Source organism: Antedon mediterranea, chromosome 6 (assembly GCF_964355755.1).
Source record: "Antedon mediterranea chromosome 6, ecAntMedi1.1, whole genome shotgun sequence".
Taxonomy (NCBI): Eukaryota; Metazoa; Echinodermata; class Crinoidea; order Comatulida; family Antedonidae; genus Antedon; species Antedon mediterranea.
This window is the reverse complement of record NC_092675.1, coordinates 16,188,624-16,249,571: the sequence shown is the minus strand read 5'-3', so window position 1 is coordinate 16,249,571 and position 60,948 is coordinate 16,188,624. Positions and strand designations below refer to the sequence as shown.

The following is a 60,948-nucleotide window of genomic DNA, read 5'->3' as shown; positions in this document are numbered from 1 at the left end:
CGGTATCATTCTGAATCAACATGGATAGCAAGAACTGCAAATTATTGATACAGTATTTTTATTGTATACAGTGATCGTGATTGTTGAAAAAGTAAAAACTGATTTGCTTTGCGTCAGAGTATATCAAACGTGATGCAAGCTATAAAAACACTATATTCGCTCCGTAAAAAACATGATTACTGTTTCAAATGTTACTTCACCACTCCACTTATCTCTGTTCAATACAACTAAAGCTCTGTCTACACTATCAAACTTTATTTGACAACAAAATGTGTTGTGCCCATATATGGACATATATTTATACCTGATATTACATTATATATTGTAAATATACTTACTGATTGACTCGCAAATTAAATAGTTGAAATTTTGTTGTAGATGGCATCTATTTTCAACAATGTTTATTTCATCTGTTATTTCATTTTTATGACTGGTTTTCTTAACTGAAATCCGACCACAAGAATCCGTAATATTTTCCTTTGGTAGATCTTGTACTCTCATAAAAAATATACTCTGCTTACTAAATTCAAGTACGCTTAGTATATTCTTTGTCAGTTGATTATATTCTTGATTGCTATTTATCTCGGCAATTTTTGCATCAGCTTTAAGACATTCGCCTTCAATATATGATCCAGAACGAGTTTGCACTTCAGATAAACTCATCAGCACGTATGAACTTGCTGAATAAGGTGGTGTTCCTCCTATGAGAAGTATACATTAAAATGTTGTATTTAATATTTATAAATAAAAAGGAGTACTGGGGTGTATGAAATTAGTAAATCAATCAACTATTGTTTAAACCATGCCTTAATTTTAATTATTGGTGACGATACAGAGAAATACTAATTTGGTCCTTAATGATCATTGTCCATGATGGGTGGGTGCACCATCTTGTGTCTAAGTGGTTGGAGGGGTGGGTGGTAATTCAATATTGAACGAAGACATATAATACAATTGTCTAAAATACAAAAGAACGAATTAGGTGTGTCAACAACCGTTCATTGATGTTGAGTTATCCACTTTTAATAAATTTTAATTTAGATTAAATCATTAAAGTCTAAGAAAATATAAGAAGTGTGCTTAAATCTTGAAGGCTGCTAATCTCCAATGAAATATATTATTTTACGTACCAAGGTTTCGACAATCTCCAGGTAGGCCTATTGGGTCATAGTAACGCCAATTATTGTTGAGTGGGTATATTATAAAACAATGCTTTAGATCACCACACCTTGCATCACTGTGAAAAGGAATTTCATTGTAGTTGTAACATCACGTTAAAAATATATATATGGCACATATACATATAATACTTGAATTACCTATGCCTACGTACAAAAGGTGTTATAAAATAAAAATAGTAGGCCTATATGTTATAGTAGGCCTATATCTGGTAATGTATGCTGTAGAGAGGACTGTATTGAAGGCCATGTGCGGGCAACAAATTTCTATTGATCATACATTCCAATAATTATCAATCGATAGTTTCCCATGTTTTATAATTATTGTGATTTTATTTGTGTTACACGAGCTTGTTGAAAATAAGCACTGTCTTATCAGAGGGTGAATAGTTCAAATTACACAGTAAAATCTCTATTCTTTTGTACACAAATGTTGTAAATAAAGAGGCATTTTAAAAAAAATATGAAAAATAAACGGTGTGGTAAAAAATGTTTTTTAGTATTTTTATACAACTTATATATTTATGATATAGCAAAAATTATCCACCGTATATCCACCATCTTTTTCACCTTATAAGGAGTTACCAGACATGTTATTACATTAGGTTAAACTACTTTTAAGTTTAGTTAAAACTACTGGAAAACGTCGTTTATAGCAGAATTTTGCCAAATTTTGTATTTTACCATTTTAAGGGAAATTCATGTTTTTTCGTCTTGATTTCTATTACAAATATCTGATTTATGTACAATTAACCAGATAGCATATTTAAAATTCATGTCTGTACCTGAGCTTTGAAATTCAGATTTTTCTTTAAATCAAGTTAAATTTAGATTAAGAAACAAATCATGAAATGTCACTGAGTGTACGAAGGTAGTAGTTGACAAATTACAACGTACCCGTTATTATATCGCTTATTAATGACACATGTCCTGTCTTTAATATTGCTGAATCAATTAGTTAATGACAGCATCGTAATCAAGGTAAAATCACAGGTTTTGTCTTAATCAAAAGAAAGTTTCGTGTTGGTATTATATGTGACCGTCCCACTTTTATTCCTATTGTTAAAATATCGAGTTACCGTACAACACGTAAAAATAAAATAAAAGTTTTATGGAAAAAAGTAATAAAACTACATTATAGTAAATCGAATTGAATTAACCAATAATTTAGATTTTGAACGATCTCAATCGTTAAATAATGTTACTTACATTGGATGTGCTTTAATGCGCAATGAAAGCAAGACAATACAAATGTTCCACTTGATACGACCATGTAACATGATGGTGTTCTGAATGTTTCACAAATGATAAATAAATACTTCCTCACAGCTCTTTTGTATGTATCATTGACATGACACATGCCGCAGTATTGAGTACTCTTTCCTGTTATTTTTATCTAATTACTTCATAGAATACATTTTTAGGGAAGTTACCTTTACATCTAGAAAAATGGAACTGGTAGGCAAACTGAATTAAGGAAAATAATATTATTTCCTTTTATCAACTAATACGGAAATGTGTCACTGACTGCTACCTTACCTGTACCCAACCACGGAAACCATCGTTTGTGTTAGCATTAACTTTTCTACCATTGTTCTGACGAAAAAGTGGATGCTTTAGAATAATTATTATTAAAACCTGAATAAACGTCAACAGAGGGCAACAATTATGCTATAAAGTTTACTCAAAAACGAAGAAAAGCAAATAAAAACAGTTTCAATTAAAACATATTTATTAACATTGATACTTTATATTACAAACTAATATTAAAATCAGAATATAAAATATAAGGAATGACTGTTGAACGATTAATCAGGGAAACTAACAACAACAAAGAAAAAACAAAAATCCAAACAAGTCAACAATAACTGTACAAGGAATCCAATAAGTTACCTCATGGTCTTACATTTGGAATGTGCTACGTGGGGAAATTAGTTCATAAGGTAAAGTGTACAGTATCGAGCCTAAACATAAAAGAAAGACAGAGTCCCTGATGGTACATTTCCATTTGTTCTCAAAGGGAACCGTGCTATCTAATACGTCTTTCTTGGTTGTAGGCCTATGTCCAGATTATTCGTACGAATTTCGAAGTTCTTTATATTCTATCGAAACTTTATTATCTTAACTGCTGATTTATCAAGTTCTTGATAATGATCATCATGGGATTCACTATCGTATGACATGTAGCCACTCACTGGATTCTGGGATTTTGGTTTGGCACCGGTCTTTGGTTTACTTTTTGTTTTTTTCTTCCCACTTTCCTTGGGTGATTTACTGTCATTCACACCCTGTTCAAGGGCTTCATAAAACGCGTTAGAAATGTTAACAGCTCGTTCCTTGTTCATGTTATCATCGCATGATTCATATTCGTTAGGTAATCTAGGTACATCATAAGTGCTGTCACTTTGTCCCTTTTGTCCCTCCATATCATCACACGTTTCGTATTCATTAGCTTTCCGTGGCACGTCATAATTTGAGCTTAAACAATCCACAGGTTTAGCAAAGTAATTCTCATATTGATTCACACTCTCTTGAGTATAGTATTGCTCGGCACGTTCCTCTTTTTCGTGATTTTTGTCCATACTAATATAATTATGTTGATTACCTTTTTGAGTGAAACATGGTTTTGCCGTTGCTTTTGAGTTAAGTTCCCGGTTGTCTTTCTTTTCATTTGCTATTTCGAATGGAACATGAATGTCATAAGTAGATGGAATCTTGTATTTTGGTTTAGCCTTCTTCTTATTGTCAGTATTTGCAGTATTTGTCTTGCTTTTAAATTGTGCACTTGGTGGTTTCATAGGAGTGTGAGGTTTTGTGCTGATTTTTTCCTCGTTTTCACAATTATTGCTTAGACTATTCTGTTTACCTAAACTCCGATTTGAATCCTCTTGTTTCACTTTTGGTTTCGGTAGATCATAAACAGGCACAGTCACGTTCTTCAATGGAGACGGCTCGTGGTATTTACTGTTGCATTTATCGTCGTCGATTTCGTTAACACTTCGACTATTTTTGATATCGTTATTAACTGTCAAATCTGGTTCTTGGTATATACATTCAGCAGAGGTATATTTGTCGACACTTTTTCGTGGGATTGAATAATGTCCTACATGGGCGTCAATGGCATCTCCTTGTTCGAGCTTGGAATCCTTTTCACGATTATAACCACTCTCATGTGGCATGGACTCGTAAACATTCTGTTCTTTTGGAACTTTATAATGAACTTCTTGTTTCTGATTAACATTCGTATCCTGGTTAGGCATTCGATGATCAACATCTTGGTACTCGTTGTCCAAGTGAACTTGAATCGTTTCGCTGGCTACATTTAATGACACAGACGCTTCGCCCGCTTCGCCATATGTATTTTGATCTTGTTCGACTGCAACAAAACAAGCAGATTTTCTGGAAGAGAAGATTTTTTAATAAATCAATTATATATATGAAACGCTAAACCAGTGGTATGCTGGAAAAGGACATAGTAAATCGCATCGAACCAGTTACCGGACTCGAACACGACTACTTTAATTTCAGAAAGCCCATTAAAACAGACGGAGAGATACTGTGCAAAAGGAAGGCGAGGTAGAAGAAGAACCTAGTGGATAGATAATGTTTAATGGAGAGCTTCCTATCATAGCCACTCAAGCGGCCTTCGATAGGAATTACACGGTCGAACTAAGGACTATGGTAAATAAACTGAACTGATCCAGATAATACGGTACTATAGTTTCAAGCTATAGCAGATGATCCAAGTATATTTCCACTTGGTCACCTATCGTTGTATTTTATATACTCTGTATTTTGTACTAAATTTCTTCACATTCAACAATTCAAACAGTAAGGATGTGTTGAAATGCTTACCGTTTCTTTTTCCGACGCTTAACGAGAAAACAAGTAATTCCAATCACAACTAAAAGTACAACAAACGATGCAGACAACACGATATATAGGAACGTGTGAGTGAAAAATTCATTTGTTTGTTGTATAGGTTGGTTCTCTGATTCAAAGACAGATATATTTTTTGCTTGACGCGTTGTCTCTCTGGCTAATACTTCAACAGTAGGTCTACTTGTAGTCAATGTAATTGATGTTGGTGAAACTGATGTGGTTGGTGATGTAGTTACAGTGGACACTGAACTTGACGGGTGCGTTATCGTCGGAGTTATAGTAGTCGGTTCAGGACATTCAGAAGCACCTAGGACATAATATTATACTATTAAGTTTTCTTCGTAATAGTTCATAAAATACTGATTATTTAAATTAATAAATGTCATACAGAATAATCATTATAGTAACAAAGTTGAAAGGTTATAGATTTCCTTTAAATCAAGGTTCAGGAAACTGTTGGCATTCATTGCGTGACCGGTAGTCATACAATACAACTAAAACACTAAAGAACAAATGATTGATTTTATCATTGGATTTAACTTTCTGTTTCTTTTATATAAGGACAACGAAGTATGCATAACTTCAGATCATAATCTTGCGACAATACAGGGAAGAGTTAACTCTTCCCTGGTATTATCAATTAAAGCAATAAAAACGAATTTTACATTGATCACAATGTTGCTATTGTATGTTACTTACTGATTGACTCGCAAACTATATCGTTGACACTTTGAGCTTGATTGCATAGGATTTCATTAATTTCATCTTCATTAACGAAAAAACCATCTTCGATGGTAACCTTGCCACACGGAGAAGAAAATCCTTGCAAGCTCCCAACTTTCACGTAAAATGAACTCTTTTGACCAGTACTCAGTATATGTATTATATTGTGAGTTAGTTGGTCATATTCTTGATCGTTGTTTATAACGACAGTTTTTGCACCAGCTTCTTGACATTCGCGTTCAATGTCGGATGGAGAACGCGTTTTTGTAGATAAACGCTTTAGTACGTATGAACTTGCTGAAGAGGGCGGATCTCCTCCTGAAAAGTAGATTATAATAATATAAGAACTAGTATATTTGTTAATAGTAGTCATTGCAAAAAGAGTCAGTCGATAGGTCTGTCATCAGGCGGTAACAATCCATGTAACTTACCAATGTGTTTACTATTTCCCGGTTGTTTATGATAATAATACCAATCATTGTTTCCAGTATAGATTACATAACAATTGTTGACACCATTGCAGGTTATCTCACTATGGAAAAGGCGACAATGCATTGATTAGTGTTCCATAACAAAATTATATATCGCAAACACAATGAGGCTATGTGTAAACCTAAACTATTAATTCAATAAATTGTTCACAAATATTATACGTAACACCGGATAAATTAGAACTTCCAAATAAACACACTGTACTGTGCATTTGCGGTTTAAACAATGTAATTATTTATTTTATTACCACTTTATTTAGAGAGTGTAACCCTTCCAGCTGAACCTGTATTAGTATTTATAAACTGTATTTGTTTCTATAGTCTAATATGTTTTTTTGTATTTGTTACCTTTCTTGCTATTTTGTAAAATCACGGAGTATGGTAAAATGGATGTACCATTAATTAATGTGAATAGATAAAATAAATACAAACGTTGTCGTCCGGAACAACAACAACAATAGGTTTAAAAGAATAAAACCGAATTACACAGATTGGAAGTTTGAAGGACAGGAAACGACTCCAGTAAAATACTGTAGTTTAATATTTTCTCCATGCTGATATCGTTGTTAAAACTTGATTATGACTTAATTTAAAACTTAACTGAAATAGCAAAATATGATATTAAGAGTTGTAGGCTTAATACAATAGACTGTTAAAACAATTCAAATTCCGATTGAACTCTTTATACCGTTATATTTAGTTCCAATGAGCTCTCAAATAACGGAGGTAATTTGTTATGATCAGACTATCTAAAATTATAAACTCTCCGACTCAATTGTAAACGGTTTTTTTTTACAAATGAAGAGTACTTAACACCAATGAAAAATATAATGACCTCCAAAGTTCCAAATGCATTGAGCTCGAATACGGGTTCCTTAAAAATCAAGGTTCTATCATGCACAATTGTAAAAATAAATCATAAAAATAAGTATGAACTGTCACTTACGTTGGGCAATTCGATTCAACATGTATTAAAAACAAGGTAATGCATATGATCCACTCGATGAAACGATGTAACATATTAGAGCCCATTATACGACTTGTTAAAGCTTCCAGTGACACAGTTGAAATGATGATTCTACTACGATCACATCTATTTGATAGGCCCTACTTATGTTTTTTGTTTTATATGACTAGCGTTTCCTTTTGTTTTGTCTTCGTACCCGATCACATGTATGGGAAGTTACTTTTCGTTCTAGAAATAATGACGGAAGTAAATGTCATCGTAAGTTTAAAGAACAAAATCTAGACTTCCTGCTGTCGATCATGAGGTACGGAAATGTGTCACGTTGCATTCCAGGATTCACACTGCTTACTGCTTACCTGATACCCTTATATATTGGAAGTCATTGTTGACATTGGCTTTCCTACCATTGTTATGACGGCGGCAAATCCTTATCCAAGTGAGCGTATGTAACAAAAGGTTTAAGTCTGGAATCTTTACCAGTTATGCATAATTAATTCCATTATAATCAAAATAAACCGAACCAAATACAAAGTGAGTATAATCTGGAAAGAAAATTACTCTTTCCTGGTATTATCTAGTGAGGGTTAAGTTCCACCATTACTTATAATACAATGTGAAACGCTCTATAGATTATAGTCCGGTCTACCATGGAGGTATAAAATAAAATATTTTATACCTCCATGGTCTACTGTACTAAATACATTTTTTAATCTTTTGTTTTTATTCTTAGCTAATTAATATATGCAACTGGCGTAATTTGGAATATTATTTAGTGTAGGCTACGTCAAATTGCTCACTACTTTTGGTTATAGGCATACAAATGTATTCATTAATTATACCAAAAAAAATGCACCATGGATAAAAAAAAATAGAAATTCCGGGATGAGGTGGTGGAGGAGGGAGTGTTTCTCAATCCATAGTGCGTATTTTTTCCTCAAATATATTCAATGATACTATATAGACCACCAATGTGTTCTTTTTTCCACCTCATGATACTCTTTATTTATGACGAAGCACAGGTTATACATAGCAGAAGAAGATTAGGCTTATAAAGAGGTTATAAGAAGGTACCATTCTGTAGACGTTTCGTGTTTTATTAGTAGGTATATGCCTATAGATATTATTTTACTTGAAAAAAAAAGAGTAAATACATGCTGACGAGTCTCACGCTCAATCAACTAGGATTATGGAAAGTCACATTATTTCTACACAATTCATAAGTAGGGCTACTTATACTTTATAGGTTAACAACAACTGAAATCTACTTTAAGGTAATGTAGACCTATTATATAATAGGTTTAAGTGTAACGGTTATTTAACGCATTTCAGCTGGGTATCAACGACGGAAACAATATCTGTCTTAAGATACGAAACCTTGGTAATAACCTCATTCTCTGCTCTTTCTGTCATGTAACGCGTTCCACTATTCTTCTCAAGACAACTAAACTCAATTAGTTCTTGATGACGTTTAGTCGGAGTGCATGAATCACATCTTGGTACTGGTATCTTGGAGAAACAGGTTGATTCAACATTGTCTAAAATGACATCATCTATGACGATTGTTTTCATTTTTGGCAGGCATTCAAACATTTCTGTTAAAACAACAAAATCGTAACACTTAATAGGCAGGCAACTTCAAGCAATGAAATGCTATAGCCTACTACACGTGTTCTTTGCTAGAGTATAAATAGTTTCTACACAAAGCGTATACACCTTGTGATATTTCTTATTGGATAGAACCGAGGCAATCTAACAACCGGATGCTGAGCTTCGGAGATCAAGAGTTTAACTGTGGCTGCGACACGATCAGTTCCACATACATGCAACGCGCGCCGAGGATAATAGGATAGTACACTGCTGTTAGTATTTATCACAACCAGACATAAGACCAGCCATACGAGTTCCTATCTTGGCAAAGCGAGCTCAGTGTCCAGTGGTTAGATTTCCTTGATAGAACATAATAATAATATCATTATATAGCACCGTAGCTACGCGTACCTGTACCTTATTACTGAATTTGATTGCAGTGCATTGTACCTCTGCCAGGGCTTCTAAAATGTTTAGAAATACGGGAAGTATACTCAATATTCTTTAGAAAGATACATTTTACCGCGACCCGAGTGAAGAACAGCGTGTAATTCGTACAATTCGTTCATGGAGTGGTTAACATCTTACCTGTAACAAGCGAACATAGTTTGACATCCGAAACACGGTAAGTAATTCCGAAAATCTGGCTGTCGTCGTAACTCAACCCCTCTGGCCCCACGAGATCATTGGTTTGCTCACCATCATATTCACCACAGAGACCACACTGTAGTCCATGATACCATGGAGAGACCTGTAATGACAAAACAATGATTAATAAAACTTGGCCATATATCAAATAGTTTTGTTTCTTAACAAAAATGTGCAAGTGTCTTTGATATGTGAAGAAATGTATCAATTAAGCTGAAAAATAATAGAATATTCTTCTCCCAAAATAAAAGATAAGAAAGATTTCTTACTTGAGTTTTGATGTATCTCTGGTTGAATTTAATCGTCAGTCCAACGGATACACACTCAACTTCAACCGTATCATTTGTTTTTCTGATAACGTGATCGACTCGACCAAAATCGGTTCTGTTGACAGCTTTCATTGTTTCCATTCGAATCTTAAAATCTTGCCAATATTTGCGTTCTTCGCTGTCTATTTCACGTTCCTCATGGCGTTCTCTGCTCATGCTTAACGAGTCGGCTGACTCACTGTCGACATTTGGCTTTAGTGAAGGTTCTACAGAGGATTTTACAGTTTCAGGTGTGACTGTAGGATGTAATTGAGTAGTAGGCCTAGTCACTCCAGAAGATTTTATAACATCTAAGTTAGACATAGTGTCTTGAAATGAAATTGTGGCTAGTTCTTCCACCATGATTTCTTCTATGTGACGTTCCTCACTGCTTGCTGATCCGGTGATGGGAGACGGCTTTTTCCTCAAGACCTCTATTTTATCCATATGTGGAAAAATGGTCTCTGTAAGTATTTTACCGTTACTGAAAATAGTTATCTGCTGGTTGTTTCTGATCTCCAAGGGGATGGCATCCACAATCACGATGATATCTGCATTATCAACGTCACTATGAGGTTTAAGTTCAATGGTATTTCCTTCAGTGAGGATCATGACTTCCTTTTAAAGAGAAGAAAAGTAAATGGTATAAACAAATTGATCACTGTCTTGTAATGAGGAAATTAAACTATAAAATGCCTTACAGGGAAATGAGGTTAGATTATTACACTTTGTCGACTGTATGTTTTCCTCATTATTGTTCATTGTAACCATAAATTGTAATCAACAATCATCATTCCACAATGTCAGGGAAGATAAAGCTTAATCTCAATTGCTAAATGGGAACTGTCAGTTATTCCAAGAACAGAACTATACAATGATAAAACTCACCTTCTTGTCTGAATGAACTGGACTTCTGCGAGCGGTGACCGTGTAAAGACCAGACGATGAACAGTCTTTGGCAAGAATATGAGGGCATGTGGTGATATTATAGTTGTATTCTAGGTCATCAAAAGTTTTGACTTGATCTTTTACCACCTTACACGTAGCTAAATAATAAATTGAAATATGTTGTTGCTGTAATATATAGTGATGTTGATAATCCGGCACAGGTATGAATTTATTATGCCTACCTACTATTTCTAAATTATATCAATATAAACTATACATTTTCTAAATTAAAATAATAATTAAAATAGGACCCGGTTGAATACCTAACTATCGTAACTAAAACTCACGCGGAAATTTGTTGTTGAACATTCTCTGCCTGTACTGGCTAATCAGACTGTAACGTGCTGAGAGCGGCTCTAGATGAACTGGAAGCGATACATCATGCCATGTGAGGGTTTTGTAAGGATGCTTGATGACTAAATCCATCTTTGTATGAGTCTTGTCAATAGCCCCAGATATCAAAACCTAAATACAAGATTACAAAATAGTCCTTATTTTTCATATTAATTTTATACAAAATGTTTGAACCACACTTGTATTCACTGTATAGGCATTAGGCCTATTATTATATAAAACATTATTCCACCAAAATTATTGTTATAATAAACATGGATATACCGTTCCTCCTTTGTTCTTTTGATCAACGGTATCGATCACCAAATTGTCCATTGTTTCTTTTTCAAAAAGTAAGATCATCTTAGAATACATTATCCTGTACCATAGAGGTATCTGTAAAATGAATGACGTCATTATGATTAATGGTGACGAGTATGTAAGCACACCCATCCAACAATAACAAAATGTTTTCTCTAGTTACATTATCCATCGAATATTTAATGTATATGCAATTTTCGTGGCGTTCGAAAGTGTATATTGATATTGAGATAGTTAAAAAATAGATTAAAAATAGGTACGGACGCAACATATCTTCCATTATACTGTATTAAAATAGATAGTTATATAATTTTTCTCACGTTGACATATGTCATCATAACGTGCATTGAACGAAGTTCATTCTCTTGTTTGATAATTTCTAGACATGCGGGACTGAATCGAAGCCCGTCTGAGCGATCCTTATTACACTGGATTCGAACCGGGTTTAACTTGTCCTTAAGTTCTTGACGCTGCATCTGGCTTTGTTCAAAACGAGCCTAGAAAGAGAAATAATGTATTAATTGTTTGTCTTTTGTAGGAGGATATTCACTGTTTATCATATAAAGATTCAACATAGCCTTCATCATGTTAATTATTGTTAAAGCCTACAGACCATGTAGAATGTAACAATTGCATAGTAAAATACATTTAATTTTAGGGCTGGTAAATTATATAAATACCTTAATTTCGAGTTTCTTATCGTTGATACAACTAACGCCCCATTGAATGTTCAACTTGCTACGGACTTGTTTTGTCATGATGCGTAACCTTTCATCAAGGCTGAGGTGTTTCATCTCTTCGCTTGAATCAGACCAAGATTCTCCAGATTTTGACGCATCACTACCAGAACCAGAAGAGGAGCTCTTTAAATTATCAGGAATAACGAAGTCTGGAGCTGGGAAAAGAATTTCATTCTGCATACACAACTGAAAATAACAAACGTTGTACTAATCTTAACAACCACAATCACATCAAATTGTATTTCCCACTTTTTAAATAGATTTATCTGTATGTTGTGTTTCAAATCATTACGGAATGTTATTTCAATCAGAAATCAAATGCGAATATAAAGCCAAGAATAATCTTATTTTTGCATGGCACTCCAGATAAAAATTACCTTCAGCGGTATCTCTCCAGCTTTTGTTGGTGACTGCACAAGTTCCATGGTAACGGTCTTAAAACCTTCTTCATTGCCATTGATTAGTAACTCTGCGACAATCTTTCGCTGTAATTCTGTTCTTTCTTCGTGGATGCCAACAATCTGCTCAACATGTTTAATAGTATAATTACTATATATTAGGGCCTATTGCTTTTTAAATTTCACAATGTGTAAAGCTCTGTATACACTATCAAACTTGATGTGATGTAGGCCTACCCATATATCGACATGATTGTCATTTCACTACCATATTTGGGCATATCATATTTGTCAACCACTGTAGTTTGGTAGTGTAGACAGAGCTTTAGCCTAACTCAATGTTCTGCTCTGTTGTAGGACAAAACACATTATTCTTACCTGTCTGAAAACGCGTCTCTCAACCATTTTCATTTAATTAAAGTTTAATTTAAAAAGAAAAACACTGTTTTAGAATCTCACCGTGACAAGTAACCTAATAGCCAGTTTCGAATCTGCTCTTTCTTCATTACTCCTACTTAACTTTCTATCATCAAGTTCTAACCGTCCACTGCGACCTGTGCTTTTTGAAGAAATCTCACACATGATTTTTTCCTTAGCCTTTTCTATAATAGTACCTATCCAGGCTGGAACAAATGTCCATTCGTCTTCATTACTTTTACTCTCTAGTCCCCTAAAATAAAATCAAAAACTTATATAAAACAATCCATCAACCATATTTGTCATACAGGGCATAGTTACTTTCAGTATTCTTTTACTATTTAGCTTATTTTAGTGTATAAAGACTGATATTCCGAACACCTAGTGTATGTTGCCTGAGTATTTGCGACTAGGCAATTTTAATAGAAATGGCATACTTTTATGATTACGGTATGTATCCAAATATGAGACGTACTCATTCTGTTCCAAGCTACTTGAGCTGGATGTGATCCATTGTCTAAATGTGTTAATCTCCATCGATTCTTTGATAAATTCTGATGATACATTAACAGTGGATACTTCTAAAGTGATTGAATACTCTTCTGGTCGATTTACTCCACTCCGAGTAGTGATGTTAAAGTCAACTGGTCCAGATAACGGGAACCGCGGGGCAGATGGTACGCCAGTAGAGGAGATCCACTTACTTCTCACTTCTATCTCAACACCAATACTTTCTTTACCCACACTGATAGCCTTCTGTAAAAATATTGATTTTGTTGAATTTGAAAAAATGAACTAAAAGTACCTGTTTAACACAATTCTCATTGATATGTTTGTTTATTATGCTATGTATGTGATAATTCTTTTTTTCTTACAATGCATGGCTTTCTTTTGATAAGTTGTCCTTCAATTGGTTTCTTCACCTCATTTCTATATGTTGTAATCTGTAAAAATGTTTAATTACACCATTATTATATTGCAAATCTTATAAGTAATCCTGCAGTGAAACATATACTAAAAAAAACCCCACTAAAAATGTATTATTAAATATCTATACTTATTATAGTCTCGTGGAAAATATTGTTATAATGTTTTTTTTTAATTTGTTTGTTAAAAAGCCTAAAAATGGGTAGAAGAGGTAGAAAAGCAATTGAATTTTTATAAAAACAAATAGGATACAAACGACAAAGCAATACTTGGGTAATTGATGAGTTCGTTATTTATAAGTTAGTGGTGAATTGACGACAGATGACGTGATAATTATAATTAACGAGTGATTATTTAGGAAATAATTATTATTACATTGATGTTCTATTAGTACACTGGGTCATCTTTATCATAATGAGACTTACATCTTCTTTTTCTTCTTCTTTGAATGTGTATGGTTTAGTTTGAAGTATTACAAGTTGTCTGTTTTCTGAGGGCGTTTTGACCTTAACATCATAGATTCCTTCGGAAAGGTCAACCTTTAGTTTTCCATTTATTGGTAAATTAACGTTCGCATTTGCGTCGATGGCAACCCCTGTTTTCAATATAATAGAATCCACTCCCATCTTTCCCGTCATTTTTAAAGCCAACCTATGAGGACAAGTGGAAATTATAAACATTGAAAGATGTATTGTTCGCCTAAAAAATATTTCTTAAAACAATTTTTGTTGAATATGCCATTTTTATTTCACGTAAGGCCTAATAGTTATCCACTTTGACCAAAAATTGGATCGAAAAAAAAATGTATTTACCCGAAAAAATTAAAGCAAAAACTAGTCAAATTGGCTGCCAGTTAATGGTTTTTTTGTTAAATACATCTTTAACTCGAGATTCATAATAATGCCGAATCTCATTTCAAAGTTAAAATAGTGCCGAAGTAGAAACACAAAATACTGTTTGAATATAACAATAAAAAAACATCGTACCTTGGTTTGATGGCTCCTTCAATTACTAAACTTTTAGGGATCGCTTGACCACGAAGTATTTCAGACAAAGGGGGTCGGGCAGCAATACGGCCAACATAATTGACAGTCATAACACCAGCAGATGTGATGTTGAGAGCCAATGGAAGTCCAAGCTCTGAGGCTATCTGGTGCGTACCCTCAAACAGCACAAAAGCTTTCTGAAGATCCAATTGCTCGGTAAGCTTCTTAAGTTTTGTTTCGATTATTTTCAACAAGTTGAAATCTATTAAATATATATTAAAATTATTGTTTATAACACAACAAATTTAACTCGAACGATTCAAACTATTGTAAATTTTACGTAGTTACCCCAAAAAACCTAAAACTTATTGATAATTCACTTTATCTAAATTTAATCTATAGATTGTATGGTATGTTCTATGACGTACTATAAAGTTCTGTCTACACTATCAAACTATATGTGACAACAAAATGTGATGTGCCCATGGACCTGATGATGTTCATTCCACTACCATATTTGGCCATAACACTATTTATGCACATCACACTTTTTTTTGGTCAAAATAGTTTGATAGTGTAGTGTGCTGTCAAACCCTTTTTCGTAATAGAATCAAATATGAGCTTGTCAAGTGATGCAAATCGAATTTCCCTTCCAAATATTTTCAGGTAACCAAGGAATTTAGGATCTGGAACCTTATCTCGGGCTTCCACTGGAACCTGGTAAAAACGTATAAAGATAAATGAATTAAGGTAGGCTCCAACAAGAGGGTCCTCCAAAAGCATGAAAAAAGATGATTAATAAAAAAAAAAAGACTTTGAATAGGCCAATCACTTTCTTTTTCTATCAAATGTTTGGTTGAAGTGGATAACTATTATGTGACATTACAATTGCGTATTAAAAAAACATTTAAAAAAATAATTTTTTTCGGGGGGACAATATATCATTAAGTAATTATGGTCTTAAACATAAAACAAATCATACCAGGTCATCTATCCATTTCTTGATAGCATTGCTCTTGGTCGCAGTGCCAAAAATATTGTTTAAAATATAGTGAAGAGACTCGGTACGCATTCCTGCTTCTGCGATGCTAGTTTGGTAGCCTAGGATGTTAGCACTCAGTTTAGCATTCATTGACAATGGGAATGGCGCAGCTTTTTGGCCGATATGGTTAATCTCTAAGAAGGCTCCTAATTTCAAATCATCTAAATAAGAAAGTAACAATAGTTCTTATCATTTATAAAAATTGTTTAAAAAATATAGAAAGACGAAACATTGGTTGATCTGCCTGATCCCCGGATTTTGACTATGACCAATAACATGCCTACTATATTATATTATGTATATGGCATTATGATTGGCACTGCGATGTGTCTCTGAACTAAAGCTCAGTGGCCGTATTCCCCATTCACACTTAGGCTAAGGAAAACACCCTTAAAATTAAAAAAACCTCCCATCTAAGTGAATAAAATTTAAGGGAAATACTTAAATATTTATTGAGTTAAGTAAGATACTTAATGTTTAAGGGAAACACCTCACTTAAGTGTGATTGGTGAATACGGCCTAAAATTACCAATATCTTTTTGAAATAAGAAATAATACTGTACTGTATTGGTACAAAAAGAAGAGATATACTCATAACATTTTATGTTCTAACGACGGAGTTTACAATTAAATGCCGAAGGCATCAATGAACAAATGGAATAAAAGACAGAAGAAAGAGCAGAAGTATCAAAATGTATGTTATCGGCATAACTAAAACAAATGCTAAATAAAAAAAACTCACCAGACATCTTGCCAATAGGAATATGCTTTGAGAATTGTGCTCCATTTCGAAAAGGTTTAGAATATCGAAGAACTTGTTTTGCAATTGCAGAACTGATGATAAAAAAAGTGTTCTTAAAGTTTTTTTATCTTAAGTGTTCTTAAAGTTAATAAAATATAGAATTCAACTTTGTATCCTTCGATAGTAGGCTATATACCCCTTGTACACAAGACATTTGAATTTGAGGCGAAGTTATAATAATGCAGTGCCAATCTTCGGTAAATAGAAGCTAAAGTTCGACCTGTGTAATTTCAGTTATAATTTGTGACCTTTAATATAAACCTTAGTAATTATCACCATGTGTTCAATATTAAACCTTACATTTCGTTGTTGCACGGTATCGTTGAGTTACTTAGACTAGTTAAATGAGAGAAGACGAAACTTCCAACTTGGTTGCTATTTTCTTTACGGAGAGATTCGGCAATCATCTGAACAATGGCCAAATCGGGCTTGGTTTCCATTAAGATGTAGTATGCTGCGATGCGCAATTCAACTGCAATTCTTTGATTCAAAAATATCGGAAGAAGAATAGTACGAATCTGAAATTTAAATGCCTTTTTATTGGGTAAAATGATTATTAAAGTTTTTTTATAGACAAATTATAAGGAACTGCCTAATTGTATACTTTTATACGAAGCAATTTTAAAATATCGTTATCATTATAGATCTTTTTTCTCTTAAAGTTTTCTTAAATTCTAGTTATACTTTTCCCTGCTTTGTCAAACGATATTTGAAATAATAAACTGATATGAAATGATAGGAACATTACTAATTAATGGACACTTTCAAATAGACAGACAGAAATACCGATATACCCCTTAACCATACGGATTCTTCAGCTCAAAAGAAGTAGAATAAAATAAACAAGGCCATATACATGGCTGCAGTCGCGTGCTCAAATTTTAGTTAGTGTTTACCGACCAACAGACCGACCGACTGACCAACCGACCGACATAGTGAACTGTAGAGTCGCGTTGCATGCGACTAAAAATAACATTCTTAACTACTGTCACCAAACAGAATAATGTTTACCTTGTTTTGTTGTAAAATTGTCATACGGCGTAAAGCATACACAGCAGTAACTCTTAGCTCAACATCCGCATTGGTACTTTCAATTAGCTGTTGGAGATCGTTAATTGTCTCCGACATCCCCGCATTCCCAATAGCTTTCAGGTGCATCAACTGTACGTGTCTCGGCTGGCTTAGCTGAATTCCGGTCAACAAAAACTATAAAAAAAATATAAAAAAGTTATAATACATAAGCCTACAACTAAAAGAGTTGGACCCGGTTAATAAAACTAAAAGAGGAAATGAGTTGTAGCTTGGTGGTTTAGGTCCTCAGGCTACCGATCCCTGGTTCAAATCTCTTCACAAAACTACACTCTTAGACTTATGAATAGATAATTGCTATCTCTCTTCCGGAGCTATCTTTAGCGGTAAAAACCCCCACAGCTGACGGCGTATATTTACCTCTTTATGGGACTCACGAATCCAAGCTTGGCAATTTCTTTGTTGTTGTTCGCCAGTACAGAGTGTATTCACCAGTGAACCAAATGACAGTAAGCAGGTTGCTCTTAACTGGATGTTTGCTATCACAGCTTTACTTGTACAAAGTTCCTAACAACGAACAGTCATACTTAATATTAGTACGGAAACAAAAAGCTTAACTAAAAAAGGCAACGCTTGATCTGATTGAAGATTGTTGAAGATTATATTCATTATCTCTTAACATTTAATATCAACCAAACTATTCTATTCACAAACGATATTTAAAAAAACATAAACAAATAAATGGATAAGATGTACCCGAGTTTTATTAACAAACTGTTGTGTTGGTTTTGCCGTTAGAGCTGTGGATGAAAGAATCTGGATGGCTGCTTCTCCTGTGATTTTCTTTTCCTCAATAAGTGTCTTTATCAAGGAATTTGAAGATATGGTGCTGACAAGTGGTAGAGCATCATGCAAAAACCTCCTAAACCAACAATAACGAAATAAAACAAGATCAGAGAAAGGCAATCTAACGCCGAGCTCGCATTGTCAAGATAGAAACTCGTAAAAGTTTGTCTGGCTGCGACAAATACCAACAGTAGGCCTATTGTACTATGTAGGCCTATTGTACTATGTAGGCCTACAATATCTGCGGCGCGTTGTCGTTGTTCACACATTTTGAAAAAGCCAATTGGCCAATCGAAATTAGTCAAAAGGTTTAGGGGGTGTAGAGCTGATCGTGTCGCAAACACACACACACTCTTATATCTCCGGAACTCAGCATCCTGTTGTTAGATTTCATTGATCAGAGATTTTTGGAATAAATTATTTGACATACTGCTTTAGGTGGTACAAAGATGGTAGTGCCAAAGGGTCAAATTGATCAACACGGCCCCCACATTTGCTGTGTCAGTGCCTTATATTATACACGGTATAATAATATGTTTCGAATAAACAGCACATTATGATATATAATGTATATTACAAGCTTAATTACACACATCGATACTGTACTCAACATTGAACTATGTTCCAAAGTATAATTGTTACATACCGCGATTGTATCTTCATCTTTTTCTCCAAGTCGTATAGATCTTTATCAGTAATACGTTTTTGATCTTTAAAATGAGGAAGTTCCTCTTCAAACTCCTCCATTATATTCTGTAACTCCACAAGAGTGCATTTTCTAAGACGTTGGATCAATTGTAGAAAGAATTCTGGAGTAGCTTTTGTGAGCTCGTTTTTAAGAACACTTTCAGATAGTAGTTTTAATAAGTGAATTACCTGTATTAATCAAAATAATAACACTTACTAAATTATATTCCAACACCCACAAATTACTATTACTAGATTTTACTATCTATGTCTACAGTTTTTTACAGCACCACACCACACCACACTATATTATATATTGTATCAGCTACAGAGAAGTAATGATTATACATTATAGCACTATATTTTTCTCCACTCAAAATTCTGGATATACATACTGTGACCACATGACACAAAATAGGAATAATGCGCGTACGCAACAAAATGGCAAAACCATACCTCTGTATTTGTTGACGTTACATCATTAATGTCATTCGACAGGTCTTCCTCCTCTGATGTCTTTTGGAAGACATATTTCAGTCCTCCCTTTAGCTGTTTATTTTCTGGTTCCGGAATTAATTGATCCGGTTGAATGTCTTCTCGTTCTAAAATTGTTAGCCTTAACATTTGTCTATCGTAAAAATAATGATTATTATTATTATATAGTTTTTTTTAATAATAGAAGCAAAGTCTCCGAGTTTCAAACGTGAGTTCTAGTTTTAACTAATTGATTTACTGATTGTCTTATTGTATGGCTGATTTTCATTTCTTACTTTAAATAACACCTTACGGTTTTTATTAATCTATTTTTTGTTCTATAACTGTATCATTCATTTTGTTTTATGACCTGGTCGTAGCCTAACTCTAACCCAGTGTTTTTCCCGTTACAAGAGAAAGAAAGAAAATATTATTAATGTTATTAACATTATGCAATAACACATACGATGGACAATGTTCATACATACTTAATAAATGTCACAATTCCTCCATCCTCAGTTCTGTAAGGAGTAAAGACATGCTGACCTTCTGCAATGACGGATTCAATCACGTCTCCATCTTGTTCTCGTATGATGTTCTGTCGAATGAGTCCATCTGACTTAAGTAGATTTTGGTCGTTACAACGTGCACATTTAAATCCTCGCACTGAAGTAGTAGTTAACAAGCTGCGGGTTTTGCAGTTATCGTAGTTAATCACCTTTGTGACGTTATAGCCTTTCTTAGTTTCTGAAAAATAAGTTCGTCTTCAACACAAGAGTATGTCTGAATGAAAGAACCTTGTTTTACGAAGCTACCGATGTTTCTCCAGTATGTACAAAGAATAAAGCCCCATTTGTACTACGAAATGCATTTTTCTACAGAAAGTCCATTCCAAAGTTTTCTTCTAAGAACTAAAAGGATAATATAACCATTTATACTATATCTTGGAGCCAATCAAATGACGTCACGGCAAATAAGAACATAACATCGTTGAATTGTATATTTTCTTCTGTACTTTTCAAAATCAAGGTGGGCATTAAAATACAGAATAAATAAACCTATGGAAACACTCTTTCACACATATGGACGTAGGCCCACAGATTAAATAATATACAGTACTGTGTATGTTCCACAATATTTAGCCAGGGTCCAACACATTGCTTCTTACCTGTTAGCTGTCCATTGTTATAGTCTGGGATTGATTTCCAGGATTTGATGACATATTGAGATTCACATTCTCCACTAATTCCCTCCTAAAAATATAAATAATGCTGTGTGCAATGATCTATAGTTATAATGTCAAAGTCACATTTGATTCGTCCATCATCACAAAGAAAATACACTGTTCGTATACAAACGACTATCATGGCAACATACTGTACGCCTATATCATAAAAACATAGTTGAAATGATATATTATTTATACACAACGGTTATAGGCCTAAATAACATAATATTATATAATTTTATTATGATTGATTACTTCTATTATAATACTCGCGATATCAAACCATACGGCCTACAATTATTTGCCGAATTTGATTTGACTGATGAATGAAGTAACTGAAAAGTAATGACTGTACTGTGGTTTCAGCCCATTTTTATCGTTATCGGGCAAGGCTATACTACATTTAAAGTATTGTTATAGCTAAGCCTAAGAGTAAATTTGAAGCCTATTGACTGATCATATATGTCTACTAGATTAATTTGAACCCCTTGTTAACTTGCCAAGTACGGTCTACAGCCCTTGTTATTTATCAGACAAGTATACACTTTCAACCGATTAAGATTACAATGGGTTATCAAATCAATAAACCTGAACTACGATAACATTTCTTTGCATTGTTTCGTGGATAAGGTCATTTCTAACATTATAATATTGATAGTATAACATATGGCCTGCAATTTAATACAGTAGTTGCACACGTCACCAATTTGGGAAGTCATAAGGCCAAAATCCCTGCACATACAATAAAAAATGGGATTCAATTATCCAATATCGACGAGGTTTGGTAAGTGAATTTATGTACATCATAATAGGCCCTAATGAAGAAACTTAAAAAGAACTTAAGGCCTACAAGTAAAAGATTATACTTATTGAATTAAGAACAATCTATCCGCAAGTGGACAGCATTGATTGTGTTTCTTTATATTTTATCTATTTACAAAGTGAACTTGAATAATACACTAAATCATACCTCAATAACTTTGAAAAGTTTGTCTCCTAAAATGTGATCATCTTTTCCAGCTCGATTGATATCAACTGGACGGTCATCAACTCTGTTGCGGCCTTCTAGATTAACTTGAAGTAAATTGAGAACACCACGTTTTATGTTTACAGACCAATGTGGTTCATCAATCGATCCCTCTATATCCGAAATCTTGTAATAATGATATAAGAAATATTTTTGTTAATTAATAATAAAATGCCTTTCATAATACTATTACCGACTGTATAACAAAATACCTGTTGCCTCCCAGTTCGTGTTTTCATGTTCATCTTTTATTGAAGTATAGATTAAATTATTATTACATTTTTTATTTGTTCCTGATAAAGTAATTGCATCTAAAAATGTCGTTTTAAATTGGGAACAGGTCAGAAATCTGATTGCAGAGCAAAGACTTTAAAAATGAATAACATTATTAAGGCCTATGATGATGTACATAAATTCACTTACCAAACCTCGTCGATATTGGAACTGAGTAGGTTTCTGAAGTTGTTCTGTCAATCGCCAAAGCTCTTCTTCAGATGTGTCAGTAAAGAGCTCATCATTTACTTTCTCTACAGGATTTGTGACCTTTTCTTGCAAATATTTTAGAGAAACTTCACTCAACTACAATATAAAAAATATTAGATATTTTGTTTTCAATTTTTTAGAAGTACGGTACAGACTTTTTCTTGCTCATCCCATTTTATGTAATTTAACATTATTGTATATTGCATTTTATTATATATTCATGATTTTAAAAAACGGAATATTCATTCATTCCTTCATTCAATCTTTTATTTCGGAATCTCAGGTCCATAGAAAGTAATATATAAGTAATATAAATATGAATGAATGATACTGATATAATTGGGATAAAACATAGATTAAAACATTATTCGTCAGATAAAAATGGACACATACTGTACATGAAATGTGTATCAAACAATAGGAGATATAAATCTATTGCAAACACATCATATGTTAGCATATGGCACATTATGGTATCGCATGAGCCTCGATTGACCTATTGTTAACATTTCATGTTTGTTTTTGTATGCGAAACTTTAACAGTGATTAAAATAAAAATAAATACCAACAAAAAATGTCACCAATAAACATGTTGACAACAGCTTTAAAGTGGTTGAAAACTACTGAAAGTGATTTCGTATATCTGTTTTTTCAATAAAATAATAATGGATGACACAATATAAAAGAAGAACGTTCTCTCCTCAGAGAAATAATGCCTGCCATGGAGAAGTAAGTTACAGGTATTCAGATATGAAAATAAATCATTTCAGCAATATGTAATTAAACGAATAAGCATGCTATCCGTGCATGTTAAAATCATTTTGCGAAATATTCGGGTGAAAGGTATCCATGTCTTACCTTCATTCGAACAGTATTCAAATCTTGCTGTATAAGGACTGTACATATAATCTTTAAGCCAGAATGTTCTTGACTAGTTCCTGGAATCCCAGTCAGTAGCTCTCCCTCATAGTTATACCACAATACCTTATTTGGACTGAATTCTAGAAGAATCGACATTTTAAATGATATTTACCTTCTGATTCTATTTCATACAAGCGACATTACTTAGAATCTGATTCTTCTAGGTAATAAAGCAGAAAGTTAGGCCTAAAAATGTTGTTGAGAGTTTCAAAAGCTGGAAAACACTTGATAGCCCTATATCTAATGAAAGAAAACAATGAAAGGGAACAATTTGGCAAACATCGAATTTCTGTTTTGGAAAGCTACAATCATACTTTCAAGCAACAAAATAAGGCGTCGTTCAATTGATGTAGCTAAATTATTGTAGCTCTTATTACTTAGTATAATTGTTGATAAACTCACGTGCATATAGGCCTACTATTGTGGCTGAGAGTAAAATAAATACAGCGTATCTCATGTTGGTTACTATAGCTCAGCCCGACAACAGTGGATCTGAAGTTTGTCTGCAGAGTACAGACGGAATCTGTCGAATGGGTGGTTTAAACTAGTTATATAGAGAAGGGGTTGTGAAACGTGATCTATCAAAAGTCAACAATATGAGGACATCAAGATAACTGTTGATAATATATTTTACGTCGGCATATCTGAAACCACCAACACATTTAAAAACCGATTAGATTCGTTGTAGACATGGGGTTAAAAAGGCACACATCGCCTAAACTTACCCATTACAGTTTATCTAAACTAAACTTGATTTGAAAACGGCAAATCAATAATCGCTTATACAACGCACATTTTAAATTGTAATCAACCAACTATAGCAAGAGACAAAAAAAAAAAAAAAACACAAAACAATCAATTCCAAAAAACCCCAAATGTTTTATTGTTACAAAGTTGAATATATGTTCTGTGTTTTAACAACTTGTATTTGAATGAGTGAAACAGATCTTTAGCTTAATACAGTAGTCGGATTATTAGTTACAAATATAGTATTTTACATTTTAAACATATTTACAGAAATAAAAAATAACTTGTGTGTTGTATTTTGGTGATTTTTTATAGTATTCTCGAATGGTTGCTTTTAATTTATTAGACAGAAACTAGTATATATATATAGTTATGAAGTAGAATATTAGGCATTTTGACTCAAGATAAATAATTTATCTATGATGAACACTGCTGCTGTGTAAAACTGTCTATGATGAACACTGCTGTGTAAAACTATTTCTGTATAGCTATCTTCCAAGATAGCTATCTTAAAATTAATCCAAACCATCTACAACTGAAAGAACAAATATATAAATGTTTAGTCTTTTGGTTGCAGAAGCAGCCTAAAGCTTGTTTCCTACTTGGACACAACACAAGGACCTAGACTATAGACACAACACACGCGAGTTGACCAATGACAGAGGGACAGTTCATTTGTGATTGGTCAAATCACTTACATTGCATTACGTCGTTGTGTTGCGTTTCTAGTAGGAACCAAGCATTAAGGCCAATTTACACAGACAGTGGTAATTGTAAGAGGAACACCAGCTTGTCCAACATAGAATCTGTATCTATCCTTAGCGGATTTCTGGTAAACTGCCCATCCGTTCCACGTTTGTGTAAATTGTCATAAGAAATAACATATCTATATTTTCGTTTTCCACTTACCGCTCGTCTGTAAATTGGACTTTACATTAAAATGTTAAAATCTATTTTTTCAGTTTTAACATAAAAATAATTTCCAAATATACTTAAAAAGGTAAAGGTTGCATATTCAATTTTGAACATACAGTAGGGTAATGAGCTGTTATGAGCTCATTTGACAAGCCTCGGCATTTTGTGGTAGGTTGGCCAGTTCCTTTCCACGCTGCCTTATCCTCCCTAGTATTTTTAACCTTACTCAATTACAGCTGATTAGACTGGGAGTTGACTTGGAATTGAAACCATGGGTCTCTCTGTGTGACAGTCAAGTGTCCTAACCACTCGACTACCCAAATGTACTTACTTCCTGGAATGTTAACTTTGTTTGACCTAAGAACATCAGCTTGGACGGCATTCATTGTCATGTATAGACTTTCAGGATTTTTCTATAAACAAAAAAGATTACTATTGGGCATGTCACTAAAAGTGTCAACTTGCAATTTAATGTAATTTCAGCATATTTGCTTCCTACTACAGTACAGCAGACTGTGTGTAATGAAATAGTATATAAAATAAATATAAAGAGAATGATAGTTACCAAGAACATATGATAAAGGTTGTCACCCATTGCTTCATTTACATTTTCATCAACAATAGGAAATGTGCGGACAAGGTACTAAGGAATGAAAAGAAAAACTGAATTTGTCAAAAGTATTATACTTAAATTTACTTTACTTCCTACTTAAATATAGGTATGACATGGTAAATGCATTAAATGTTTTCTTTCATGGATATTACTAAGCCAAATCTTCCATCATATGTAGGTGTCCTAGTCTTAGGAACTACTAGTAGACATTGGCCACCTGATCTAAGAGATCTAGTAGGCTGGTAAATATGCACAGGCTTAGATAGGTAGACTGGCACCAACTTGTGCTGTGCCTAGTATGGAAGGATTAACACCTTGTACTGAATTCTTTGTTGTACTGGTAACCAGTGAAGATCTGCAAGCACTGTTATTAGCTTCAGCTGGATGGACCACATTTGTTAAATATTGTTGAAATCAAATATATATCTACCTCTAAAGTGATGCTGCCTTGCCTTTGACTATCAGCATGGCTCTCGTTTCCCATGGCAATCATCAAATTGTGAACGCATTTTAGCTGCACCAAACGCTCACACATTTTGTTTGATTCGTGAGATAAAATTCTAAAGACAGAAACAGTTTTATAATGTTAGCAAATTATTTCTTTGTTAAATTTCTATTGCTAATTAATATATATAAAAAAGAAAGTTTTTTCTTCCATTATGGTCATAATAATACATTTAAGCAATTTCATCTTACCCAATTAACTTAGCTGCTGCAGCTTGCTGAACATAAACCGGAAGCGGACGTTTTAATTCTGGAACATTTGGATCTTGAAGACATAAAAAAGATTGAAGATTAATATTTATTAATAGAAATAAAATTGAATATGATTAGGCAGGGGTTCCTAAACATGGAATTGGTCCATAAAACTAGGGACCACTTATTGCTTTTGAATCAAATAAAAATAAACTTTAAACAATATAGTACTTTTTGGTATTTAAACAAGTACTGTACATTTTTTATGGTCATGGGAATTTTTCTAAAGATCTAAAGCTCTGTCTACACTATCAAACTAGTTTGAAAAAAAAAGTGTAGATAGAGTATAGTAGTAGTATATGGATTAAAAAAATACAAATAATAAATGTTTATGAATGTAATGGTACAAATAATGGCATAAGGTGAATGATGAAAGGTTATATATCAACGAGGCAAAGCCAAGTTAATATTTAACCTTTCATCATTTACATGAATACAAAACATTCATTATTCGTTTTATATAACATCTAAATAGATTCCTGTCATTTGATTCAAATTTGAATCAGCCATAGTCTACATTTGATTCACATTGATTAAAACAGAAACATTTGGTTTTTAATAATACTATATTAAATGTTATATTTATATGGATTTTATAAACACACCTACTTTAGTGTTAATTATGTCAACAAACGACCTAGGCCTAGCAAGGCTAAAACGCCTAGGCTAGGCCTATAGCCTAATACTAACAGGCCTAGGCTAGGCCTAGTACTTGCTTGGCTGAATGGAACTCATCTAGGTTAATTATGTTTTTTCCAACGATTCCACGTCTTTAGTAATTAATCAAAATCCTACAAACAATCTAAAGCTAATTTAAATGCCTTTTTGATCTAAATTAGCACATATATCTCTCCAGAAATGTACTTCCGTCGCGAAAAATCAGTCTTAACATTCAAATCGCCGCGAAAGTACAAAATAGGTGGCACTGTTGTATTTCAAAAGCAATAGTATAAAACAAAATATTTTCCAAACACGAAAAAAAGTACTATTAAACGATCGTTTATTAGTGTGTACTATTGCACACCATGTGACCCACATTCGTCCAATCAAATGACAGGAATTTATTTAGGTGTTATATGATACTTGATATCATACCATCTAGTATTTCCGGTTGTTTTCTTATCTCATCCTTGGTTGGCGCCAAAGCTGATACAAGGCTTTTCAGTAGAGATTCTTGCACTTCAAAGTCCATTAGATCTTTTATCAATTCAATAGCTATAAAAAAATAAAACATAAAAATAAAAGCATCTTTTAGGTGATACTAGATAAGAAAAACAAAAATGTACAGTACCATGCACAGTGTTTGTGATTGCTGAAGTGGCCCTAACCCTTCCTGATGAATTGACTGAAAGGGGAAAATAAGTCATAGTTACCTTCATACTGAACTTCCAAATGATAGCTTTTAAGCAATGAGATTACAGGTTCAACAATAGATGGTATTGCATGTCCAACAATTTTCTGAGAACAAGAGTCAAATAATGAAAGTTTATGACTTGAATGCTGACAATACCTTTACCATTACGGCCTTAATGGTCTTTCACATCTGTTCCGACACAGTTCCGGTCCAGCACCGGCAAATAAAATTTGAACATCCTTGTTTTGTTTTCCTGCAGCTACGGGCATATCTATTGGCCTATTGCTTTGTGGAGTCTTGTGAAAACAAAACATTCACGTTCAATTTGATTTTCCGGCACCGGACTGGAACCGTGCCGGAACAGGTGCGAAAGACCCTTAAAGACAAATTCTGCCCATGCTAAACATCGTAATCCATACTATCTGATAAGAAAATAAAATAACCTGTACAATGCGTAATGTTTGTGCTGCCATCTGTTGTGCTTTAGGAGATGAGCTTGACAACAACGCTATCAACCCCTTATACACTTGAACCTGGAATTTAGGGTTTCCCTCAGCAAGCATTTGCAAGAGCATTCTTGCAGCATCTTGTGTCTCCTCAGACTTTGATCGAGCCAAGCATTCAGCGACTGCCATTGTGCCTGTTAACAAATTTACAAAACAACGGCCAATTCTAATATAATCTGTCCAATTTGCATTCATATAAGTTTATAGTGATCTTTGAAGTGGTGTAAACAAAAAGCATCAAATCCACACACTCCCAACTGCCCTTTGACACTCCAATTTTTGAAGCCACCCAGGAAAAATCATTGCATTGCTTTCCTTCCTTACTCACCATAGCTTTCACAGATAAGCTCTTTGTAGTTGCGGCCGACACTTGCAATGCCCATTAGAAGCTGCAGTGACTGCGCCTTGTCCTCATCCTTTCCATCTTTTAGGCCTAGAATTTCAAGGGAAGTTAAAACACCACCAACTTCCATGAATTCCGATAGAAATTTATGCCTAGAAAAGATGATCCCAAAAAGAAGTATGTTGTCAATAAATTTATTTTTTTAAAAATATCTGTAATTACCTCCGCCAAGGAGGTTATATTTTCACCCCTGTATGTTTGTGTGTGTGTCTGTGAACAGCCTGGAGGCCACAGTTTTTATCCGATTCTCACCAAATTTGGCCACAATGATCTATACCCCAAAAGCTCGGACGAGTTCGAATTTGTTTACTTACTTGTTTACTTGTTTCCGGAGCTCAGCAATGCTGGGTCCGGAGTCAAGGCTAGGCTATGCCTATAAACCCCTTTTGATAATTAAAAATCTGTATCAAATGAGCTCTTTGCCTTCTATATGCGAGAGTAGGTAGGTTGAGAATTTTCAGCCTTTCTGAATAAGGTAAATGACAAATGGAAAAAATAAGCTTGGTGGCACGTTCTTGGACTTTTTCCAATAGGTCTTCCTCCTTGCAATGTAGTAAGTTAAAAACAACGTTGCAGTATTCCAGGGTCGGACGAATAATAGCTTTATATAAACAAAGAAACCCATCAATATTTAAAAACTTGAAAGCTCGATATACCATGCCCAACTTCCGACTTGCTCTCATTGCTACATCTGCCACATGTACATTAAAAACAAGTTTAGAGTCAATAGTAACACCGAGGTCTTTTTCATGATCAACTTCATTCAATAAGAAACCACGCATGGCATACAGATGCTTGTTGTTTTTCTTCCCAAAGTGCATTACTTTGCACTTACCCTCGTTACAAGGTATTGCCATTTGTCAGACCAGTCACATGCTCTCTCTAAATCTTCTTGTAAAACTTGAGCATCATTCACAGTGTTAACTACTCTACACAATTTAGTATCATCTGCAAACATGCGTACAGAGGAAGAAATAACAGAAGGTAAATCATTTATAAACATAATGAAAAGAACAGGTCCAACAACGCTTCCTTGCGGGATACCACTACGAACATCAGCCCAATCTGAAACACATCCATTGACACTAACCCGTTGTTGTCCATCGTTAAGAAATTCTTGAAACCAGTTTAGAAGTTTACCTCTAATACCCAATGCACTCATTTTCAGAAGGAGTCTATGATGAGGCACACTATCGAAAGCCTTCTTGTAGTCAAGGTAGATACAATCAAAACAATCCTGATTATCAAAACAAGAAAACCAGTTTTCAAGAACATCAAGTAATTGTAAAGCACAGGAATGACCTTGCCGGAAACCAAATTGCTCATAACAAATAAGTGAGTGATGTTCAAGAAAGTCCAATAATTCCTTCCTGATAATTCTCTCCATAATTTTACCAACTACCGAAGTTAAACTCACCGGTCTATTGTTGCTTGGGTCAGACTTCAGTCCTTTTTTAAAAATCGGTACCACTGTAGCCCGTTTCCAACTATTAGGGACGGCTCCTTCTTGAAACAATTTCGTAAAAATAATATGGAGGGGATAGCAAATGATATCCTTTAGTTCGACTAAGATGCGTGGGTGAATACCATCAGGTCCAGCTGTTTTAGTAATATTCAACGTTGATAAAATATTTAAGATTTCGTCACAAGGAAAGTCAACTTGAGATAAAAAATCCCCTGAAATGTCATCAACATTCGAAAAATTTTCATCGACAAATACACTACTAAAAAACGTGTTTAGCAAATCAGCCTTATCCTTGTCATCAGACACATGTCTTCCATTACTATCAGTTAAGTTGGGTATACCAGACTTTATATTGATCTGATAACTGAGATACCTCCAAAAAGACTTTTCATTAGATTTGATCTCAATTGCTATTTTATTTTCGAAGTCAGATTTACTACATCGAATCAGATCTACTGTTTGATTTCTTATTTGGACAAACTTCGACCATTTTGCTGACACACATACTTTTTGTTTTCTCTTGGCCTTTACATACTGTTTCCAACATTTATTTTTTTTGGCAATCTGCTTTTCAATTTTTTTGTTCATCCAAAGGGGTTTTCTTCCGTGGCAAACCTTCCTCATCGGGATACACTCATCAATATTCTTCGCAAGTATATGCTCGAACTCGTCCCACGATTGAATACCTGATTTATCATTGAAAACCACATCCCAATCTACCAAACCAATTTTCTCGCGCAGCAAATCATAGTTACCATGCCTGTAACTTCGAATATTTGGTTCAATTCTGTCATCTCGTACAAGATCCAATGAAAATTGTAACATCATATGGTCGCTTTTACCCAGTGGTGGAGACTGACATAATGCCATTTATAGTATTCTCTTTGTCTGTAAAAACCAGATCCAAAACATTGGGTGTTTCGCCTTCTCTGTATCTAGTAGGTTCCATAACGTGTTGAATTAAAAATAGATCGTTGATGGTGTCAAAGAAACTTCTGCTGGAATCTCCATCTTCCGAAGACACAAAATTTAATTCCCATTAATACTGTTATAGTTAAAATCACCGACAACGATTAAATCAGAAAAAGATGATTTATGTACTTCACGGAACAATGAGTTCAGCTTGATGTTATTATCCATACTACAAGTCGGGCTACGGTAAACACAACCTAAGAAAAGATCCGTTTTTATTTCTTTTACTCTAACCCAAACTGACTCTACAAACTTATTCTTCTTAAAGAAAATTTGATAAACTGAAATTCCATTTCTGACATAAATTAAAACACCACGACCAGAAGTAAAATACTCATTCGAAAAAATGCTTGGTAACCTTGGACACGAAATTCATTTATCAGTGGCGGGTACAAACAATGATTTGGTAAAATCTCTGTCAATGCAATAAAATCAACTTTTTCTGAAACCAAACGAGAAAGTAACTCTGACTTCTTATTTAGAAAACCATCACAATTTGAGTACCAAAGTTAAATTTCTGATTGGAAAACGTACTTTCTTTTAATAAAAAAAACAAAAAAAAAAACCTTCAGCGGGACTTGAACCAGCGATCTCAACTGTGAGAGGCTGGATACATAATCATTACACCAAACTCTCATCCACAACTTTGTAGTTTGCAGTTAGCCTCTTTACACTTAGAACTAATAAAAAAAAATTAAAAAAAATATATATATATTTTCCGGACACATTTTATGTAGGGGAATTTTACAGTAGGCGGAGGTTTGTACTCTCGGAGTACCCTCTACTTTGTTATGTAAAGGAGAATACATACCCACTTGATGAAGATACAAATATGTTGATTGCTTGTAGCTGAAGTTTCAGACATGTTCCTATCATATACCTATTTTTAATGTGGGTTAGGAAACATAATAAAATAGACATCAAGATAGATTATTAAACAGGTTCTTAGGTTCCGTTTGATACATTTTTTTTTGCATTTAGCAACGGTCGAAGAATTAATTCTGATTTTGACCCACTCAGCATTAGTTAATTATCCCATGGCTGGAACATAAGGCTTAACAAAAATCCCTTCATTTTGTTCTGCGATGTTTTCTTTCTTCAGATCTGAACAAAACAATCCTAAATTTAATCAATTAAAAGGATACGTTAAGCGAAGCCATGCTGTCAACCTAGTAAAAAACAAGCTTGCAGCCTGTGCAAACTCTGCTTCCAACTCAGGGCCAGTCTTATTTTGATTGTTTGCAATAAAATCTGTTAAAATCTGAGCTCGTACTGTTTTTGAACCTTTATCCCATTGTTGAAGAAGGGACATTACCTTGGATGTACTTGACAAATTCTTAGCCATGTTTAAGGTTCTGTAGATAAAACAAAACATTAGTATTTACTATTTAAAACTTCCAGAAAAAAGCTTATTAAAAAAAAACATTCTTTTGTATACAGTACAATTATATTACTTAAATCTCAGTTCCTGGAACTGAGATTTAAGTAATATAATAAGATTTAAAAAAATTTTTCACGACAGACAAGAAAACATAGTTAAATAATAAAATAAAGAACTATGCTGAAACAAAAATTATAGGGGATGCGTAAAAAAAAGTATTATTTAATCGTTATTGTATATTAAATATTAGGCCTACCTATATAGAAGAAAGCAAGGCCTAATACTAATAGGCCATGACTAGGATACGGTCGAAGCGACCGCCAACCAAAGCGGCCGCTAGTTTAATAACGGTAATCTATATGGAACGCTGTGTAGGGTTTGATTGTTGTTTGTTACCACGCCATTGGCCCATGTGCTTTAATCTTTAATTAACCTTTTTTTACCTTGGATGTAAATAACAATTAAAATACATTATTATGTAATTTATTCTCTTTTTTACAGATTGAATGTGATACGTTCTTTTAAACTAAATGGCGAATCGATGATATTACTTATTTTAACTGTTGTAAATGATATATATTATATCAATAAAATACATTGTGGTGTTTGTATTGTATATAATATAATATATAATAAGCCAATAATTAAGAATTATATATATTTTTTTCAATAAAGTATATCAAAATATATATATATTTTTGTTATTGTATATAATTAATTAGTAAAGTAACTATAGTGTTCGCAATCATAATTTGTTAACTTTTAATTTATTTACAATAACATGATGACAGCAATTTATTTATTTATTATTTTAATATCCTACATCATTTATACCTTCTGATATACAAATATTTATCAAAATGAGTTTTAATAACTAAAATTAGATGTATCTGTACGCGGATTTCTGCTATAGTAAATCATACTCTCAAATTATAGAAACAGTGCTTATATTTCGGAACATGATCTCATAATCGCGTCGAGCATAGCTCATTGGCGAATGTTCCGTATTTTTAGTTGTATGAAAAAATGTCTCTGGCGGGATTCGAACTTGCGACCTCTCGCTTACTGCTATAGTAGACGTGTCAAGGGAACCAATCCTTCGAATTGTGATAACATTCTGAAACTTGGCACAGTTGTTCATTAGGGTATCAAAAACATAGAATGGAAGGGTTGCACAAAATTTGGCCAGAGAAAAGCAGCCATTTTGGATTTCAAAATGGCCGAAACACTGCACACTGAAACATAGGCATCAATAGTGTCATTTGGAAAGAGAATTTGATACGGTTATTCCATTACACCCATATAAAAAAATTCATAGTTATTTTGCATTAAAACAAGTCACATGACCAATAAAGGTCAAAAGGTAAACATCTAATTTTACCAAATATAGATTCGACAGGAGTGCTCGGAGAAACGGGTGAGTTTAACGTTATTTTTTCTACCAATACATTAAAAAAAAGATATGAAAATTCAATAGTATGTAAATGAGATATAAAGGTTCAATAGTACAATGACAACGGCAATCAAAGCACACATGGCGTTCCATCCACGACCATACAAGTAACGATATTAAACTGGCGGCCGCTTGGTTGGCGGCCACTTCCACTTAGTAGTAGCCCTAGCTAGTTGGTCCTGGAAGGGCCGCTGCTAGGACATTTCGCCGAGTGCCATTTCATCAACAGATATTTCGTCAACAGACATTTTGCCGACCGGACAATTCCCAGCAAGAAATTTCACCGACAGGACAATTGGCTGACAGGATATTTCGCTATTTAGCCAAAAGGCCATTTTGCCGAAATACAATTGGCCGACAGACAATTAGCTGACATGGCAATTTATTTTATGAAATTCCGCCGCAACCTTACCTACACAGTTCAATAGCACTAAATACTCTTTCTACTCAAAATTCATTGATCCTCCACTTAGAAATAAGGCATGAAATTATACCGTATTGAGTTTTTAGGGGGCGTTTATTCGAGGGAGACGTTTTTTTTGGTGTAATCAATATGGTAACACAATTAAATAAATACACCAAAAATCAAGACAAGAGTAATCTTAAGTGAGAAAATACATTTTGCTTGGTAAATTGTAAAAGTCAATAAATTCTATTACAAATAGAAATGTGTTAAAATACAATAATGTGTGCTTATTTGAGGAATAAAATAAACGTCTAGGCATTGATTATTTTAAAGCAGTTCCTGTGGGTGGGGGCGTTGCGAGGAGTGTTTATTCAAAGCGGACTGTTTATTCGAATAAATACGGTAATATAAATCTGATTTTAGTTGTGGGAATAATTAGCCCGCTTGCGAGAATACCAACCTTAACCCACAGTTTAAACATCCGGACAATTGTCCTGTAGGCAAAATGTCCAGTCGGTGAATAGTCTGTCGGCCAGTAGTCTGTCGGCAAAATGTCCCGTCACTGGCTGGAAGGGCTTAGCTCTATCAGTATCATCCATGCTGCCTGCTGTCATCCAACAACACTACCGTACTGGCTAGATAGCCGACCCACCCAGCCAGATAGGCCTAGCCTCTAGCTAGGTAGGCCTAGTCCTAGGCTACCTAGAAGAATGCTAATGTAGGCTAAATACTTTCGTGAAATTCTTAGATTGTGAGAAATTTAATTTGCTATATGTATGTTTATTATGTTTAATTAAATGTGGTTTTCTTGTTTTTTCTGTTATAGGCCTAGGGCTAGGCCTATTTGTTTAGGACCACAATGGAAATAAGTTTGCCGTCTCGGTACTTTATTGTGTTTTTTATCCTAGTATAGGCTATGGTTTTATTTTAATTTTATTTTTTTTATTTTATTCAATCAAAACCAACAGCGATAAATACCGCCACTAACAGGTTTGAAACATAAAACAATACAACATCAAAAACGGTTAACAATAAAATACAGATAAAATATAATAAAACATAGATTGGCATGCCATAAACAATTTCAATTAAAACAGGTTATGCAGGATGTTCAAGAAGTGAACACATAATCGTCCTCTTAAAATAACCAAGTCTATCATTAAAAATATCGATATGATATGTCAGAATAAAGAAATAAATAATAAAAGGCTATGTAATACTACTACTAGCCTAGGCTTACTACTACACTAGGCCTATAGTCACTTGTCTAGCTAATAAGGCCCTCTGGGCCGCGCCTACTACTACTAGCCTAGCTAGGCCTAGGCTATAGTTAGCTAGGCCTCTCTAGATCCCTCTCAAGGCTAGTACTAGCCTAGTAGGCCTACTCTAGTAGGCTATCTATGCCTACCTAGTAGGTAGGTAGTAAATAGCTCTTTTTTGGGCCTAGGCCTAGGCCTATATAACTATACTACATGCCTTACCTATGTCAGTTGGATGTTGTAGGCCTACATACAATTCAAAATCTTTTTCTTAGTTGTCTAGGCTTAATTATCACATTTTAAAAAACTACTTTCCGTTTTTAGAGAGAGAAAGAAGAGCTCGATCGGCGTGTTGTTTTTTGTTGACGGTTGCCACCATCGGTCAGAGGTCAGTGACCATGCGCAGACCAGAATTGTTTACTAAAAAGAATCTCTCTCCTCATCATCACGGTTCATTGATCATCAAAAAGGTGGTGTTGTTTGACCCTCCTGCTTGTCACGTCCGCCCGGCTTCTTTTCTTCGGCAAATTGACCTTGACAGGCTTAGCTTTTTTGTTGTGTAGTTTATTGAAAACTCTATAAACATAGGGCGTACCTCCCTTGCCTGCTCTGTAGGTTAACTGGTTATCATCATGGAGGAAAATAATTCGGAAGATTTTGAGTATCATATTGTTTTTCCTCCGACTGTACCATCATGTGGTCCAGAAGATGGTTTTGGTGGTGATGGCCAAGAAGAAGAGAGCCCCACCAGCAACAGAGAGACAGTTGTCATTCTTCTGGGTTGGGTTGGCTGCTTAGATAAACATCTCGCAAAGTATAGTGCGATTTATCAGCAGAAAGGTTATGGTACGATTCGTTATACAGCACCCATCAAACAAGTATTTTTCCAGGGAGAAAAATTGCGTGAAACTGCTAAAAAAATTCTTGAACTATTATTTGAATTTGGTTTGGAGGAATGCAACATATTTTTTCACGTATTCAGTAATGGAGGAGGATTTCTCTATCGACATATTACTGAAATTCTGCATGATCATAAAAGTGGAGAGCTCACTTTGCTCCAAGTAAAAGGTTGCATTTACGATAGTTGCCCAAGTCCTATAACTTTGAAAGTTCTATTTATGTCGCGATTCTACTCCAACCCAGAAAATACAAAAGGAGGAATTTTTAACTTTAAAAGAATTTTCAATGCTTTTGTTATTATAATGGGAATAATCGCATCTTTCTTCTACCCACCAGCATGGGCAGTATTTCGCTATGGATTCTCGTTTATTTCTGCTTTGAAAAAAGATCGTGGTCGATACCCTCAACTTTACCTCTACTCCAAAGCCGATATCATTTGTAATTATATTACAATCGGTGATGTTATTGCTGAAAGACGAAAACTTGGGATAATGGTAGAAGAGCAGTGCTGGACAGATTCTGGACATTGCACTCACATGAAACTTCATCCTCAACAGTATATCGAGTTGTGCCACAATTTTGTTGAGAAATGTCTACCAGTACCAGAAAATGCTGAAATACAGTATACTGTATTGTAAACAAATGCATTGCTTTTAAATATGACTATCTCTCTATATTTACAAACTGAAACTGTCAAATAAACTTGCATACTAAATAAAACTTTGTTTCACTCCCATTTAACATTTCATTGTTAAATCAAGGCAAAACAGATGTAATCTTTAATTGGTTGGAGTCTTAATTTTTTTTTTTAAAGAAATGTCTAAACAGTGAAGTTTTTTTGTAAAACATTTAACATTGTTATAAACAAGTACTGTAATAAGGCCAATTTACACAGATGAGCGGTAAAAATATAGAATCTATATTTATGACCATTTACACACAACGCTAAGCAGATGGGTGGTTTCCCCTCCGAACAGGCTACACAGTTTTCCGCTTATCTTTATCGCTTGTCTGTAAATTGGCGTTGATGCATCTTATTAGAAAAATAAATTCATATTTTGCAGTAAAAATATTAATTTAACAAAATACTGTAAGTAATGAACTAACAATATATAATATAATATGCATTAGTTGCATGACAACTAATAATTTGGTCCAAATTGGCTGATACTGTACATTTTTTAGTGTTTTTGATAGTGTGCTGTTATTGATATTCTCTCAAATTCTCTTCAAGTTTTAAATAACTGTTTTTTGGTTAATCATATTGATTGTGGTTTTCTGTGTTGGGAAAGTGTACTTGTTTTTTACCTTAAGATTAAAAAAATAAAACGCAGCAATATAATTCAACTGTCGTTTGACTTATTTTTGTTCATGAAAGGTGTTAATAAAAATGTTTTGCCATCCGAAAAATTCACCTGTCTAATCTTCAATTCACCAGTATTGGAATTTTGCCAAGAAATACCTTCTGTAAGTGCAGAGAACAATAACTGAATGGTATTCATCAAATGAATAAATACAATTTAATGATCATATATAAAATATCTTTATTGCACATAAACATATCGATAGTTTTCATTAAATATACTATTTTAAGTGGTGGCTACTACACCTTTTTTTTAAACATCTGCATGTGAATAGGTATTGCCATACAGTAAAGCTGTCTACACTATCAAACTTTATGTGACAAAAAAGTGTGATGTACCTAAATATGGTAGTGATATGCTTAAATATGGTAGTATTCATCATGTCCATAAAGTTTGATAGTTTATACAGAGCTTTAAGATTAAAATGTTGGGATTCTGTATGATCACAACATAAATAACATAAAACCAGCTTTTCCCAACAATGAATGCACAATTGTAATGTTTTATCATAACTATTATTGTGCATAAATAATAAGTAGCTTTTTAAATTAATATATAATGCTAAAATACTTTTTACTGTTTGATAATTTAATTGTCAAATTCCAAGCACCACACCTAAAAATTAATTTATTACAGTATCCCTATTAATGAAATGGTCTGTTGTCTGTTACTCATATTCTACAGCCAAAATTACCCCAGAAAAAATAGGTGAAGTAAATTCTGCAATAAGTGACATACTGTACCTATTACCTCAAATACGACTGGTCTATGTACATAAGGTTAGCAAGGGATTTTGTATTTAATTGTTTTGATACGAACTAATATATGTGGAGCTTGGCATGTCACATTGGAGAAATTCTAGTATAATTGGTTTTGGGTTGCTAGTACTTATGCACCTATAATAAAAGATGGTCCAGCATTTATGATCAGAAAAAAAGTTTATCTGTAAGAAAATAATTATAAGACTGCAATAGCAGCTTCACATCGAGCTACAGACATCTTATCAAGGTTTGTCCAACACTGAGTTCGAGGGTCATAACATTCTACCGTATCCAGAAATGTTACTGCTGATCCAAATCCTCTATTTACTGTGCGACCACCAACAACATACAGAAGGCCATTGACAGTTGCTGTTCTGGCGCCAGTACGTGCAGTAGACATACATGGTAGTGTTGTCCATTTTTCCTATGTAAAGAACAATTGGAAGTTATAACTGTCAAATTGTATTTCATTACATCAGGAAAAGACATGCACCATTTCAGCCAGATAGTTGTCAATGTTTTCAGAACACAAAAATCAACACAAGCCAATACATTTTTTGCTGCATTCAGTTTACTCTCAGTCCCACTGTGCTAAAGTTGCACAATCAGATGATACTGTTCTACTAGAATACATAAGATCAATAAATTTGTTAGCTAAGCTGTGGGACGCACTTAGCCCTATAATATACCTTAAAGGGTAGCTCCAGGTTTAAATTTAAAAAAAAAAAAATAACAAAACATAAATTACATTTATTATTGAATATTGTTCAACTGTATTGAGTGCACCTTTCCTTGCATTGGATCCTCCAACCACAAATATATTGTCATCAATCACCACAGCGCTACAGCCTATCCGACGGCTTCTCATATCTGCTAATGATGCCGTTTCCTTGGTGATAGGATTATAACTCTCTGCCGTTCTAAGTTCTGCTCCTACAGCAGTCATTCCACCAAACAGATAGATGAGGCCTGAAGTGAAAAAGTAATATGATTATTATTATAAAGTCTAATATTTGTATTATTTCAGTGCTTTTCCAAAAGTGTCTTCATATAGAAGAACTGACTTGGGACCCAACAAAGTTTCCACATATGTACATGTATATTAATAATAATATATTAATATAAATAATGTGCCTTAATAGGAGGTTTTTTTTATTTTATTCATTACCGTATTCTTTATAGCAACTTATTCAACAGATTTAGGCGCAATTGTTGATTTCTTTATTTTAAGAACAGCTATGGATTTCCATTATCAGTTGTTTTTCTTCATCCTCCAATCCCCCACTTTGCCAGCTGCTCAACATGAATTTTGTAATTAAGTAAATAAACTAATTTGTCAAGCTATAGTATAAATGTTTTTTTCTGATAAATAACACTACCTTCACTTTCAATTAGTCCAAAGGAGGTACGGGGAGACAGCATTTTGCCAGATTCTCTCCACTTTTGTCTTTTCGGACAGTAGTACTCAATAGTTTGGCCAATTTCAGTTCCAATGCACCCTCCAAAAACATATATTGCACCTTCAAAGACACACGAGCAATGTCCGCTTCGTGGCACTGTCATTGGCGATTTCATAACCCACTTCTCTTCAAGTGGGTCAAACGCTTCGACGCTGTCATACAACAGCAAATCATCCTCGCCACCGATTGCGTATATTACACCGTCGAGTGTTTCTACAGTGTGAGAACTTCTTGGATGATTTAGTTTCGGTTTAGAATTCCAAACACGATTAAATGAATCTAGTCGATCAACACTTTCTAATGTTTGGTTGTTACTCCAACAGCCACCTGGTTCACGGTTATAACCACCAATCACGTACAGGTATTTACGTGCACTTAATCTTGGTTTCATTTTATAAGTAGGCGGTCGGTTTGATGATTTCCTAAACCTTCGTTTAGGATTATATTCGGCTAATAAAGCACCTAGTGCAACTTTGATATTAAGATTGGTACAATGTGTTTCAATGTAATCAAATAATTCTTCACATGAAATAATAGGGAATCGCACACGATCTAAGATTTGAACTAAACATTTCTTTCTCTGTGTTGCATCATGTAAAATCCATTTTAAACCTGCTTTAAAGACTTGTAGTTCATTTTCAATTCGTAATTTCTCACTGCTTAGAAGTGCCAAGAGTTCAGTACACTCAAGTTCAATGAATTCGTCATGTTGGATGACTTGTAAGAAGTGCATATGTGTGTAAACATCGCAAGCTGCACACAGCTCAATGCATGAACGTGCGGATGCAAATTTGTAGATACCAAGACAGTTTGCAGGATGTAGATGAGATCGAAGAAAGTTACAGCATGCTTGGATTATCTCTGGAATTTGTAACATATCTGCAGCTGATAATAAATCCTGAACATTCTCAGATGTAATATCAATTTCTCCTGCAAAAACAAAAAACCTGTTTACTTAAAATTGATTTATATTGTCTGCTCACTTTCATATCAAATTTCTATATGCTTTCATGAATTAGACTGTAGTGGCTTTATACAGTCTTCAAAACAGCACTAAATTACATTGGCCCACTTAAAGACAAATTGGCCCATGAGTATGTCTAACGACGATAAAGTGTATTGATACACAGTATACAGTAGAAACTTTTCTGTGAAATGACCGGCAATTTGTTTTGTATTTTGTAACACACAGCCAACCCCTATTCAGAAGACACCACTATTCAGGGCCAACCCTAATCCAGGGAATACCACTCTTTAGAGGACATTATTTTAGGTCCCAAAGGTGTACCCTTGGGGTTCTATTAAAACATAATACCATCATCATGTTGTTTCTATTTGATTAATTTACTACAAATATACTTTTTACTATGCAAAATACCAAACTAAATTACCGGTATAAATAAATTCTAGTAATTTGTCAAACACAGCAGCTTCAACGCCATGAAGCTCTACTTGTTTTGAAAGTGACTCTAACAATCCACCACAAAACATCACTTTAAAATATTGGCTACATGCCGACAAGACGACGCAATGAGCTGTGAAAATCTGGCTACCAACTATGATAGTAGCATCACAGAAAGTTTTTTCGGAATGCAACATGCATAGTTGTTGTAAAAGACTCTGTGCATGACCTGCAGCTCTGTAACTTAGACATTGGTTTGGTTTCACTGGTGATTTGTCCGTGCTATTCATCTGAATCAAATCTAAAAAAAGAGAAATCAATAAAAAATATTCAATATTTTCTGTATTTTTCAAATTTTGTATTTATATAAAGAAACGTATGACTGATACAGAAAACCCTTCTTTCAAATATGTGACTACAGGCAGTATTCTACTAGCTTGAATTTGTATGTTGCATCTTATTTCCTCTTTAGATAGCTATTCATACAGTGGGATCCAGTCATGTTGTCCCATCGCAGAGTCGCCTCATCGCAAAGTCGCCCCAACACAAAGTTGCCCCATCGAAAACTCTCCCCTTGCGTTAAATAGTTTTAAATTCAAATATCGTTTTTTATTTATTTTTTTTGCTAATGGAAAATATCTTACCAAACTAGTAGTAGTAGTAATAGTATGCTTAGCTAGGCTACCTATGATCGGTTTTATTTTGGTTTGGTATAACCTTTATGGAGCTGTTTTAATCATATCGGTTGCATTTGATATCTTATTTTGGTTGCTCTACTAAATGTTGTATACATTATGAATATTATTTATGTTTATCCTTATATATTTAGTATTTGTCGGCGCAACGGTAAAATAAAACAACTACTAAATGTATAAAGTAAGTATGCCATTTATTCCAAGTGAATCAAGTGAGGATTCTCAATAAACAGATAAAATATACAATATACAATGTTTGATAAGACAGAGCAATAAAACGGTGTAGCTACATGACTAGTTGAGAAAAGAGTGTGTTAATAATGTGGTCAGTGCATGGTAATATTGGGCTTGGCCCATCTCATCTGACCAATTAGGATTAAGAGAATTAATGTGGTTTTCTGTTAGAGTCATTAACATTCTTAAAATCCATTAGCTAGAAAAGTGAAGGTAACAGGAAGGTAACCTGTCAATGTGAGGTTAAATAAAGAGATATAGAGGATGTATAAATAATAAAATTAAAAGTAATTGTTGAATTGTTTAATAAAAGCTATGTGGTAGGTCTGCTACATATACATAATTAGTGTTTTCATTTTAATTTTACACGTTCCAATGAAGTAATGTGCTTTTTGAAAATCATTTAAAAAAATGAGTCTTGTTTTGCAAGTTTCTAAAAGATTACCAGTGATTAAAAATTAGTTACCACAAGAGCCTTCCTATTACGTATTTTTGTAAACCACAATTGCAAATCTTTCTATGATGCCTAAAAGTGAATACCAGCTCATTTAGTAGTTTATTAGGATAATATAATAATAAATGTATAAATGATACTATGATCTTAGGCCTACCATATAGATTAGTTAAAACAAACAGCGTTATGTAAAACAATGAGTTATACTATTTAATATTATTATGGTTATGACTATTAACGATTTTCAAAATGAAGAAGTTAGTAAAAAATACTCAAATAAAAAATGATATTTTATTTTAGTAAATAAGAAGACGCCACAATTTGACCATTATAAACGATTGTACATATCGTTTTGTCTAGTGCATGTTTTTTTTAAAGTTAGCAGAAACACGTACAGTAGCCAGTTGTTGTGAGGAAACAGCTGCCAGAAGGCGCAGGTCCGATTAAATTAATTGACATACTTAATTATGTCTTAGTTTTTAAAACATATTTGGAATGATATACAGTATGATGCAATTTTTTAATGGATAATGCTGCTGGGATGGCTTTTCTGGGTTATTAATCAATGTTCATTGTAATACTATACTACCATAACACAATAGAATAGTTAGTAAACTGAATGTTTATTAATAAATTGTTTTACAAGTGAGTGACTCCGGGAGGGGTTTTTCCTGGCGGAGTAATTACGGGGGTTTCTCCCTGGTGGGAGCTAGCGCGTTTAGTAAGTGCGACCGCAAGCTTCAAGTAATTTTACGCACTTGTAAACTATTTAAACGTTTAATTTAGGGCTGACTTTGCGATGGGGGAAACTTTGTGTTGAGACGACTTTGTTTTGGGGAGACTGTGTCGGGGGTGAATTTGTTTTGGCCCGACTTGGCTAGCATCCCATCCCATACATTACAGGGATTACGTAGGTCTGGCCATGTCATCAAAGAGGAAGGACTACACACATGATGTTGGTCTCTACTAGGCCTACTGTACTATTCTAAATAGGCTTACTACTACTCTAGTACAGGTTCACCGGGCGCTACTGCAGTTTCACCGTACTACTACTACTACTACTATACTACTAGGCCTAGGCCTACTAGGCTACTAGGCTAGGTAGGAGCCTAGCTTGCCTAGCCTAACTACTCTAGTATTTATATGCTTCCTAGGCTAGGACTAGGCCTAGTTATTATACAAATTAAAATTAAACAATCATAATGTATTACTATATTATCTAATAATGTACCAAGTTGCAAATTATGCCTTTTGATGATGATTACAGTAGTAGCTGCAAGTTTTTTTTTAGGTTTAATTTTCGTGTGTTCACCGCTATGAGGCGCCATACGCAGCAAAAGCAAAGAATATATATCACAAGAATGAGTAATCCGCGATTTTCCCTGTAACAGTAATATTGTCCATGTGGTAGGCGCCGCCATAAGTGTGGATGTATCTGGGATGTATACAACTTTTTGTGACGGTTTCACTAATCAAAGGCTGGACCACCGGTAGTATTTTCATGATAAAAAATGTTATCAACTACATGCCAACATCATGTTAAATACTTTTTGGATATTTAATTGTTCGTTTTATGCAATTTATTTAGTAAAAACTGCCGTATAAACAGTTTGCTTTATCAACCGGGCGCTACGATAGCGTGACCGGGCGTGTTCACGTAGGATAGTTTAATAATATTCCTATATTTAACCTGTTTCTGGTAAAACAAATAAATGTTAATGACATTTAACATTTTTTCCTATTAATAACATGTATTTTATACTAATTTATATCATAAAAACAATACTTAATTTACCGGGCGTAGAGTAGTACACGGCAATGGTAAAGAATAGGCCGTGCTGAGTAACGATTTGTTGATTTTTGGTGTTGCTGTGTTAGGCCTTTTTTGTGAACTAACTTAGCATGTTAGTAAATAATTGTCTGTAAAAGTGAATGTACACTAGTTTGTTAATAAATATGTATTATAAAATAGTTTACAATTGCAAAAACTATTATCATAATTCTATTTAATGTGACATGTATAATATCTATTAAATCAAGTCTTATTTAGTATGTATACATCCGCCCTTATGAGGGCGGGCATCACTCACTGGAGCTCTCTGTTACAAATTTCTCATGCAAAAATCGCGGAATACTCATTCTTGTGATATATATTCTTTGGCAAAAGTGTCACGCAAAAATACTAATTGTTAAAGATGTATTGTCCCCCTGAAAAAATAATTCTTACAAATTTTTTTTTTAAATATTCCAGATTAATGTAACACAATAGTTATCCACTTTGACCAAAAATTGGATCGAAAAAAAAATGTATTTACCTGAAAAGATATGATTTAAAGCAAAACATGGTCAAATTGGCTGCCAGCCAATGAATTTTTGGTTGAATTTAACCATTTATTTTGTCATTTTATAAGTGAAAAAGTTTTTTTTTTCGTTTTTTTTCATTGGAAGTGATTAACTTTATTAAAACTACAATATAACATATTCAAAGTCTGATTTAATTAATTTTCATTTTTCATGTTTTTGGGGACAATACAAATGAACATTTTAAAATACTATGTCTGATTTCTTAAACGTACTGTGTAATTTTTAAAATACAAATGAATATTTTAAAATACTATGTCTGATTTCTTAAAACGTACTGTGTAATTTTTTAAATACAGGTCTGATTTTCGCCTCAAACGTACGGTCTAAATGCAATGTTTAAAATGGAAGCAATTCGTCACGCTCAGTTAGACATCTCTAACTGAGCGTGACGGGTCATTCCATTTTTTGGTGGGGAGGCAATAGGTAAATTAAACATACGTCACAAACGCACATGTGGTAGTGGTGTATGGTACGTGGATTATTACCAAATGCGCGAGTGTAGTGGATGAGATGCGGAATTGCTTCCGTGTTAATCCACCAGTACAGTAGGCCTACATAAACTTAAAATGTCCAGCATCCAAGACATCATATTCAAATCATACCGGCAGGAGATCGCAGTTTTCATTGATGCAGTTTCATCGATGCAGTTTTCATCGATGCAGTTTTCATCGACGCAATTTTCATCGACGCAATCCACGTACTATACACCACTACCACATGTGCGTTTGCGACGTATGTTTAATTTACCTATTGCCTCCCCCAAAAAAAATGGAATGATCCGTCACGCTCAGTTAGAGGTGTCTAACTGAGCGTGACATCGCATTTTAAACATTGCATTTAATTAGACCGTACGTTTGAGGCGAAAATCAGACCTGTATTTTAAAAATTACACATAAACAGTACGTTTTAAGAAATCATACATAGTATTTTAAAATGTTCATTTGTATTTTAAAAATTACACAGTACGTTTTAAGAAATCAGACATAGTATTTTAAAATGTTCATTTGGTCAATTACACAGTACTTTTAAAATTTCCACTTGTATTTTTGCGTGACACTTTTGCTGCGTATGGCGCCTCATACACCACTCCGTACCACCAACCACCAAGCCACAGACAGGATCGAGTGTTATATGGAACGCCGTTACTGCCTTCTTCGGCTCTTTTACCATTCGGCCCTTTACCATTTGGCACTTTCACCATTTTATACGGCTCTTTCACCATTACGTTCGGCACTTTTACCATTACGTTTGGCACTTTTACCATTTCATATGGCTCTTTTACCATTTCATACTGCTCTTTTACCATTTCACACGGCTCTTTCATCATTTCATACGGTTCTTTAATCAGTTGGTGCTTTTCTATTTGACCCTTTTACCATTACGTTCGGTGCTTTCATCATTCAGTGCTTTTACCTTTCGGCCCTTTTTACGTCTCAACAAATATGACCCTTGACATTGGGTCAAATGAGAAAATGTGACTGCTGCCTGGAGCCTAGTCTAACTTTCTCAAACTTGCCCAAGTACACACGCGGCACATTGAGTCCGATGCAGGTCGTTCCAATAGGTCTAAACTACGCTAACAGTTTAGGCCTATAGAGACAGAGACAGTGTATAAGATATAGAATATATTCACACGAACCGAAAAAGTTTTGATTGGTTGAACAATTTTTCACCTATTGGTGGCGGGTGGGGTGGAAATTTGATTTGATTTGATTTATTTCGGCATCAGTACATAAAATATCACAGACATACAATTAAAATTGGCAAATATAAAAATACCAAAATAAAACAAGGATGCCAAGGATAACTCATAAAAGTCCTCTACGGACTTGTTTCCAATGAGGTCCTTTGAAAGAACAGCAAAAAAGACAAACAATGCAACATATAAAAATTACAAAAAACAGCAAAAAAGGACAATCGAAAAAAGAAGAAGCGCTTATTAAATAGTTTCTAGAGCTAGTGAACGTTCCTGTAGATACTTTTTAACTTTACTTTTAAAACAACAAACAGTTTGTGATTCCTTAATGTTAATTGGTAAATTATTCCATTCTTTAATAGCATTGTAAAAAAAGGTCACATGTGCCATTGGCTTGATAGTTGGGATTCTAAAATTAAAATTGCATCCCCTAGTATTGTAATTATGACTGTCTGAAATTCTAATAAAGCGATTGCATAAATAAGGTCGACAACAATGATTATATATTTTAAAAACATGACAGACTCTAAGAAATTCGACACGGTCTTGGACTTTTAACATACCAACGTCGTTTAGCTGAGATTGACCAACATGAGATCGGGGACCTAACTTTTTTATAAAACGAACCATTTTGTTTTGAGTCGTTTGTAATTTTGATTTTAAATTTTTATTAACCGTAGAAGACCATAAGCAAACCGAATAATCGAACATCGGTTGGATTAAAGCAAAACTAAGAATTTTGCGACAATGTGAATTAAGAAATGATGATTGTCGGTACAGAAATTTCAGTCTGCCGTTTGCTTTGTTTATAACAGAGCGGGCAATGACGTCACCTGATACATTTTGGTCAATCTCAATACCTAGATATTTGATAGATTTTGATCCATTTATAGTCGTTCCAAAGCAATCAATATAGAATTCGTTCACTTTGCTTAATCTACGTTTAGAACCAAACAGGATGCATTCGGTCTTACCCATATGAAGCGAAAGTTGATTGTCGATCAGCCAATTATTGCATGATACGAGATTGTTTTGGAGTTTAGATTGGATTGAGATTGGATCTTTATGGGAGTAAAAAATTGCACAATCGTCAGCGTACAAAACAACTTTACAATCACTTTCGATACTAGATGGTAGGTCATTTACGTAAATAAGAAACAAGAGAGGACCCAAAAGGCTACCCTGGGGGACTCCACATCCAATCTCAATAGAGTCCGATTTGGTACCTTTAATATCGACAATCTGATTTCGCCCAGACAGGTACGCTTGAAACCAACCGATAGACCGGCATCCTAGATACTTAAGTTTTTTACACAAAATATCATGATTGACCGAGTCAAAGGCCTTTTGGACATCGAGTAAAACCATACCCGTAAATAAACCATTTGACATTTGAACTCTAAGGTGATCTCTAAGATGAATAAGACATGTGTCGGTAGAAAATGATCTACGAAAACCGGATTGATGATCGTAGATAAGTTGATTCCTTTCAAGGTAATCGGAAACTTGTATATATACCACCTTCTCCAGAATTTTCGAAACTGAGGAGAGAATGCTTATAGGTCTGTAATTATTAGCCTCAGCAGGGCCGTAGCCAGGATCTGTCAAGGGGGGGTTCGGACACTAAATATTTGGGTCAACCCCCCCCCCCCCCTCCCCCAGCCTGATGCGAAGCGAATTTTGTTAAATGACACCCTAGATGGCCGGAAAAGACACTCTCGTGCAGCATGCTATATAACCAATGAGCAAAAAGATCGTACTTTTTTCCTCCTCCTCAAACACGTCGATAATTTAAATGACGATAACTATTTGTTGCCGTATGTTAGATGCGCGTGCTCTGTGCGGAACCACCGATTGTTTGATCATTTACTTCGTATTTTGTTTGCGTTCAAGTTCAATGCGAACGTATATCTAGGAGCAGCCCCGAAAAAAGCACACTGGGTGAAGGCAAATGCTATTTGCTAGCTCTATCTATAATATTTATTTACAGCAATTTGTTGAGGAATATAAATATGTAAATAGGTGATATTGATACATTTTAGAACGTATCGGCGTGGTCTAGAAAAAAATAATCGGATGCCATAATGTGAACTACAGTACTTGATACCATAGATATTATAGTGTAAAATATTAATATTCACTATAATCCTCTATGATACATTATACTTCATAGTCGCACATAAATACTGATGTACGTCGGAAGGCTATAATATACTTTATGCATGCTGCCTGACTGCCAGTGATCTAAACAATTATAGGTACGCAGTTGTCTGGCGGTGTCCTTTGTACGAATCGTTCGTGCGTCAGCTCGCTATGAGACGCGTCAATATCATGTTTTTTATTTTTTTTAATTTATTCGGTATATAAAAATATATTACAAAACGACAGTCAAGGACTGAAATGAAATGTATTACAAATGACTAAAAATTAGTTAAAATTGCTATAAAAATAGAAACATCTTAATAAAATTAGATATCGTACCATAGAGTTAAAAACATACATGAATAAAAAACCTTAAAAACATTCACTTATTACATATCAAAAAAAAAGCTAGTGGTGCCTATTAATTATATCCACCATGGTGGGAACTGGAGACGACCTAAGTCTGCTGGTTTTACAATGAGGTACTTCTAGAAAGCGGTTGACTCTGAGAGACCGGATTTTAAAAAGCCTTCCCCGAAAGGCAACACAAGTTTGTTTCTTCTCTCAACAAGAGTAGGTAAACCAGTAACAGACAATGCATGATCATAGCACAAATAGTTGTTACCTAGCATGATACGCAATGCTCTCTTTTGTACCTTTTCAATAGACTTGGACATGTCCTTAGTGATAGCGCCATGCCAAACAGGGGCAGCATATTCTAAAATAGGTCTTATATACGCCATATAAACAGTCAACAGATCATGTTACATGCAGGGACCAAACATTTATTTTTCAGGTTAAAATCGGCAATTCATTTGAAGCTTTTAGAAATTTACAGACACGTATCACTAGTTGACGCTCATCATACAGAGAAGAAGGTTCACGAACAAGTTTACGAATTTTTCAATTTACAAACAACTTTTTGTACTGTGGGGCACGTATTTGGAGGATTTTTGGAGATGAGGGTGAGGTATTGGGCATGTCGGGGATGGGGGTTCGCAGTTGGTTAAGGGGGGTTCGCTATAAAGGGGGGGTTCGCCCGAACCATAAAACCCCCCCCTGGCTACGGGCCTGCTCAGTTCTGGAATTCTTTTTATGAAGGGGCGTGACTTTTGCGAGTTTAAAATCCGAGGGAATACGTTCGTATTTAATGGAGAGGTTAATTATATGTGTTATTGGTATTTTAAAATTAGGAGCTCCGTCTCTAAGAAATTTTGCAGGAATCTGATCAAGGCCTACACTTTTAGATGGGTTGAGATTTCTCAATTCCTCTTCGATAAGGCTCTCGTCAATTTCTTCGAGAGAAAAACCAGAAACATGTTTGATTTTGCTATTATAGTAATTTTTAAAGGCATTCGAACCCACACTAAAACAACCTCTTACCGTAGGAACTTGATGTGTCGCGCGTGTACTTGGGCAAGTTTGAGCAAGTTTGACTAGGCTCCTTCAGTCACATTTTCTCAGTTGACCCGATGTCAAGGGTCATATTTGTTGAGACGTGAAAAGGGCCGAAAGGTAAAAGCACTGAATGATGAAAGCACTGAACGTAAATGGTAAAAGGGTTAAATAGAAAAGCACCAAACGATGAAAGAGCCGTATGAAATGATGAAAGAGCCGTATGAAATGGAAAAAGAGCCATATGAATTGGTAAAAGTGCCGAACGTAATGGTAAAAGTGGTGAAAGAGCCGTATAAAATGTTGAAAGAGCCAGCCGAATGGTAAAAGAGCCAAAGAAGGCAGTAATGGCGTTCCATAGTGTGACGTGTTGTGTTTGTTTTGTACTTCTCTTTCTTCTTCGTGTGACTGCAGGCTGATTTGACTACTTGAAGCAAGTAAGCTTGTGTTATTTTGATCCTTTAAACTGCAATTTCATATTATTACGAAATGAATATAACTGTTGATTTAAATGGTATGTGTACTTTATTCTCATTTTAGTTGATTAAAGTTAAAATTTATACAGATATATATTAAAGTAACTGCAAAAATTAGAGCGAGTGCTAGCTAGGCTATAGCGGCTAGCCTCTCTCTCAATAAAGAAGGATTTTTGAGGTCTAGATGGGACGCCTAGCCAGTGAGAGCTGGTGTCCAGTGCATGTAGGGTAGCCTGGGCGGGCCTAGGCCTAGCCTATCACTTTTTAATATTACATTTGTTATAGATATTTTCTTATTTGTAAATAAGCTAGTCTAGGCCTAGCCTAATTAAAAATGTATTTATTTCTGAATTTAAAAAAAATAAAATAAAAAAAATTAAGTGAGTGTGTTGTTGTAATTTTGTTGAGTGCAATAATAATTTCGGCTGCCTCTCAGGTGCAGGCAGATTGCTAGGTGATGTCTTGACGAGAACCCCTGCAAGAGAAGGCAGCGAAACATCTCCTGGAAACCAATCAATCAGATATTGAGTAGTCAAGCCAATTTCCCAGAGCACCCGGGTAGTACTGGAGCGCACCAAGGCCTTCAGTACAGTCGGGAGAGTTGGCCAGAAGGCATGTCTTTCTTTGGTGTACTCCAATCCTCGCATCGTACCCATCTCAGGGCTCGCAGAATCGCTTGCCCAACGTCCCGCGGCAACCAAATAAATACGTCGGGCAACTAAAATTTAACATGTCATGTCCCGACGGGCAACCTCTTAAAATCACCGAAAATGTCCACGATGTTTTACAGGGGTTGTGAAAAACTGTAACAATGAAAATAATAGTCGCGCACGAACGAATTCTCTTGACGTCGAGACCAGTGTAGTGTTTGTTAAGTAAATGTATGGATCGGAATTCGGTGGTATGGAACGTTATCTCCAGGAGCCAAAACACGTGTTTCTATGCAGTCGGGCGTATCAAGTCGTTGCGTATAGAGTTTCCAGGTCTGTCATATAGCACGCGGTCTCTTGCGGCATCCATTGATCGCGAAATAGGAAGCGTTGAACTCTCGGCTCTTATTTGAAGTTATTATACCAGGGAGTTTCTAATTAACAACTCCCTAGTTATACTATAAACCAAATAAAATAGGGGCTAGTATGTTTTTGGTTTTTGTTTTTCTCAATTATCGACATCATTTTACGGTGGTAATAAAATCTGAATCTACTACTTAGTATTAATTATGTGGCCTACAGCCTGATAGTAGATTAGGCCTATGTTTAATTACATTCATGTTATGTATTTTGTGTGTAATAAATAATTTGCTGAATTACTGTAATTATTGTTCAAATGTACAAACTACAATACAGTATATTATTAAATTATAATAGATACGTAATTTTAATTGTCTATATCGTGCCTAGCTTACCTGGATAAACCAACATAAGCCTCTCTCTCCGACGAGAGGTAAACATTACGAAAAGAAGAACATTAATAACATTAATTTTTCCCCACCCCCGTCGGATAATGGATCAGTCCGCCACCAGTACGCCCTCAAGTGAGACACACCCACTTATCATCGTCATCATTTCTTTTCGTAACGTCGTTGTGTACGTACGTCTTTTTGAACACATTCCTGGAATTCCTGAGGAATTTGCGATAAAGACCTTTATACTGTAGACTGGAAGAGAAGAATAGAGCAAGAAAACGAAGCTAAGTGTAGTAGATCGTTATCTTGTGGTGGATACGTTTAGAATCGTTACCCTTGGCTGGTTGCCAGGAGTTAAAATTTAGCGTTGTAAGCCGTTATCCAGTGTGTTTCACCTGGATAGAAATACTGGAAGATCTTTGTTGTTCGTTAGGCTAGTGGGGAAAAGTAGGTCTGTTAGATCACCATGCCTAAGCAGGACTGTATTAAATGTAGGGGTCCCCGCTCTACCGTGAAGTGGGACCGCCACTTGGAGTGTATAAATTGCCGCACGTGTACCGAGTTGTCGCCGTGCGATGTTTGTGTCCGCTGGACACCGTCCAAGTTCAAATCGCTCCCTAAGCCTAAAGAGCGCACGGAAGCGGCACCACCTTCGGAGGTGGGTACCGTTGATACGGCAGGCCCTCCTGTCGTCGCGCCGGAAGTTAGCCTTCCAGATATGCCTGCACCGGCTGCGGCCTCTGCGGTTCCGGGGGTGAATGAGTTTTCTCCGGGGTTACTGCAAGCCATTGTTGCAGCTGTGAGAGCTCTGCCGAGGGATGAGCCTGAGGTACCCTCTCAGATTAGACCTCCTCCCCATATTCCATACATTGATGTTGGCCCACAGCAGACCTCGTTTTTCGATGGTTCGTCCGTCCGGCAAAGGGATTACGATAGTGACAGGACGATGGCCTCGCTCTCTGACGATGATAGAGATAGCTTACGAGAGCAGGCCGGGCCAGGGGAGGAAGGTCTGCAGGCGCTAGTTATGCGGACGGTCCCCGCGGTGCTGTCCTTTCTCGGCGTCGATTTCACGTATCGCGAGCCTAAGCATACTCCTTCGTCTAAGCGGTTTTCCACTTTTGGCGTACGCACGCCCTTTAAGAAGGTATCTTCGTGCCCGGTTACGCCTCTCGATCCAGAACTTGTGGAACGTGTGGAGCTGATCGCTAAAGAGTCCAAGATTCGTAGGCCTATGCCTTATAGCCTGTCATCGGCTTTTCCGGTGCCGCAGAAACAATTCGAACTGTACATCGCGGCGCCGAGCGTCCCGGAGGCAGCGAAGGAACGGGTCCGTAAGGACCAGAACCTGGACCCGTCCAGGACTAATTTTTTGAAGCCTTCGGAATCCCGGACAGAGGACGTCCTTACGTCCGTCGACAGGGCCGCACGCGAGACGCTTAGAGCCGCCTCTATGGCCGGGTACTTGCTATCCTTTCTGGCTGATCCAGAACATCCGCCCCAGGGCGATTCGGACGTGATAGCTCTACTACAGCAGATCATGGGCCTGGTTGTTGATCAACAGGCAACGATCTCATTATCTGCGGCCGCGGCCCGTCGCGTTAACGTCTTGGGTGCAACTGACATCGCACCGACCGATTTCCGTAGGTTTACTACGTCTGACTCCTTCGGGGCGCAGGACTTGTTCTTTGGCTCCTTCTCACAGAAGGAGGATAAATGGGCTCGTGAGAGGGAAGCTCGTCGGGAGACAAGAGCGCGCTTCCCGCAAAAACGCCGAGCTAGCAATTCACGCTCAAGGACAGCCGCACGACCGCCGCCTGTCCCTGCTGCTCCTCAGCAGATGCAGCCTCCCCCGCCGCCACCGGCTCAGCCTATGCAAAGTCAGGCTTCTACATCAAGACAGGCTTCACACCCCCCTCGCGGAATGCGAAATAGGGGTGGCAAAGGCGCCACCAACAGGAGTGGTCGCCGGTATTATAATGTGAAGCGCCGGTGACGGCCCGGGGACGCCCGTCCCTCCAAGCGAGGGCGGGCAGGTGGGGGGTCGCTTGAAACGGTTTTCACGGGTTTGGGAGACCCTGACCACAGACAGATGGGTTCTCTCCACCGTGACACACGGGTATCGTATCGAATTCTCGAGCCCTCCGGTGAGCGGAGGTGCCCGGCACACGAGGATTCCGTCAGAGCCGGAAAAGAGTCAAGCGCTCATGACGGGCCTCGAAGCACTGCTCCAGAAAGGAGCTGTGGTGCATGTTCAAAAGGAACAACTTACGATCCCGGGACACGAGTCCACCGTTTTCCTCGCCCAGAAAAAATCGGGCGATTGGCGACCCATCCTAAACCTCAAAAGTCTGAACAAGCAATACATCCGGCCCCGCAGGTTCAGGATGGAGACTGTCTCATCTATCCTGTTGGGGCTAAGACGAGGGGACTGGGCAGCCACAATAGACTTGAAAGACGCGTACTTTCATGTGCCTATTGCGCAAGAACACCAGAGTTGGCTGCGCTTCCGCATTCACGATCAGGTATACCAATTCGTAGCTCTGCCGTTCGGCCTCTCAACGGCCCCACGAGTGTTTACTCGTCTAGTGAGAACCCTGGCGGCGTTCTTTCATCAACACGGCATCAGAGTGTTCATGTACTTAGACGATTGGTTGATCGTGGCCCAGTCCAGGGACCAGCTGCTGAGCAGCTTATCTTTTGTCCGCCTCGTGACGGAACAAGCAGGGTTCATAATAAACGAGGAGAAGTCATGTCTTCTCCCTTCTCAGAACCCTCTGTATCTCGGAGCCCAAATAAATTTGGTTACGGGCCGTGCGTGCCCATCCATCGAGCGTGTGGCCAAGGCAAGAACTGCAGTGCTACATCTTATCAATGCTCAGGCTCCGACGGCGTACGACTGGCTACGCACCTTGGGGTCACTGGCCAGCTTCGTCGCCCTCGTTCCGTTCTGCCGGTTAAGGATGCGGCCTCTACATCTGCACCTTCTGGCAGCGTACCGCCCAAGATCAGACTCTCTACACAAGGTGGTTCCAACGAATGCGTTCATCATCTCGCATCTCGAATGGTGGCTCGTGGAAGACAGGTTACTTGTGGGCACACCTATACAAAGGTCAATTCCGGATGTCCGTGTGGAAACGGACGCATCCGAAGTAGGCTGGGGCGGTCACATACCGTCTCCGGACATTCGCGTCTCCGGCCTCTGGTCGCCCGAGGAGACGCGCGCCCACATCAACCTGCTCGAACTTTGGGCAGTCGAGCGCTCATTGGAGGCTCTTCTTCCCCATCTGGCAAATCGCCATGTTCTCGTCAATTCCGACAACACAACCGTCGTGGCATACATAAACAGGCAAGGGGGTACACGGTCCCCCACGCTATGTTGCCACACGTGGACGTTGCTAATGTGGTGTATAAGACACAACATCCAACTGTCAGCGGCCCACATTGCGGGTCGTCTGAACATAGTGGCGGACGCACTGTCCCGTCCACTTCTACGTCCTACGGAATGGCGCCTTCTTCCAATAATCGCCACCCAGATCTTCAACCACTTTGGGCGGCCCCATGTAGATCTGTTTGCGACGTCAGGCAACACGCAGCTCCCGACGTTCTGCAGTCGATATCGGGATGCACATGCGTGGGCGGTGGATGCCCTGTCCATACCATGGGACAACCTTTGGGCATATGCCTTTCCACCGATTTCAATACTGCCACTGGTCCTGACGCACATTCAGCGCCATCAATGCCGAGTCCTACTAATAGCGCCGTATTGGCCCAGGCAGCCGTGGTTTCCACTGCTTCTGGGCCTTCTGTACGATCAGCCGTTACGTCTTCCGATTCGGAACGACTTGCTGACGCAGGGCCGAGCTCGGTTTGCGCTACCGAACCTCATATCCCTCGACCTGACTGTATGGCCATTGTCAGGGATCGTTTCAGAGACTCAGGCATTCCAGATGGTCCGGCCGCCCTCGCGGCGAAATCCCGACGGGAATCCACTCTTGCTGTCTACAATAGCCGATTAAAACACTTTTTCGAATGGTGCAAGCGCCAGAAGACCGACCCTATGAAAGTGACTTTGGGCCAGGTCTGCGCTTTCCTACATTACCTGTTTGAGTCAGGTCTGCAGGTTCGCACCGTATCCGGCTATCGGTCTGCCTTGGCTGCAGTAATTCCGAATTTTAAAGACGGCTCGACCATCTCTTCATCCCCTGCAATTTCCAGTTTGCTTCGCGGGATGTTTCGAGAACGGCCTCCTACTAAGGCCCTGATTCCACGTTGGGACGTCAATGTCGTCCTAGCCGCTCTTATGCGTCCACCCTTCGAGCCCCTGAGTAGGGCATCACTTTACAACCTGACTCTCAAAACTGCCTTTTTGATTGCACTAGCCTCGTGCAAGCGCAGAGGTGAACTGCATGCTCTTTCTCTGGAGCCAGGGCACATCAGGTTTGAACGGGGTGGCGCGCGGTTGGTTTTTAGGAAAGATTTCCTTGCAAAATCTCAGACATTGAACTTCTCGCCGCCGACTGTGTTTATTCCCACCATTGCTGCATATTCAGGGGTTGAGGAAGACAGACTTTGGTGCCCGGTGCGGGCACTAAAGTTTTACATCAAACGCACAGAGTCCATTCGGGTCTCAGCGTCACATCTGTTCATATCGACAGTTGCACCCTTCCGACCGGCTGCTCGGTCGACGCTGGCAAACTGGGTCGTGGCAGCCATCCGGGCTGGTTACGACTCCACAAATACGCCTCCTCCGGCACATATGCACCAAGTGCGTGGCATAGCCGCTTCATGGGCGCTGTTTGCTGGGGTGCCCCTTCCAGACATCCTGCAAGCGGCATGGTGGCGATCACAGTCCACCTTCACATCCCACTACCTGTCGGATACCTCCGCAAACCAGTCTACGGTGGCGGCTTCAATCTTGAAGCCCAGACACTAGGTATGTATGACAATGTTTACCTTGCCTCCCGCCTCCGACTAGACTCTAGTCCGGTGCTACACTGGCTTATGTTGGTTTATCCAGGTAAGCTAGGCACGATATAGACTACACAAACCAACAGTGGTGTTGGTAGTCTATGAGTGCCGCTTACCTGGATAAACGCCCTCCCTACCGTCCCCTCAGGCAGGTGGTCTTGAGAAATGATGACGATGATAAGTGGGTGTGTCTCACTTGAGGGCGTACTGGTGGCGGACTGATCCATTATCCGACGGGGGTGGGGAAAAATTAATGTTATTAATGTTCTTCTTTTCGTAATGTTTACCTCTCGTCGGAGAGAGAGGCTTATGTTGGTTTATCCAGGTAAGCGGCACTCATAGACTACCAACACCACTGTTGGTTTGTGTAGTCTGTGCCAAATAGGCGGCGGCCGATGTTTTTAACACAGGCAAGTAGGCCTACCATTTTTTTTATAAATATTACAGAATATAAATTTAATAGGCCTAATAATTTATTTAATAAATACATTGAATACTTAAATAGTTACAGTATATTTTTTATTATCAACATTGAAAATAATACACTTCTTCGGGTATCGCCGAGAGTTGAACTTTCAAAAACTCCAACTTGGCGGAGCACGTGGTTTTCACCACAATTCGGCACAGTTCCCTTGTGTTGTTTTCAATCACCAACTTGTGCGAGCAGATGGTTGTTTTTATCCAACCTGTGCGAGCTTCAACTGAAACAACAAGCAAACCTCCACAAGCCCGCACTCTCCACACACCGTACCCATGTGCTCCTACTACGTTACGGCAGCTGCTGTGAGGTTTTTTGCTATACGCATGCGTATTGTTTCACGTCACGTAGACGGACGTCAGTTGATGTTTGTTTTTTTTTTCTTCTCTATGATTTCAACGCGTTACAAGCTCATCACCTTCATAAGTACTTTTTAGGCCTAGGAGGCCTACATTTCTATAGGCAATATTTTAGATATATCTATTAAATAATTGTAAGATAATTAGTGCCATGTCTAGGCCACTACATTTTAAATATCGCAAAATAGCTTGATTTCGGAATTTCATTGCACAATAGAAGCAAAACGTTTTTGCTCCCAAAGTAAACCCACGTGAATACGCCTTTTTCATTCACGAAACGGAACACATCTTCGATCGATGACAAACAATGCCGTGCAACGAAGCGTAACCAACAGAAATAACATAGCGTTTTCAAGGGATTTCAGGACACCATGTTAATTAAACAATCGCAACTCTTGTACGGAGGATCGTATGAGAAAATAAATTACTGTAAAATGTTCTTAAAAGATTGGCCTACATCACTGTGTAATTGAAAAAATTTGAAAAATTGTTTTCACTACTTTAAAATCCATCGAAAAAAACACCACAGTGTATTAAGCATAGGCGTTTTTCACCGACGTTTTTCCGCGGTGCAGTCGCGGTATAAAACATTAAAATTAAGTTAAAATAGTGGGCAAGTAAAAAAATGATGAGGGCAACCAAAATCTAAAACCTACTTGCCCGATGGGCAACCAAATATTTTAGGATTCTGCGAGCCCTGCATCTCGCCAAAGGCAATGACATGTATCTCCTCTATACAGCCTATATATGGCCTCAGATCTCCCCATGATTTCAATCTGTAGCATTTTTTCGCAGCAGGTACAGCTTGGTCTGCGTCTTGTGGGAAGGTGCTGCACCCATACATGCCTCCACATGTTATGTACCGCAAGCTAGTCACACACAGATTTTTCCTCTGTGGTTATTGGTCAGATGTTGCTGCGATTGATGGCTTGTGCTCTGGTTCCGGGCCAATGGCAGTCTCCACTCTGGCAACGTCTTCACTGACCTCCGCAGTTGGTATAGTGGTGGTACAGTACAGCGTTGAGCAGTCGCTCGTTGAAGCAGTCACTGTCCGTTTCTTCTTGCTCCTCCAAGGACCACCACTTCCCATCAACCTGCTGCTGCGTCAATCTGATATTGGTTGTGCTAATCTCCATAGGTGGATTTGGATACATTTCTATTTACAGATTGTGGATGTGTAAAACTTTACATAAAGAACTAAACAATTCACTTTCGATGTTCAACTACCATCATGGTGTACTGGCTGAGATCCTCCATCCAATGAGCCAGTTGCCCTTGAGAATCCTTGAAATTCAGGAACCAAGTCAGACTGCTGGTTGGGTCTTACACAAAAAGGCCAGCAACGGGTATTGCTAAACTGCGCAAACACTGCGCAAACTGCGCAAACAACAAAAAAAGCTGCGCAAACCTCCTTCAAAACAATTATTATTGATTATAACACAACTAGAACTATATAGGGAGACAATTTATGAGAAAAAAAAATTTGAAATTCCTTTAAGTTTGCCTATTTTGGGTTAAAAACTTCAATTTTTGGGAAAATTACTGATTTCACAGCGCAAACAACAAAAAAAGCTGCGCAAACCTCTTTTAAATCAATTAATATTGATTAAAACACAACTAGACCTATATAGGGAGACAATTTATGGGAAAAAAAATTTGAAATTCCTTTAAGTTTGCCTTTTTTTGGGTGAAAACTTCAATTTTCCCAAAAATTGAAGTTTTCACCCAAAAAAAGGCAAGCTTAAAGGAATTTCAAATTTGTTTTCCCATAAATTGTCTCCCTATATAGTTCTAGTTGTTATCTAATCAATATTAATTGATTTGAAGGAGGTTTGCGCAGCTTTTTTTGAGGTTGCGCAGTTGCGCAAACCTTTACAGTAAATCTGTGAAATCTGTAATTTTCTGTTTTTCACCCAAAAAAAGGCAAACTTACAGCAATTTCAATTTTTTTCCCCATAAAATGTCTCCCTATATAGTTCTAGTTGTGTTCTAATAAATATTAATTGGTTTGAATGAGGTTTGCGCAGCTTTTTTAGGGGGTTTGCGCTGTGAAATCAGTAATTTTCCCAAAAATTGCAGTTTTTCACCCAAAAAAAGGCAATTTAAAGGAATTTCAAATTTGTTTTCCCATAAATTGTCTCCCTATATAGGTCTAGTTGTTATCTAATCAATATTAATTGATTTAAAGGAGGTTTCCGCAGCTTTTTGTTGTGGTTTGCGCTGTGAAATCAGTAATTTTCCCAAAAATTGAAGTTTTTAACCCAAAAAAGGCAAACTTATAGGAATTTCAATTTTTTTCTCTCATAAATTGTCTCCCTATATAGTTCTAGTTGTGTTCTAATCAATAATAATTGATTTAAAGGAGGTTTGCGCAGCTTTTTTTGTTGTTTGCGCTGTGAAATCAGTAATTTTCCCAAAAATTGAAGTTTTTCACCCAAAAAAAGGCAAACTTTAATAAAGGAATTTCAAATTTGTTTTCCCATAAATTGTCTCCCTATATAGGTCTAGTTGTGTTTTAATAAATATTAATTGGTTTGAAGGAGGTTTGCGCAGCTTTTTTGGGGGGTTTGCGCTGTGAAATCAGTAATTTTCCCAAATTTGAAGTTTTTCACCCAAAAAAAGGCAAATTTAAAGGAATTTCAAATTCTTTTTCCCATAAATTGTCTCCCTATATAGTTCTAGTTGTGTTCTAATAAATATTAATTGGTTTGAAGGAGGTTTGCGCAGCTTTTTTTGTTGTTTGCGAAGTGTTTGCGCAGTGTTTGCGCA

General features: G+C 36.3%; 6 protein-coding genes across 6 annotated transcripts; 1 reads left to right on the top strand and 5 right to left on the bottom strand.

Annotated features, from left to right (window-relative positions):
- Positions 1–2,923: 2,923 nt before the first annotated feature.
- LOC140051243 (uncharacterized) lies at positions 2,924–7,656 on the bottom strand. Its single transcript, XM_072096383.1, has 5 exons — positions 7,221–7,656; positions 6,215–6,315; positions 5,760–6,101; positions 5,034–5,367; positions 2,924–4,577 (listed from the first exon to the last, which is right to left on the bottom strand). The coding sequence occupies exons 1-5, from the start codon at positions 7,304–7,306 to the stop codon at positions 3,281–3,283; spliced, it is 2,160 nt and encodes a 719-aa protein (XP_071952484.1). The 5' UTR covers positions 7,307–7,656; the 3' UTR covers positions 2,924–3,280.
- Positions 7,657–8,228: 572 nt separating this feature from the next.
- On the bottom strand, positions 8,229–17,205 carry LOC140051175 (vitellogenin-4-like). The gene is made up of 18 exons (XM_072096311.1): positions 16,999–17,205; positions 16,639–16,730; positions 15,837–16,057; positions 15,448–15,571; positions 14,855–15,116; positions 14,294–14,519; positions 13,817–13,885; positions 13,417–13,697; positions 12,984–13,194; positions 12,504–12,647; positions 12,067–12,312; positions 11,707–11,883; positions 11,351–11,461; positions 11,020–11,197; positions 10,673–10,830; positions 9,746–10,402; positions 9,417–9,579; positions 8,229–8,833 (listed from the first exon to the last, which is right to left on the bottom strand). The coding sequence occupies exons 1-18, from the start codon at positions 17,136–17,138 to the stop codon at positions 8,553–8,555; spliced, it is 3,741 nt and encodes a 1,246-aa protein (XP_071952412.1). The 5' UTR covers positions 17,139–17,205; the 3' UTR covers positions 8,229–8,552.
- A 471-nt stretch (positions 17,206–17,676) lies between these two features.
- On the bottom strand, positions 17,677–23,919 carry LOC140052445 (vitellogenin-like). Its single transcript, XM_072098057.1, has 11 exons — positions 23,796–23,919; positions 23,331–23,473; positions 22,413–22,568; positions 21,933–22,115; positions 20,903–20,987; positions 20,223–20,481; positions 19,717–19,888; positions 19,220–19,449; positions 18,484–18,649; positions 18,148–18,294; positions 17,677–17,904 (listed from the first exon to the last, which is right to left on the bottom strand). The coding sequence occupies exons 1-11, from the start codon at positions 23,848–23,850 to the stop codon at positions 17,677–17,679; spliced, it is 1,824 nt and encodes a 607-aa protein (XP_071954158.1). The 5' UTR covers positions 23,851–23,919.
- Positions 23,920–24,270: 351 nt separating this feature from the next.
- LOC140050919 (armadillo-like helical domain containing protein 1) lies at positions 24,271–35,999 on the bottom strand. Its single transcript, XM_072095920.1, has 12 exons — positions 35,846–35,999; positions 32,270–32,479; positions 31,936–32,004; positions 28,613–28,779; positions 28,222–28,418; positions 27,798–27,882; positions 27,520–27,639; positions 26,365–26,437; positions 26,099–26,228; positions 25,621–25,698; positions 25,387–25,468; positions 24,271–24,675 (listed from the first exon to the last, which is right to left on the bottom strand). Exons 2-12 carry the CDS (start codon positions 32,467–32,469, stop codon positions 24,656–24,658), a joined length of 1,221 nt encoding a protein of 406 aa, XP_071952021.1. The 5' UTR covers positions 32,470–32,479; positions 35,846–35,999; the 3' UTR covers positions 24,271–24,655.
- Positions 36,000–36,098: 99 nt separating this feature from the next.
- On the top strand, positions 36,099–37,873 carry LOC140050920 (transmembrane protein 53-A-like). Its single transcript, XM_072095921.1, has one exon. It carries the CDS (start codon positions 36,256–36,258, stop codon positions 37,159–37,161), a length of 906 nt encoding a protein of 301 aa, XP_071952022.1. The 5' UTR covers positions 36,099–36,255; the 3' UTR covers positions 37,162–37,873.
- Positions 37,874–38,055: 182 nt separating this feature from the next.
- Positions 38,056–44,197, bottom strand: LOC140050918 (actin-binding protein IPP-like). The gene is made up of 5 exons (XM_072095919.1): positions 44,125–44,197; positions 41,500–41,811; positions 40,028–41,038; positions 39,397–39,617; positions 38,056–39,072 (listed from the first exon to the last, which is right to left on the bottom strand). The coding sequence occupies exons 2-5, from the start codon at positions 41,798–41,800 to the stop codon at positions 38,845–38,847; spliced, it is 1,761 nt and encodes a 586-aa protein (XP_071952020.1). The 5' UTR covers positions 41,801–41,811; positions 44,125–44,197; the 3' UTR covers positions 38,056–38,844.
- Between the last annotated feature and the right edge of the window lie 16,751 nt (positions 44,198–60,948).

Excerpts from the sequence above, each read along its gene's own strand:
- LOC140050918 (XM_072095919.1), bottom strand. The coding sequence starts at position 41,800 with ATGAATAGCACGGACAAATCACCAGTGAAACCAAACCAATGTCTAAGT. Across the intron at positions 41,039-41,499 it reads ACTAGAATTTATTTATACCG|GAGAAATTGATATTACATCT; the intron begins GTAATTTAGTTT and ends TTGTTTTTGCAG. Across the intron at positions 39,618-40,027 it reads TGGACTAATTGAAAGTGAAG|GCCTCATCTATCTGTTTGGT; the intron begins GTAGTGTTATTT and ends TTTTCACTTCAG.
- LOC140050920 (XM_072095921.1), top strand. The coding sequence starts at position 36,256 with ATGGAGGAAAATAATTCGGAAGATTTTGAGTATCATATTGTTTTTCCT.
- LOC140052445 (XM_072098057.1), bottom strand. The coding sequence starts at position 23,850 with ATGAGATACGCTGTATTTATTTTACTCTCAGCCACAATAGTAGGCCTA. Across the intron at positions 19,889-20,222 it reads GGAATTGTGACATTTATTAA|ACAAATGTTAAGGCTAACAA; the intron begins GTATGTATGAAC and ends TTTTTACGATAG. Across the intron at positions 17,905-18,147 it reads TTCGTGAGTCCCATAAAGAG|TTTTTGTTGACCGGAATTCA; the intron begins GTAAATATACGC and ends TTTTTTTTATAG.
- LOC140050919 (XM_072095920.1), bottom strand. The coding sequence starts at position 32,469 with ATGGCTAAGAATTTGTCAAGTACATCCAAGGTAATGTCCCTTCTTCAA. Across the intron at positions 32,005-32,269 it reads ACAGCATGGCTTCGCTTAAC|GTATATGATAGGAACATGTC; the intron begins GTATCCTTTTAA and ends CATTAAAAATAG. Across the intron at positions 25,469-25,620 it reads ACCTTTATCATATGTTCTTG|AAAAATCCTGAAAGTCTATA; the intron begins GTAACTATCATT and ends TTTTGTTTATAG.
- LOC140051243 (XM_072096383.1), bottom strand. The coding sequence starts at position 7,306 with ATGGGCTCTAATATGTTACATCGTTTCATCGAGTGGATCATATGCATT. Across the intron at positions 6,102-6,214 it reads GGGAAATAGTAAACACATTG|GAGGAGATCCGCCCTCTTCA; the intron begins GTAAGTTACATG and ends TCTACTTTTCAG. Across the intron at positions 4,578-5,033 it reads AAGCGTCGGAAAAAGAAACG|AAAATCTGCTTGTTTTGTTG; the intron begins GTAAGCATTTCA and ends CTTCTCTTCCAG.
- LOC140051175 (XM_072096311.1), bottom strand. The coding sequence starts at position 17,138 with ATGGAAACCAAGCCCGATTTGGCCATTGTTCAGATGATTGCCGAATCT. Across the intron at positions 15,572-15,836 it reads AGAAATGGATAGATGACCTG|GTTCCAGTGGAAGCCCGAGA; the intron begins GTATGATTTGTT and ends CGTTTTTACCAG. Across the intron at positions 8,834-9,416 it reads ACTATGTTCGCTTGTTACAG|AAATGTTTGAATGCCTGCCA; the intron begins GTAAGATGTTAA and ends TTGTTTTAACAG.